At 39.7% G+C, this 72,089-nt stretch overlaps 1 protein-coding gene across 5 annotated transcripts; it reads left to right on the top strand.

Annotated features, from left to right (window-relative positions):
- The first annotated feature begins 57,223 nt into the window (after window positions 1-57,223).
- HJV (hemojuvelin BMP co-receptor) lies at window positions 57,224-70,386 on the top strand. Of its 5 annotated transcripts, none has more exons than XM_070748822.1 (4): window positions 57,224-57,301; window positions 60,064-60,209; window positions 64,879-65,381; window positions 68,442-70,386. In XM_070748822.1, the coding sequence occupies exons 2-4, from the start codon at window positions 60,116-60,118 to the stop codon at window positions 69,054-69,056; spliced, it is 1,212 nt and encodes a 403-aa protein (XP_070604923.1). In that variant the 5' UTR covers window positions 57,224-57,301; window positions 60,064-60,115; the 3' UTR covers window positions 69,057-70,386. The 5 variants fall into 5 exon arrangements, with proteins under 5 accessions (XP_070604923.1, XP_070604918.1, XP_070604897.1 ...); XM_070748817.1 differs by lacking the exon at window positions 57,224-57,301 and adding an exon at window positions 58,612-58,808; XM_070748796.1 differs by lacking the exon at window positions 57,224-57,301 and adding an exon at window positions 59,005-59,448.
- The last annotated feature ends 1,703 nt before the right edge of the window (window positions 70,387-72,089 follow it).

Below are 72,089 nucleotides of genomic sequence, written 5' to 3'. Positions count from 1 at the left end.
TCTCCGGAGAGGGGCGGCATACAAATATAATAAATAAATAAATAGATAGATAGATAGGTAGATAGATAGATAGATAGATAGATAAATAGAGTGAGTGAGTGAGTGAGTGAGTGAGTGAGTGAGTGAGTGAGTGAGTGAGTGAGTGAGTAAGTAAGTAAGTAAGTCTTCTGTCGGGCTCTCTGGTAGACTCCTCCCAAAAATTCACAGGTACAAATTTCAGACACACCCACGTTTGAAAATTCAAAACAATGTTCTTTATAATGAAAATTCACTTAAACCAAGCCCTCTTTTGGTATAGCAAAGAGCACTCGTCTCCAAACAAACTGGTAATTTGTACAAGTCCCTTATCAATTCTGTGATACTTAGCTTGCAGCTGTGAGGCAATTCACAGTCCTTCTTCTTTCACAAAGTGAAACACACTTTGCTCTGGTTTAGTTTCAAAGCGGGGAAAAATCAGCACACAAAAGGTCAAAGTCAGTAAAGCAGTCACGAAACACAACAATCAGATAATCCTCCACAATGGCCAAACCCACAGGCTGCTATTTATAGCAGCCTCACTAATTACCACAACCCCACCCAACCACAGGTGGCCTCATTTTCTTTAATAATAATCTCTCAGTTGTTGTTGCCTATGTATTGCTGTCCGCATGCGTGGCTATATCATTAACTCTTGTTCTGAATCCAAGGAGGAGCTAGATAATTGATCTCCTTCTGAGCTGTCTGCCCCACTCTCCTCCTCCCTGTCACTCATCTCTTCTTGGTCAGAGGAGCCTTCATCATCAGATTCCACCAGGGGCAAAACAGGCCTGCAGCATGTCGATGTCTCTCCCACATCCACAGTCCTTGGGCAGGAGCTGGGCCAGAGCTAACCACAACAGTAAGTAAGTAAGTAAGTAAGTAAGTAAGTAAGTAAGTAAGTAAGTAAGTAAGTAAGAGCGAGCACAAACTGGTATTAAAGGGTTTTAGAACCCACTACTGCTTTGTAGGGACACATTTGTTCCATACTAAATGTAAATCTCACACAAAGTTTAGGTTTTTAAAAAACTCTTCTTACCTGATTTTGTTATTATCCAAGCCCTTCTTTTTACCTCCCTCCTTCCCTACATTTTTGTCCTGGGCAGCCATCCTGGTCATCACAAGATCCATGCATTGCTTCATAAACATGTTCCTGCGTCTCTTTTTAAGGATCTTATCGGTACCATCCAACAGTTACTTTTTTCTTTTCCCCTTCCCCTTGACTTATTCATTTTGAATATATTGGTTTTGCAATCCAATCCTTATTTATTTTCTCTGTAGGAACCAGCTCCCCCCCGGAGATTAGGATTGCCCCCACCCTCCTTGCCTTTTGTAAACTCCTTAAAACCCACCTCTGCCGTCAAGCATGGGGGAATTGAGATGTCTCCCCCTGGCCTTTATATTTTATGTATGGTATGTTTGTGTGTATGTCTTGTTTTTTAATAAGGGGTTTTTAGATATTTTTAAATATTAGATTTGTTATTAGATTTGTTATTGTACATTGTTTTTATTATTGCTGTGAGCCTCCCCGAGTCTACGGAGAGGAGCGGCATACAAATCTAATTAAAAAAATAATCATCAAAGATGATTTCTCTGCTGTTGGTCTCATGTTTTTAGTTCAATCCCTGTTAATTCAGCACCCATTTATTTTGCTTAGTTTCAAGTAAAGTTGATTTCATCTTTCTTTTCATTTATCTTTTTAGGAGAGTACTCCATCTTCTAATCTATCTTCAGAAAAAAACAATTGCTACCAACCTGCCTTCCATACTGCACGAGTCAAAAAGAAGGCTGTGAAAATATTTACAGACACCTCACATCCTGGACACAAACTGCTTCGACTCCTACCCTCAAATGATGCTATAGAGCACCGCACTGCACAAGAACATTTTTTTCCCTGAACACCATCGCTCTGCTAAACAAATAATTTCCTCAACACCGTCAAACTGTTTACTAAGTCTGCACTACTATTAATCTTCTCATTGTTCCCATCACCCATCTCCTCCCACAAATGACTGTATGACTGTAACTTTGTTGCAGTTTATATTGACTGGTTCCTAATATGATTTGATTGCTTATTTGTACCTGGACAATCATTAAGTGTTGTGCCTCATGATTCTTGACAAACATATCTTTTCTTTTATATACACTGAGAGCATATGCACCAAGACAATTCCTTGTGTGTCCAATCACACTCATCCAATAAAAATTCTATGCTATTTCAGTCTAATTCATTTCTGTACAGGACTTACTTTTTCTTTCTACAGTTCTCCTATTTTCCTCCTCATTTATTTTAGTTAGTTAGTTAGTTAGTTCGTTCGTTCGTTCATTCATTCATTCATTCATTCATTCATTCATTCATTCATTCATTCATTCATTCAATTTTTATGCCGCCCTTCTCCTTAGACTCAAGGCGGCTTACAACATGTTAGCAATAGCACTTCTTAACAGAGACAGCCTATTGCCCCCACAATCCGGGTCCTCATTTTACCCACCTCGGAAGGATGGAAGGCTGAGTCAACCTTGAGCCGGTGATGAGATTTGAACCGCTGACCTTCAGATCTACAGTCAGCTTCAGTGGCCTGCAGTACAGCACTCTACCTGCTGCGCCACCCCGGCTCTTCTTCCCTTCCATGCCCTTTCTCCACTATATGAATTTCCAAAACTACTAACATACAACCTGGGTGTGTATTACTTTATGACCTCCTACATGGTAGGAAACTGGTAAAGATACAACTTGCAAAGTAGTTTTTTATTTTTAGAAAATTTAATTAGTGCACTAGAATATCATGAACTTAATTGGGATACAAATGGCCTTTGGTTATGGTTAGGGCATGCTGCTCAAAATGTATCAAGGCTAGCATTGTCAGACCCATGCATGTGGCATTCATATAGCTAAGATTGATAAGCAAATTGCATCTTGTCTATATTATTCAAAAGTGCTCTATGTAAGTCTTCCCTCTTTTTATAATTGAAGTGTGGCTTGTCTTGATTTTCATTATTTTTAGGCACCCTAGAACTAAGTAAGCATTGAAAGGATATGCTAGGAGCCAGAATGTTTTCCCATATCTTTCGGTAAAACTGTACCTTTTGCTTGATGCTCAACATTTTGCTAGTGAAGCAGAGCTTTGTGTGTGTGTGTGTGTGTGTGTGTGTGTGTGTGTGTGTGTGTGTGTGTAAGGGGAAGAGTATCTGATTTAAATTGATCTCCTAAGACTTTTCACAATTCTGCATAGCACTTAGCAGCACTTGAATACTGCATGAATTATTATGGCTGTTTCTGGAGCATCCTTTCCATTTTGAATAAATTAGAGTAAAAGGAGACATTTATTTTTTGGTCAGATCTCAAGCATGTATTGTCCCATCCATTAACCCAAGCATGGCAGGGGAGATTAACATTTATAAGCCATTGGACTCATATAACTACCAGCATGCACAAAAGGTTTTGGCTGTAGTTATTACCCAGCTGGGACTGAACTGGTTGTGCCTGAAATACATGCCAGTTCCAAAGGTTGAAATAAATAATTAGGATCCAAGTGACTAAAAAATATAAAAGTACACCAGATTACTCTCTGAAAAATGAATCTAGTGCATTAATAAGCAATATATTTTGACCTGAAAGGTTTTCTAGATCAGCTTAGACATGCTCTGTGATTTCTCTCATCCTTACTTTTTTGTGGACAGAAAAATAGGGATTATCAACATCATTAAAATGTTGCACAGTAATGACAAAACATTCATTTAGAAAAAAATGAGTCATGTCTCCTATGACTAATAGCAAGATGCTTAGGTATAATAAGTAATGGTTTCAAGAAGTTCTTTCTTATTTAAGAAAAATGCACAAATTAATTAGGGGAAAGCTCCTGAAGGCTTTTGTTCTTCCTTTCTTATTAGCTTGTACTACTTTTCTTTATAAGATTTATTTTTATAAAAGATTTGTGAAAACTTATAAAATTGATTTAATGTCGAAAAGGATCTAGATAATTACTGAAATTGTTGGAATGTTATAAGAGCTGTATAATTATCATTTTAAAGGTCCTTATATAAGATTATATAATTTATAAATTGGGTTTTTGTTGTAGAGATTTTAGATAATTGGGAGTTCTTTTTTCTTTATTATTGTATATTGGGAAGTTGGTAATGTTATTAATCAACAGATGGAAGTGTAGTGATGAGATTAGAAATTGTTTAAATATGGTGAATGAGTTAAAATAAAAAATTGAGTAATAAAGTTGAAAGAGAGATATGACATGGGAAAGGAGATCAGAAATTTAGGGCATTTAGAAATGACAGAATTTAAAAAAGATGAGTAAATATATAAATTGAAGTAACGGATGAGTAGTGTTGGGCAAACTGAACCCACACAATTCGGACCCATACAGAATTTTGTGGTGTTCGGCATGCTGAACCCGAACCTGAATTTTTAAAAAAATTCGTGCTTTGGTTCGGCGTTTGTGCCGAACACCGCAAAAGCCACCGCCCAGCTGTCATCTGTTGAGAAGAGGAGGAGGAGCCGGGTGCCGATGGCGGCAGAGGAAGGCGAACACCGGGGAGCTGTCGGCTGGTTGGGAGGCACAAAAGGAGCTGGGTAATCCCACGAAAAGATTCTGGGGGCGGAGCTTTGACGTCACGTATACCGTCAGGTTGCTAAGGACGCCAAGGTGATCACTTCCTGGATTCCAAAGCTCCGCCCCCAGAATCTCTTCTTGGGATTCCCCAGCTATTTCAAAGGGACGTCTTTCCATGTAATTTTTTTTTTTTTACGAAAAAGGACGCCGCAGCAGCGCCACAAGCAAAGGGAGGTCCTTTCACGTAAAAATATTTTTCTTATTTTTACATGAAAGCACCTCCCTTTGCTTGTGGTGCCGCTGCGGCGTCCTTTTCATAAAAATAAAAATAAATAAAAATAAAAAATCTGTTAAAATAAAAAACGATGGGATTCCAGGGGCGGAGCTTTGGTGCCATGGACCGTTCGGGTTCGGCCGAACTTTGCGTGAAGTTCATCTGAACTTGCCAAACCTGAACACCGTTGGGTTCACCCATCCCTATGGATGAGTACAGCCCCAACCAAGCTCAGATTGTCTATGATTCTCAGCCATCTAGGTCATAGTTTTTCTCAAAGGTGCTTTTTCAAGAGGTATCCAAGAAGTTTCTTGGATGAGAAGCAAAACATCTTCAAAAACCCCCAAAGAAAGTCCAGTTGCCTCTTAAAAAAACACTTTTGGGAGAACCAAGTTCAGAGAATGCCGAAGACTTTGAGCTACAGATATTCCCTTCCACTGGAATTTATGATTATGGGAATGATGTCCGAACTCTAAGGAAAATAGAGAGGGCATTCCAGGAACATATCACAATCACAATTTTGATATCTAAAAATATTCACAAGCACTCCCCTGAGGGCAAAATATTGAAGCATGACAGTTGAAACTTATGGGAGGACCTCAGAATATGATAAAAATATTTGGGGGTGTTAAAAGGTGGATGCATGAGCTAAATATATTAGTGGTGTGAAGTATTTCTGACAGTCTCAAAATGGGTGAACAGTGCAGTCAGGCGATAGGGAAAGCAAGTAGAATGCTTGGCTGCATAGCTAGAGGTATAACAAGCAGGAAGAAGGAGATTGTGATCCTGCTGTATAGAGCACTAGTGAGACCACATTAGGAATACTGTATCCAATTCTGGAGACCTCACCTACAAAAAGATATTGATAAAGTTGAACAGGTCCAAAGACAGGCTACAAAAATGGTGGAAGGTTTTAAGCATAAAACTTATCAGGAAAGAGTTAATGAACTCAATCTGTATAGTCTGGAGAACAGAAGGGAAAGGGGGGACATGATCGAAACATTTAAGTATGCTAAAGGGTTAAATAAGTTCAGGAGGGAAGTGTTTTTAATAGGAAAGTTAACACAAGAACAGGGAGGCACAATCTGAGGTTAGTTGGGGGAAAGATAAGAAATAATGTGAGAAAAAAATATTTTACTGAAAGAGTAGTAGATCCTTGGAACAAACCTACTGCAGACGTGGTTGGTAAATCCACAGTAACTGAATTTAAACATGCCTTGGATAAACACATATCCATCCTAAGATAAAATACAGGAAATAGTTATAAGGGCAGACTAGATGGACGATGAGAACTTTTTCTGCCATCAATCTTCTATGTTCCTATGTCTAATAATTACTTCAATAATTACTTTGAGGTAAGATGGACGGTCTGTAAATTTTATAAATAAATACACCTATTCCCCTGTACATCAGGCTCTAAAAACATTTGGCTTGACCTTGCTCTGAGGAATCCTGGTTTTTTTTTTTCCTACACAGACCTAACAGATCTTTCCAGCCCAGTGCCCTGAAAACAAAATCACAAGATCAATTTTGGATTTTGATTGTTAATTTTATTATTCTATTTTACTGAAAGAGTAGTGGATCCTTGGAACAAACTTCCAGCAGACGTGGTGGATAAATCCACAGTAACTGAATTTAAACATGCCTGGGATAAACATATATCCATCCTAAAATAAAATACAGAAAATAGTATAAGGGCAGACTAGATGGACCAGGAGGTCTTTTTCTGCCATCAGACTTCTATGTTTCTATGTTTCTATCTGAAACTTGGAGCACTTAAAGTTAACTGGGTTGTTTCTAGATAATGCAAAATACTATATTTTTGGAGTATAAGATGCACTACCCCCCAAAAAGAGGGTGAAAACTTGGGTGTTTCTTATCTACCAAATGTAGCCCGACCCAGCCAACCCACCTTTTGGCCAAGCAATTTATCTTTTTCAAGCAAACAGAACAGAGTCTATTAAGCCAGGAAACTGATTATAATCCTCAGATGATTGAGGCTGGAACCACCTGGTAGAATTGAAAGTGAAACTAATGCTGCAAGGAGGCAAACTGCTGGGAAATAGAGACAGAACATTTTATTTTATTTTGCTAATTAGACTGCTGAAACTGGATGCAAGGAGGTAAGTCAATAACTATAAATGTCTGCAGAATATTCAAATTATTAGATTTATTTTTTAAAGACTGCTTTATTATTGTTCTAGACAACTTAATGAAGGGAAGAAGCTTTTTAAAATAAATGCTTGATCTGAAGAGGCCCAATGCTTTTATATCTAGCATAGGATTATTAATATATCCCCCAATGATAAAGCTTCCAGGTTTATTTTTGGTATAATAAACCAAAGCAGTCTGTTTCATCATGGCTTCACATTACACACTTTTATGAGATCTACTTCTAGATCTCTACACTTGACTTGTTACCTTTATTATAGGGCCTTCACCTTGTAAAATGAAAAATATAGCTCTCCCATGTCTGATGAGTATTTAATATACATCGATGTAGAATGTTTGCAAACTGCTTTTTGAAATATTTCAAAACGATCATCGTAAATCACTTCCAAACTTAGTATGGAAAGCTAGTTTACTGCCATCAAGGGAACCAACTGAGGCTCTGCTACTTCGGTCCATGAGAGATTCCTTGGAATGAAGTCATGTTCACTACTCCCAAGAATATTAAGAGATAGTAAATCGCACTTTCTTCTTTTTCTCTTTTGTAAAAAAACAACAACAAGCAATTATCAACTATTAGATATACCTTCCCCTCCCTCCTTTTCAACTAATAAATTCTTTAAGCATCTTTCACCACCCATCTCCAGTGTTTGATTATCTGTCTTTTCTATGCAGTGATTAAAATTACACTTACAATAAAACACTTTTGTTTGGTTGGTAATTGCAAGTAGCAGCAGCAGCTCTTGTTTCCAGATGCCTTACTTTATTATCTTCCTTCAGAAAGGTCTTAATATTTATGTGATTTATTGATCACTTAAAATGTCAGCCCAACCATTAAGAAATGCATTTCGCTGCAAGTCACCTAATTTCCTAGTACATAATTTCTTAATAAACAGATATGTTGTGGAGAAACATTAATTAATTCCTCTTCCCCTGTCCCCCAATTAGGAGATGCATTTTAGAGACAGAAGTTTCAATGGAGCTTAAGGATGATTTATACTTTTCTGTGGCTGTTGAAAAAGGATATATTGAGACAGATTCAGCTAAGACCTCATTTAGTAATGGAAGGACATTTGAGTTTTACATCAAAGCCATTGTCTTCTTAACTAATGACATCTGATGGAATGTTGTGGACAGGACTTTCAGGAAAGGTTGAAACATACTCCTCTAAATTGCTTACACTTCCTGACGCTTTTCCCCCCCACGATCATGTGAGCACGGAGACTTTAAAACAGTTGGAACTTCATAGACCAGTCATAAATTCCCCTCATTCAATAGAACTGGAGATGCTTCTTAGATGAAAAACAAAATATTTTCAAGAAACCCCCCCCCCCAAGGAAATCCAGTTGTCTTTTAGAAAAACACCCTTGGTTGATGGAGATTAGATTAGATCAGATCAGATCAGATCAGATTAGATTATTAGAGTTGGAAGAGACCTTGCAGGTCATCTAATCCAGTGTTTCCCAACCTTGGCAACTTGAAGACATTTGGACTTCAACTTCCAGAATTCCGCAGCCAGCAAATGCTGGCTGGGGAATTCTGGGAGTTGAAGTCCAAATGTCTTCAAGTTGCCAAGGTTGGGAAACACTGATCTAATACAACCCACAGCTCAAGCAGGAATCTCTACACCATTTCGGACAACTAGCAGTCCTATCTCCCTTTGAAAGTCTCAAGTGTTGGAGCTCTCACAAACTCCACAGAGAAGCTGTTCCATTGGTTGATCGCTCTCAATATCAGAAAACACCTCCTTATTTCCAGGTTGAATCTCTCCTTGTTCAGCTTCCATCCATTATTCCTTGTCTGGTGCTTTGGAAAACAGTCTGACCCCCCCCCCCCCACCTCTCCATGGTAGCCTCGCAAGTATTGGAACACTGGAAAATGTCTCTCATTAAGCACCTTCATAACTTTGAATAATCACTGAATGAGTGATCCTAAGCCAAGGAATACTTACTGCATTCTATTCTACTTTGTTCATATATTTTCCTCTAAAGAACGCATACAAAACAGCAGAGCACACATCACACCAGCACATTGCATTTGTTATTCCACCGATTCAATCAAAATAGAGCTGGGAGATACCTTCAAAATTTTATACTGGGTTTATTTTATTTTTTCAATGTTTTAATTATATTTGTACTATTTTTATTATTGTCTATATTTTATTCTGTAAACTGCCCCGAATCCGCGAGAAGGGCAGCCTATAAATCAGATGATAGATAGATAGATAGTTAGATAGATAGATACGGTAGGTAGGTAAGTAGATAGGTAGGTAGGTTAGATAGATAGATAGATAGAAAGATAGTTAAATAGATAGATATGGTAGGTAGGTAGGTAGGTAGGTAGGTTAGATAGATAGATGATAGATAGATAGATATGGTAGGTAGGTAGGTAGATACAATAGGTATGTATGTATGTAGGTAGGTAGATGATAGATAGATAGATAGATACGGTAGGTAGGTAAGTAGGTAGATCGGTAGCTAGGTAGGTAGATAGATGATAGATAGATAGTTATAGATAGATTAGAGAGAGAGAGAGACAGTCAGAGAGAGAGAGAGAGACAGAGAGAGAGAGACAGAGAGAGAGAGAGAGAGAGAGAGAGAGAGAGAGAGGGAGAGGAATTCTACTCCAAGACCCTGCTCTAGCAGGAGATCCTATTTCAGTTCAGACAAGTGACTGTCCAGCCTTTTCTTTAAAACCTCCAGAGATGAACAGCTACAATTTCTGAAGGAAAGCTGTTCCATTGGTTAATTGTCCTCACTATTAGGAAGTTTGGAGAAGACCTCATTCTACTACTGCCCAATACTTTGTCAAGAGCAACATTCTGCCAGTCCTGCCATTTCTCAAATTCCTTTAGCAAAGGAATGCCAACAGCTTCTTTGTAGGATCTATCACACTGTCCGATATCTCTCATGATAAGAAATCTTATCATTTAATCATCTTATTGGCACCTGTCAGAAGTGCAAAGAAAAAAGCTGTGTTTTCCCAAACAATTTTCATTCTACTTGTTAAAAGGGGAAAAAAGCCTTTCGAAGTTATTTCAAAGGTGAATACTGTATATGATTAAATTCTTTTTGGTCAATTGTGATGTTCCTGGATTGTTTTTAGCTTACAAGGTACCAAATGCCTGTGTGCGAATATTCTGTGCTTTTCCCTGCACAGTTGTCTCTTCAGCAATTCACAGCCTTCCTGGCTTTGCAAGCTTCTGTAAAACCCCAAGGGGAGACATCCAGAAGACCTTTTCATATTTTCAAAGTGGTGGAAAAATTACTGAAAGACAATAGTAGCCGACCCACAGCTTCTGCCATCTGTAGCAATAAAGTTAGCTAAGAGGCACCTCTGGGGGAAAGACATGTTCAAGCACCCTGAAAATATGGTAGAAAAACAGAAGCTTCCTTTGTGGACTTTTTAATGAGAATTTGAAAGGCAAGTGATTACCGTATTTTTTAGAGTATAGGGCGCACCGGAGGCGCATCTTAGTTTTGGGGGAAGAAAACAAGGAAAAAATATTCTGCCTCTCCCTCCCAGCTAACAGCAAACAGCACAGATGATATACAGGGTGTGTTCCAAAAGTAATGCAATTATTTTTTTAAAAAAGTAATTTATTGAACAGATTTGCACAAACACTTAAAATTCTTCAAAGTACTGTCCTTGGGCCCCTACACATTTTTTCCAGTGACTCTGCCATGACCGGTACGTGTCCTGGAATGCGTCTTCGGGAGCTCTCGCAAGGCCTTCGTCACGGCTGTTTGGATCTCTTCTATGGACGAAAAACGGGTTCCTTTCAGGGCTGGGAACAAAAAGAAGTCTGCTGGGGGGGGGCAGGACTATAGGGGGGGGCAGCATTGGCACTTGGCGTTTGGCCAGGAACTGGCGGACTCGTAGTGCGTTGTGGCAAGGCGCGTTTTTTGTCCATAGAAGAGATCTACTCAGCCATGAGGAAGACCTTGCGAGAGGTCCCCGAAGACGCCTTCCAGGGCGCATATCGGTCATGACAGAGTCGCTAGAAAAAATGTGTAGAGGCCCAAGGACAGTACTTTGAAGAATTTTAAGTGTTTGTGCAAATCTGTTCAATAAATTACTTTTTAAAATAATAATTGCATTACTTTTGGAACGCACCCTGTACACTGTTTGCTTTGTATTTCTCTCTGTGTGTGCCTGACCCATAGAAACAGGAAAGAATTGGAGAAATGTACATTATGGCAGTATATTAATGCCAGAGATTTTTCTTAAATTTAGTCACACTAACTCCTCCCAGTTACTTAAATAGATCTATTTCAAACATGACTAAGTCAGGGTTTAATTCAGCTGCCTTACCTTAATACTAAAACAGGACGTTATTATCTGCTATTTAAAAGAAGTAAAATTTATTACATTTACACTAAAATTATATTGCACATTTTTGTGGTTCAGCAGATTTAAGGAACTCAACAAGAGTTTTATCACATTGTGTCAACCAGGTCATCAAGTTCAGCCATAACCAGCTGGTAGTATGTTAGTGATATTGGGTAAATCATGGATGAATGGCTTTCTTTTAATGTTTCGGGTTCAAGATTTTGTATTTGTTTTATCCTGTACGCCACCCTGAGTTCACTGGACAAGAGCGGCTTATAAATTTAAACAAACAAACAAACAAACAAACAAACAAACAAACAAACAAACAAACTGGTTGGCTTCTTTGGTTATAGTATGTTCTATGAATATATGATATTTTTAAACTTGGATTTAGGCTTAAGTTTATTGTATTGGCCTATCTGTGTGAACAGTGAATTTGAGTGTCCTTATCCCACAGTCTATATTGTTGTTATTGAGTGGGTATTTGTATTTTTATAACAAAAAAGATGACCCAAGCTATATATTTTTTCAGTTTTGGGGCTGATTGGTGTGAGGATTTAAAATCTATTTAAGGATTATAATATAATTTGTACTGAAAGCACTGGAAATCTGGTGCTACGTCTGGATATTTTTTGGTGGTTTTGTTACTGAATTTTGAACAGGAATATAGGCCACCACAAAGGGTTGGTTTCATAGAAACATAGAAACATAGAAGTCTGACGGCAGAAAAAGACCTCCTGGTCCATCTAGTCTGCCCTTATACTATTTTCTGTATTTTATCTTAGGATGGATATGTGTTTATCCCAGGCATGTTTAAATTCAGTTACTGTGGATTTATCTACCACGTCTGCTGGAAGTTTGTTCCAAGGATCTACTACTCTTTCAGTAAAATAATATTTTCTCATGTTGCTTTTGATCTTTCCCCCAACTAACTTCAGATTGTGTCCCCTTGTTCTTGTGTTCACTTTCCTATTAAAAACACTTCCCTCCTGGACCTTATTTAACCCTTTAATATATTTAAATGTTTCGATCATGTCCCCCCTTTTCCTTCTGTCCTCCAGACTATACAGATTGAGTTCATTAAGTCTTTCCTGATACGTTTTATGCTTAAGACCTTCCACCATTCTTGTAGCCCGTCTTTGGACCCGTTCAATTTTGTCAATATCTTTTTGTAGGTGAGGTCTCCAGAACTGAACACAGCACTCCAAATGTGGTCTCACCAGCATTCTATATAGCGGGATCATAATCTCCCTCTTCCTGCTTGTTATATCTCTAGCTATGCAGCCAAACATCCTACTTGCTTTCCCTACCGCCTGACTGCACTGTTCACCCATTTTGAGACTGTCAGAAATCACTACCCCTAAATCCTTTTCTTCTGAAGTATTTGCTAACACAGAACTGCCGATACAATACTCAGATTGAGGATTCCTTTTCCCCAAGTGCATTATTTTACATTTGGAAACATTAAACTGCAGTTTCCATTTCTTTGACAATTTATCTAGTAAAGCTAAATCATTTACCATATTACAGACACCTCCAGGAATATCAACCCTATTGCACACTTTAGAGTCATTGGCAAATAGGCAAAACTTCCCTACCAAACCTTCCCCTATGTCACTCACAAACATATTAAAAAGAATAGGACCCAGAACAGACCCTTGTGGCACACTGCTTGTAACCTGACTCTGCTCAGAATACTCGCCGTTAACAATAACTCTCTGATGTCTACGCTTCAGCCAGCTGCAAATCCATTGAACTATCCAGGGATTAAGTCCAATCTTCACTAATTTATCTATCAGCTCTTTATGTGGAACCGTATCAAAGGCTTTGCTGAAGTCCAGGTAGGCAATATCCACGGCACGACCTTCATCCAACACCTTTGTGACATAGTAAAAGAAATCAATGAGATTAGTCTGACATGATTTCCCTTCAGTAAAGCCATGCTGATTTGGGTCCAATAAGTTATTGTTTTTAGGTGCTGATTTATCCTCTTTTTGAGTAGAGTCTCCATCATTTTAACTACCACTGATGTCAAGCTAACTGGCCTGTAGTTACCAGCTTCTTCTCTACTGCCCTTCTTGTGGATAGGCACAACACTGGCCATTCTCCAATCCTCAGGAACTTCTCCTGTTAACAAGGATTGGTTAAACAAATCAGTCAGGGGGGTAGCAATGACAGATCTGAGTTCTTTAAGAACTCTGGGGTGGATGCCATCTGGACCCATTGCCTTATTTATCTTTAATCGTTCAAGTTCTTCTAAGACATCGGCTTCTAAGATCACTGGAGCTGAATCCGTACAGCTGGAAGCAATGCTATATCCCTCTATAGTATTATTTTGTAAGGTGTCTTTTGAGAAAACTGAACAGAAGTAGCTATTGAAATGGTCAGCGATCTCCTTATTCCCATTAATGCATGTATTATTCCCGGTACTAAGCTTCCTGATGCCGCAGTTTTTCTTCTTCTTATCACTAATATATCTGAAGAAGGTTTTATCCCCCTTCTTTACAGATTTGGCAATTTCTTCCTCTTTTGAGGCTTTAGCAGCATATATTATCTATTTTGCCTCCTTCTGTCTCATTTTATACACCTCCCTATCAGCTATACTTCCAGACTCTTTATACCTCCTATAGGCAGCCTTTTTCTCATTGACTATAGCCCTTACATCATTACTAAACCATAGCGGTTTCTTCTTCCTTTTACCTTTAGTTATTTGTCTTACATACAGTCCAGTGGCTTTTAAGATGGCCTTTTTTAATACAGTCCACTGGGTTCTCGCTCCTGCCATTTTATCCCTCCCCTTTAATTCATTATCTAAATATTCCCCCATTGCATTAAAATTTGTTTTTCTGAAATCCAATACTTTGGTTGCATTATAGGATTGCTCACAAGGAGTTTTTACATCAAACCACAAACATAGATGGTCACTGCAACCTAAATTTTCTCCCACCTTGACCTCTGAAACCCAATTCCCATTCGTAAAAACTAAATCTAGAATATTCTTCCCTCTAGTTGGTGTCTTAACCAGCTGTGCCAGAGCTGCTCCTGTAAAGGCCTCTACTATATTCTTACTTTTGCATGTAAGGGCACTGGGGATATTCCAGTCAACATCAGGCATGTTGAAATCACCCATAACCACAATATCTCCCTTTAGTGCCATTTGGGTAATTTCATCCACCATCTTGTTGTCATATTCCTCAGATTGCCCTGGAGGCCTATAGATCACCCCAATTCTAATGACAGAACCTTCTTTATTTTGCATGCAAATCCAGAGAGTCTCCAGATCTTGACATGTATTTTGAATTAGTGTTGTTTTTAGACTTTCTTTAACATAAATGGCTACTCCACCTCCCCTTCTCTCTATTCTATCCTTCCTATACAGTGTATATCCTGGTATGGATATTTCCCATTCATTAGAATCCTTAAAACATGTCTCAGTTATGGCAACCAGATCCAAATTATCTCTAGATATTATGGCCATTAACTCACAGAGCTTGTTGCTCAAGCTTCGAGCATTCGTGCACATTACCCGAACAACATTATTTTCATTATTAGTTTGCCCCTTATCATCAACAACTACATCTATTTTATTTGCAGCTCTCTTTTCATAAGCTTCCAAAAACTGATTTATCCTCATTGGTCCTCATTGATTTCTTCTGGGTGAAAGGGTTTGATGATATTTGGTTTTTGTAAGAGGAAATTACAGAATTTGTGGATGGTTGGGTGATGAATTTAGATGATACTGTATGGGCAAGGTGGAGACAGTTTGTTTTTCTAGCCCTCTATCAGCAAAAACAGAATTTGGGAGGGGGCACGCAGCTGCCCCGAGGTCCACATTTGCTGGTAGAGGCACTGCGGGCTGGTCCTTTGTTGTTTCCATGGTGGTCTGGTGGGCCAGATCTAAGCACCCTAAGGGCTGGATGTGGCCCATGAGTGGGCCTTGAGATTGACACCCCCGAATTAGGAGAAAAAACAAATCATGTCTCCAGTTCATTTGAAGAATCATTTTTCATGTGACATGTTCATATGGTTCAGATAAGAAAGGGTTAAATGATTTAACTGGTATTACAAATTTTAATATTACATATCTGTCCACTCCCAGTAAATGACCAGGAAAAAGATCTTGGATTATGATCAAAACATCAGCACAGAAAGTAACTGTTGTGAAAAATGGCCAGATTATCTTGGGAAACATTAAGAAATGAATTAAAAACTTAACATAAGGTCAAAGTGCCTTGAAGTTAGTCTGTAATCCGGGTGACTACATGGATGTATTGATCCAGTTGTCTTCACAACTGTTCAGCCATATTCATTCAGGATGTTTCTCTCCCCCCCCTGAATTCCTAATTTATTTATTTATTTGTTTGTTTGTTTGTTTGTTTGTTCGTTCGTTCGTTCGTTCGTTCGTTCATTCATTCATTCATTCATTCATTCATTCATTCATTCATTTGTCCAATACACAAATACATAGGAAGAAAAATAGACATGTAGTAATATATATAAGGGTAAAGTGAACTTAGAGGAGAGGATATATGAAAGAAAGAAAATATATATGATAAGTGAGAGAAAGGAAATACAATTGGACAGGGGACGAAAGGCACACCAGTGCACTTATGTACGCCCCTTACTGGCCTCTTAGGAACCTGGAGAGGTCAATTGTGGATAGTCTAAGGGAGAAATGTTGGGGGTTAGGGGTTGACACAATTGAGTCTGGCAATGAGTTCCACGCTTCGATAACTTGATTGTTGAAATCATATTTTTTACAGTCAAGTTTGGAGCGGTTCGTATTAAGTTTGAATCTGTTGCGTGCTCTTGTGTTGTTGCGGTTGAAGCTGGAAGTAGTCATTGACCGGTAGGACGTTGCAGCATATGATCTTGTGGGCAATACTCAAATCGTGTTTTAGGTGCCGTAGTTCTAGGCTTTCTAGGCCCAGGATTGTTAGTCTATTTTCGTAGGATATTCTGTTTCGAGTGGAGGAGTGAAGGGCTCTTCTGGTGAAATATCTTTGGACATTTTCAAGGGTGTTGATGTCTGAGATGTGGTATGGGTTCCAGACAGATGGGCAGTAGTCTAGGATGGGTCTGGCAAAATTCCTAGCCGAGATTACAGCTCTGGTTTTTCCAGGCAGTCTTCTAGCCAGGTTGAACCAAACCCTGCTTTTCACCACAAATGAGTCTGGCTGGTTGTTTTTAAGTATTGAAACATTTGGAAAATCCAAGCTACCTGTATTTCTGTGATATCTGCTTTGTAACAACTAAACGTATCTACATGGGAGGATTGAAATGTTTCAGGTGGTTGTTGACTGTGCAATTGAAGCCCACTTCCTTATTGGTATCTTAAGATTTTTATTCATATTGATTGTTTCTTCATTGCTTATTTGACCCCTGTGACAATCATTAAGTGTTGCACTACATGATTCTTGAAAAATGTATATTTTTCTTTTATGTACGCTGAGAGCCTATGCACCAAGACAAATTCCTGGTGTGTCCAATCACACTTGGCCAATAAAATTCTATTCTATTTATATGTATCCTACATCAAGGGTCCCCAACCCCAAGGCCACGGCCCACGATCTTAAGTTGATTGGAAATGGGCCACAGAAGTTGCAAGCGAGCATGTGCATTATGCACATCCCTCTTCTGCAAGCAGTAGGTGTGTGTTTGCATGCAGTCCATTTGACTAAGCAATGGCCAGGCACATCTGCTGTTCACACACAACCATCCCCTCCCCCTACCATCAGTCTGCAAAGGCAGAAAGTTTGGGGGACTCTGTCCTACATGAATCCTCTTGCCACTAAACAGCAGGCATTCAGTTGCTTGGTTCTGGCTGCCATTTTGACTTTTTATACCTCCCTCTCTGAGGTGTAGAGCTCAGAGAAGTCCTCAGAAGGAGCATGCAAGAATTGATGGGAATGCTGGCAGGCTAGATCGGATCTATGAACCAGAATTCCTTGTTCCTGATCCAGAAATGTTGATTTTCCTAAAGTGTCTCTTATGCTTAATTCTTTAGTACTTTAGCTCTTTAGAAGCTGTCCTCCATAGAACGGTGGATGAAACATGTAATGTTATTTATTTGTAAAATTTATTAGCTGTCCATCTTACTGCATGGTTTATCATTTGGAAAGGCCAAAAATACTTCTAAAAAGGCTCATGTTTGCTTAGAAGAGCTGGATCATGGGGATAGACTATGTGGGAGGAGGACAAAGCTAATTTCTTGATCTGTTAAGGTATTTAATCAGATATCTTGAGGGCTACTGTGGCAAAACATCACGATCAAGATCGGTAGACTGAAACCAAGCAGTTTTTCTGGAGTTTTTCAATAATCTAGTGATTATTGCATAAACACTTTTATTTCGTTATTGTACGTGTAAGCAAAAGAACAATTGATCCATCCACAAAGAAAATAATATTGAAAGGAGAATGCCACCATATGAAGAAAGGAAAGAGAAAAGGACTGATTGAATGAACTGATAGCCCCACATTCCAGATATCCAATAATGCAAGGCGTGCATTCAGAGTTGAAATGTAAGAACGGGATTTATGAGAAAAAGCAAGTGTGACAAAAATAACTTAACTATCCCTGAGACGTTTTCCTGCATATCCTATATCCCATATTATGCAGGTCATGTTTAAGGTAAATTCACTTTAAAATATTTCATTTTAAAGTGAACATATCTTATCTGTATACCTGAATCTATAAACAATCCCAAATGCTCTTTCTTAACATTCATTGTTCTGTCAAAATATGCAGCAATACTCATCTATTAGACAAAAAAGTACATAGAATTGAATAGATTAGGAAATAATAGCATTAAAATCTAGGGCATCAAGGAAACTGCGAAAAGAGCATGCATATATATGGTCAACATGGCATTTAAACATTTTTGGATTAGGAAAAATGTACCCAAAAATACATTCCTTCCGGGCTTTTTTACATGTGGAAATGGGATGATAAAGATTTAAAGCTCGAAAAATGGGAAACTGAGCAGTACTGAAACTGATCGATCACCATGGCTAAGACCCATCTTTCTCTAATTTGGAACTTTCAGTGGCATCCTAAATTTGCCTCCATTTTACCTCACAAGATGTCTCCTTTAATCTGCTTATGGATTTCTGCTGTATCTGGATTTTTACCAGTCAGCTCCAAAGTTCTGCTGTCAGAATGCCAAGTCTTGGCAACTCTCTCATCTCAAATTCTGTCTGTGGCTTGTGAGACAGAATTTTTTTAAAAAAGAGAAAGGAATTGACCTGAGATGCTAATGAAGGAACATTTCAGACCAAGATGGTAACTTATGTTAATTAGCACTGAGTGCTTGTCAGACATTGGGCTAATAACTCCCCCTAAAAGGTCAGAGAGTTGCTTCCCTCTGCTGATGGATTCAAATTAAATAATACTATCATAGATCTCTCTCCAGTAGAGAAGAGGTGACAGGTAGTTCATAGCAATGGGAACTCGGGGAAGGAATTCTTTCTCACTATAACAGCTAATTTATGGCTAAAAAGACTGACCTTTTGAACCCTTTACCCAGCATTATTTCAGTCTCTCTTCATTTCTCTGCAGCTTGAAACTTCTGAATAATCCTAAATATTGTTAGAAGAAATTAAACAATTCACCCACTGTTCATCTAAATAAACCAAGCATTAATGGTTACTGAATATGTTGATGAACAAGAAGGCAGGGACATTGTCAAATTAGTTCGGCTGCTACACCTTGGTAGGGGCTTGTAATGCAGTTGGCTTTCAGGAATAAGTCCTGAATTTGGAATATTAAGTGCAAATTTTATATGTTGTGTGTTGAACCAAATCAAATTCTTGGTTCATCTAATGTGGTCTTTCTACAACATTGCCTCCTAATCCTAGTTCTTTTTTGAACAGTGATTGGAGAACTGACCTGTAATTGGTATGTAGATATTTCACCATTAAATGATAGACCTTCAGTGAAATAATGTTTCCTGCTCTTTTAGACCCTACAGCATCAGCTACTTGGTTTAGGAAATGGAAAGATAATACTATTTGAGGGATATCTTTGTCAGCCAGGACAACCTTATAAATATCATCTTTCCTTTTCCCTTCCTCACCTCTTCTTCCGTGTCTTTCTTCTATACCATACCCAGCAATTTATTTTTATGGAAAAGCAAAACAATATTTTGAAAGCAACCCAGAGAGAGAAAACGGGCTACAAAAATGGTGGAAGGTCTTAAGCATAAAACCTGTTCTGTCTGGGTGCCCCCAGACTTCAACACCAACAGGAAAAAGCAGGCAGACACGCTGGTAAAAGCAAAAGCACTTTATAGTTTGAAAAATAAACACAGAGAAAAACCTGTTCTTCCCAACAGGCAGGCTATGAGGCTTCACAGCAAAGTCCTGACGGCCAGACAATACAGCAGACTTCTTGCTGGCACACACACCACTGTAGAGAATAAGCCCCCATGCCTTTTTCCCCAAGGTTTCAGCCTTCAAGGCGACAAGCCAGAATCAGAGACGCCAAAGATCACAGCCCGGTCCCAGGACTCCCAAAGATAATACTCCACAATACAGGAAGGGTGGGTCTGCCTGTTCAGCCTTTCTGGGGAGAACCACACCCAAAGCCAGCTGTTACCTATTTAGGACTGGAAGTACCTGGCTAATTGTCCCCTTCCTTGTGCTGCTCTTCTCTGCCTGTGATCGATAATGGCTTGAGCATTTTCATCTAAGGACTCCAGGCTGCTTGCTGGGGAGAGCTCCACCCCGGGGGATTCTGGCTGTTCTCCCTCTCCCTCGGCCTGATATTCCTTCTCCCCTTCTGCCTGGGCCTCCTCCTCCTGTTCCTCATCCTCCCCCTCTGAGCAGGGAGCCGGCAGAGGTTCAGCTGTTCCCTGAGGAGCCTCAGACGGAATCACAACAAAACCTATCAGGAAAGACTTAATGAACTCAATCTGTATAGTCTAGAGGACAGAAGGGAAAGGGGGGACATGATCGAAACATTTCAATATGTTAAATTAGTGTTAAATAAGGTTCAGGAGGGAAGTGTTTTTAATAGGAAAGTGAACACAAGAACAAGGGGACACAATCTGAAGTTAGTTGGGGGAAAGATCAAAAGCAAAGTGAGAAAATATTATTTTACTGAAAGTGTAGTAGATCCTTGGAACAAACTTCCAGCAGACGTGTTAGGTAAATCCATAATAACTGAATTTAAACATCCCTGGGATAAACTTATATCCATCCTAAGATAAAATACAGGAAATAGTATAAGGGCAGACTAGATGGATTTATGACGTCTTTTTCTTCTATGTTTCTAAAACAAAATAGAAATTATGTCCTCAAAAGGCTGTCCTTTGACCAAGCCATTCTACCCAACTTTTATTCAGTCTCTAACTGTAACGCCACTTATTTGATAAGTTTGTAGAGAAGCTGATAATAGTTCAGCTGTGGAAGATTTGGGGAAAACAGAAAACAGAGTTGGAAGGAACCTTGGAGGTCTTCTAGTCAAACCCCCTGCTTAGGCAGGAAACTCCACCACTTCAGACGGATGGTTATCCAACATCTTCTTAAAAACCTCCAGTGTTGGAGCATTCACAACTTCTGAAGGCAAACTGTTCCACTGATTGTTCTGTCAGGAAATGTTTCTTTAGTTCTAGGTTGCTTCTCTCCTTGATTAGTTTCCACCTATTGCTTCTTGTCCTGCCCTCAGGTGCTTTGGAGAATAGCTTGACCATCTTTTGGAAGAAACAGATTTCCTAGATTCCTATCACTCAGGTTTTAGACCTCATTGTGGAATAGATAGACCTTTGTCAGGACCTGGATGCTACTGCACCTAAATTGATCTTCTTAGACCTCTGAGTAGCATTTAGTACAGGGTTGGTCCCTCCTGGTTCGTATTGGTTCGCCCACACTGGTAGCGACTCACTGATGATGTCACAATGATGTCATGGAGCTGGTTCAGTTGGTGCCAATCTGTGAGCGCCGCCATCTTTTTTTTTAATTAAAAAAAAGAAAATTAATTTTTAAAATTTCTTCTAAGCATGCGCAGAAGCCAAGTTTCCAGCACTGTGCATGAAGTTGCCATCTTGTTTTTAGTTTCTTAAATTACTATTTTTCAGATTTTTTTGCATTGTGCATGTGCATACGCACCCACACGGTGAGGGAGAAAGTGAACTGGCAGCGAGGTAAGTTAGAACCTGGAGGCATTCATTCTCCAGTTGGTCCTGGTACCTATTCTATGTTTATTTATTATGATTTCATAATCTGGTTTAAATTGTGATAGTGCTTGTGTTGTTCACTACCTAAAACCCCTAACAACTAAAAATAGACTAAAACAAAGAAACAGGTTTTTTTTAAGGAATATAAGAAATTATTATTATTATTATTATTATTATTATTATTATTATTTATTTATTTATTTATTTATTTATTTATTTATTTTTTAAATTGGATTTGTATGCCGCCCCTCTCCGCAGACTCGGGGTGGCTAACAACAGAATAAAAACAGCATGTAAATCCAATACAAAACAGCTAAAAAACCCTTAATTCTAAAATACAAATACATACAAACAAACAAACAAACAAACAAACAAACATACCATGCATAAATTGTAAAGGCTTAGGGGGAAAGAATATCTCAGTTCCCCCATGCCTGATGGCAGAGGTGGGTTTTTAGGAGCTTGTGAAAGGCGAGGAGGGTGGGGGCAATTCTAATCTCCGGGGGGAGTTGGTTCCAGAGGGTCGGGGCCGCCACAGAGAAGGCTCTTCCCCTGGGGCCTGCCAGACGACTGTTTTGTTGATGGGACCTGGAGAAGGCCCACTGTGGGACCTAACCAGTGGGCCTTCTCCGGGTCCCGTCAACAAAACCGGTCGCTGGGATTCGTGACCTATAGAAAAATGCCACAGAATCCAACTAGTTATCTTGTTCCTTTAAAAAAAAAAACCATTTCATTCTATCAAGCTTACAGAAAATGGAATATATGGTTAACTTTATTAATAAAGGGGTTTTAAGTGCATAAGTGCCCCAGCATGCCTACCATCCTGTCCTAAGTTTCTCTTTTATTATTACCAATATTATGAATATAAACAGTGTTATTTCTTTGTACACTACCAATATGTACTTGACAAGTAAATAAAATAAATAAAAATACAATATGATTAAAGAAAGGGGGGTTAAAGAAGGAGAAGTAAGAGTGGGGTGTTTGAAAAATTATACCATAAACAAAAGAACTAAATGAAAATCTGCCTATCTTTTATATCAAGAAAAAGGCAATGGAACCATATAAACACATTAGATGGAACCAAAATATGGAACCAAAATATGTCAGTAATACTTTTATACAAACAGGTCTAGATTCTTCCCTTCAATGTTCTATAACAATTGTTTTGTTCATTTCCTCGTGTAAACAGATAAGATTCACAATATGGTGGATATTTCTGAGATGAGCATGTGTAAAGCAAACCTGGAGTGCTGTGTCCAATTATTCCAAGCATCACACTTTAAAAGAGATTCAGACAAACCAGAAAGATGAAAGGAAGGTTTGAAAGAAAGACCTTGGAAAGAAAACCCCAGGAAAAGAGATGGAACAAAGTGATTATGTTTAGCCTTGAGAAAAGGTGATTGAGGTGAAATAAAATGCCTGCTTCTCAAGTTTGTTTATGAAGTTGTCACAGAAATGGAAGCCACATCTTGTTCTTTAATGTATGTGGTGGTAGGATGTGGAATAATGGTCATGCTACAGGAAGGTGAATGTTAGGAAAAACCTCAGAGGAAAAGAGTTTGCCTGTGAAACTGATTACTTGAAATTGATTACTTCAACAGAGGCTCTGACTCTGGGGCTTAGTGTTAAAATTAAGAAGAATTGCGGCGCCGGACTTACCCGGCAGCAGGCTTTGCTGGAGGGACCGGGAGACACCGGACCCTCATGGCGGCCGCCATCTTGAATCCCGAGCGAAGTGTCGCGAGGCGAGACTTCGCTCGGGAGTTCGGGCCTGACTGGCCCGGCTGCTGATTGGTCCGGGCGGGGCCTGCTCGCCCTATATAAGGGCGAGCAGGCCCAGGGCTCTGCCTTTTCGCCCGGACAGCAAGCCACGAGCAGACACCCGCCCGCCCTCCCTATTTTGCAGTGTGCTTAGGGGTCGCCCTTAGGGGGCCGAATGGGAATTTTTTGCAGTTCTGCCTCTTAGCCGGGCTGTTTTTTCGCCCATTCCACACTGAGGAGATGGATGTGCGGTTAGGGGGTGCTTGCATTTATTAGGTTAATTGGCTTACCTTTGGTCATTTGGGTAGGCAGGTTAGGGGCGGAAAACTGGGGTGGTTTAGCAACCGCGCGTTCTCCCTTGGGCATCTTTGGGGATGATTGACAGGTTCTCCGCAAGCTCATGGAGGGAGTGTCTGCCTGAGCAGCTGGGGGGAACCTGTCTTTGGGTCCTGCACCTTTAATTCCCGGATTCGGGTTAGCCGGTGGGACCCCCCTCATGCAAAGCATGGCAGGGTCGCAGGTGATGGTCTGGTCCCTCACCTGGACTTGCATCGAGATACGCCCATGAGTTGCCCAGGAAGTTTTTTGTCATAACGTCATTTCCGCCCCGGAAGTATTTGTTTGACCCTGCAGGTCCATTTCCGGGTCATAGTTGATTATGCTAATTTATGCAAATTTAATGAATAAATTATGCAAATTTATGTTAATTAAAATGACCCAGTTTAAATCCAGCTCTTGTGTCCGTGTCGTTACTCCGTCTCTCCAGCAAAAGTCAGCACACCAAGCAAAAAGTACCAAGCAAATCTGGGAAATATATAACTATAACAATATAATCGTTTGGTCCTGGTTACTGCACTAATAGGAGTTGAATTTGATGTCTTAAATGACACCTTCTGATTCTATGGAAACAAAGGGATGAAAAGTCTAAATCCCCATTTGAGAAGCAATAGATAGGCTGTTATAAATGAATATGAGAGTATTTTTGTCTTGTTTTCAATGACATTTCTTGCTTTCCGGAGTGGTTTTTTTTTTTGTATCATATAATCTATTTGCAACCTAAGTCGTACAGCCCCAAAGACTGAAAAACGACACTAGAGCTAGCTAAAGAATGAGTCCCAGATGGAAGACTCTGAGACAACCAGACATGTGTAAAAAACTTGGAATGGCATGATTGCGGCAGCTTAAAATAAATGATTGATTGATTGATTGAATTTATTTATTTATTTATTTATTTATTTATTTATTTATTAATTAGATTTGTATGCCGCCCCTCTCCGAAGACTCAGGGCGGCTAATAACAGGGCGGCTAATAACAGTATAAACAAATCTAATATTAAAAGTAGTTTAAAAACCCCAATTTAAGAAACCAATCATACATACAAACATACCATGCATAAATCTTGTAATCCTAGGGGGAAGGGAATATCTCAATTCCCCCATGCCTGACGACAGAGATGGGTTTTAAGGAGCTTACGAAAGCCAAGGAGGGTGGGGGCAACTCTGATATCTGGGGGGAGTTGGTTCCAGAGGGTCGGGCTGCCACAGAGAAGGCTCTTCCCCTGGGTTCCGCCAGACGATATTGTTTAGTCGACAGGACCTGGAGAAGGCCAACTCTGTGGGACCTAACTGGTCGCTGGGATTCATGCGGCAGAAGGCGGTCCCGGAGATAACCTGGTCCGATGCCATAAAGGGCTTTATAGGTCATAACCAACACTTTGAATTGTGATCAGAAACCAATCGGCAATCAATGCAGACTGGGGAGTGTTGGTGTAACATGGACATATTTAGGAAAGCCCATGATAGTTCTTGCAGCTGCATTCTGCACGATCTGAAGTTTCCGAACACTGAATGAATGAATGAATGAATGAATGAATGAATGAATGAATAACTCAAATGATTGCTGAGCGGATATTTGCCACATGCAGCACGTGAAATACAAACCTTGAAAGAAGTCTCAAATATAGTATGTTTCTAGGGAAAATTATGAAGAATACAAAGACTACTGTTGATGAATATCTTTATAACTCATTGGCTGGGTTCATATAACATATTTCCCATGAGTCTGGATAATAAATTGAACCATAAATTACCATAAACAAACAAGCAAACAGGAGTCACAGAACATGGTAAATCACAAGAAAAACTTATTTTAACTAAACAATCTTAGTATGCTGGAAATGCAATCAATGGACTCTTCCTTGACTTGATTAAGCCTATTGACTGAGTGCAACACCAATATTTGGCCACAATTTCTTAGTGCCAACATCCTTAGGACATGTAGCTAATTTTAATAGGTTAACATGCAGGAACCTTCTTCATTTTTCTCCCAGGAGAGCTCCTTCTCTCCATTTTTCCTCTCAGGAGTTCTTCCTCCCTCTCTTCCTTCTTTCCTCCCTCCCTGTGCAGCAGTGATGTGAGAAAATTGCAGAGCTGTTTCTTGACTGTGCACGTTTGAAGCCTCCTAGATAAGAATGGATAATGGAAATACAGAGTACAGAATAGATTTAGAGGATTCAAACTATACAGTAATACCTCGTCTTACGAACATAATTGGTTCCGGAAGTAGGTTCGTAAGGCGAAACGTTGTAAGATGAAACATTGTTTCCCATAGGAAACAATGTAAAAATGATTAATCCGTGCAAAAAGAAAAAAAAACGCAAAATGGTGCTCCGCTGGCCGCCGCCGCCCGGCTGTCACCTTTTAAAACAGCTGGGGCGCTTCTCGGCATTCTCCCGAACCCAAACCCGAACTTTTTGGGTTCGGGAGGCCGCCGAGAAGTGCCGCCGCCTGGCTGTCACCTTCTGAAACAGCCGGGGGGCTTCTCGGCATTCTCCCGATCGGACGTCTTTGTGACGTCAAAGCTCCACCTATGGAATTCCCTATTGGGATTCCCCACCTTCTTTCTAGCCTCCAGATCGGCCGAAAATGCTGCCGCCGATCGCAAAAACGGCACTCCGCTGAGCGCCGCTGCCCGACTGTAACCTTCTGAAACAGCCGGGCGCTTCTTGGCGGCCTCCAGAACCCGAACCCGAGGGATTCATATCATGAAGTACCACTGTAGTTGGTGATGACCACAGATCGAGATAGCTTGAAAAAATAAGGTCTTTGAAAAATTAACCAATGAGAAGAATTGGAAGGTACTTTGTAGGTCATCTGGTCCAGCTCCATGCCCAAGGAGACCCTACACCATTTCTGACAGATAGCAATCCAATCTATTCTCAAAAGCTTCCAGTGATGAAGCTCCCACAACTTTTGAAGGCAAGCTGTTTCACTGATTGATTGCTCTCACTGTCAGATCATTGATACTGCAGCTAAGCTGAAACTCTAAATATGGCAGGTAGTTCCCCATTCCCCACATATAACTTTCAAGATACTCTGGTAAAGAAAAAAAGTGACGTCCAGCGATAGACATGGAGAAGAGTTTGTCTGTTGGAGCCACTACTGCAGATTGTGTGTGAATGTTTAAGGGCTTGGGAAAGCAAGCTATGAAATGCATAACAGAAAAAATAGTAAGCAAAGTGAAAAACATTGTGAATAAATTAATAGCAAAATGAATATAAATGAGCAAATAGATAACGGTTTAGGAAATATTTCAAATAAAAAGGTAAAATGGGAGAATAAATAAATGAGATTAATTCAATCCTTAATAGAACAATAAACATTTCATAGCCTTAAATATTTTTCTCCTTTGCACATAATTACAAACTGGATTATATATCATTGATTTTAGCCCCAAGTAGCATTGTCATTTAGTTCTTGTAGAAAAAAAATCTTTGTATTTATTCTTCCCAGCTTGCAAATGTCATCTCTTTTGAAAGACATCAAGAATGAACTTCTTCCATGGGGTATTTTCAGACTAAGGAAGCAAGGGTAGAAAGAGAAACTTCAGAATAATGAAAGATATGCCTCAGAAAACCTGAACTATTTCCAATAATAAGCTTCAAAACTACCAAATAAAGTTTGAAACTAATCCCCAGCCCCTTGAGAAAAACAGAAGGAAGGAAGCTTATTTCACAAACCAAGAAAACTTTGGAGAAATTGTAAACCAGATTTCAGCATAGCCTAATGTGAAGGATTCTGGAACAGTATGGGAGAATTGAAATCTCAGTCTTAACCATGTTTCTATCATTGACACCAATCCAATGGGACATAACTTTTGTTCATACATCTGCCTCAAACAGATGGTGTGCCATCAGTCCAGATGTTGGGGCTTATTTTGAAAGGAAAGGAGCTTCATTTAAACCAATATTCACTACATTTGTCAGGGTAGAAAAGGTTCCAGAGGTTGTTTTATATAATTCTTTTGTCTATTCTCTTGAAGAAAATTAGTAAGAAAGGGCAGACATACCAACCTGCTGAATCTCTAGAGAAGGGCGGCCTAGAAATCAAAAGAATAAAATAAATTATACCTTCCCAATCTGATATCCCCCAGAAGAATGAGGACTATGAAGCAGTGGAAGTGATGTGCCGGTGCCTGGAGGCTGTTGGGGTCTAGATGGGTGTCAACAGGCTCAAACTCAACCCTGACAAGAAGGAGTGGCTGTGGGTTCTGTCTCTCAAGGACAATTCCATCTGTCCGTCCCTCACCTTGGGGGGGGGGGGAGAATTACTGACCCCCTCAGAGAGGGTCCGCAACTTGGGCGTCCTCCTCAATCCACAGCTTACATTAGAGCACCATCTTTCAGATGTGGCGAGGGGGGTGTTTGCCCAGGTTCGCCTAGTGCACCAGTTGCGGCCCTATTTGGACCGGGAGTCATTGCTCACAGTCACTCACATCCTCATCACCTCGAGGTTAGACTACTGCAACGCTCTCTACATGGAGCTACCTTTGAAGAGTGTTCGGAAACTTCAGATCGTGCAGAATGCGGCCGCGAGAGCAATCATGGGCCTCCCCATGTCTCATCAACACTCTGCAGTCTGCACTGGCTGCCGATCAATTTCCGCTCACAATTCAAAGTGTTGGTTATGACCTATAAAGCCCTACATGGCATCGGACCAGAATACCTCCGAGACTGCCTTCTACCGCACGAATCCCAGCGGCCGATTAGGTCCCACAGAGTTAGACTTCTCCGGGTCCCGTCGACTAAACAAAGTCATCTGGCAGGACCCAGGGGAAGAGCCTTCTCTGTGGCAGCTCCAACCCTCTGGAAGCAACTCCCTCCAGAGATTAGGACTGCCCCCACCCTCCTCGCCTTTCGTAAGTTGTTAAAAACTCATCTCTGTCACCAGGCATGGGGAAATTAACAAACACCCCAATTGTCAAGGTTGGTGTATGGTTTGATTGAATTGTGTGATTATTTTATTATAAGGGTTTTAAATTGTATTTTTTAAAATTGAATTTGTACACTGTTTATGTTGTTGTGAGCTGCCCTGAGTCTTCGGAGAGGGGCAGCATACAAATCTAACAAATTATTATTATTATTATTATTATTATTATTATTATTATTATTATTATTATTGGCATATAAGTAGAAGACAGGAATGATTCTATCCCCTGGATCAGGGCAAGGATTGTACGGACTGAAACTGCTGGATTTTGCATGAGCTGAAGATTCCAAATACGCCTTAAGGGGAGTCCCTGCAGAGTGCATTACAGTAGTTCATTTTGGGAGGTGACTAGAGTATGAGAGACTGAGATTACAGGCTCCTGTAAAGCAACTGCCCCAAGAACGGGTGCAACTAGTACACAACATGAAGCTATGCAAAAGTTCTCCTGATCATTACTGCCACCTGCTCTTTGAGCTGGAGTATAAGTTCAGAATGGTCAAAATGATCAAAATAGTCAGAATGGTCAAACATCTGGCAACTCCAAATCTCAACCAACACATTGTCCTACACATTGGCCAAAAGAATCAGAACACCAAATACAAGCTGAATAAACAAGACCTTGCAGACAATCCTCACTCCGTAAAAGATCTTGGAATACTCATATCAAATGACCTACAGGTAAATGCCAAAGCCCACTGCAACAACATCGCCAAAAAGATCCCAAGAGTTGTTAATCTAATCTTATGTAGTTTCTTCTCCAGTAATATCACACTACTAACCAGAGCATACAAAACATTTGCCAGACCAATCCTTGAATACAGCTCATCTGTCAGGAACCCACACTGCATATTGGACATAAGTACATTGGAAAGTGTCCAGAGATACTTCACTAGAAGAGCCCTCCACTCCTCTACTTGCAACAGAATACCCCAAACAACCAGACTTGAAATCCTGGGCTTAGAAAGCTTAGAACTACATCGCCTTTGGCACGACCTAAGCATAACTCACAAAATTATTTGCTGCAACATTCCTCCTATCAACGATTACTTCAACTTCAACCACAATAATACATGAGCACACAACAGATACAAACTCAAAGTGAACTGCCCCAAACTTGACTGTAGAAAACACGATTTTAGCAACAGAGTGGTTGATGCCTGGAACTCACTCTGTGGTTTCAATACCAACCCCCCAAAATTTATTCTTAGACTGCCCACTGTTGACCTCACCCAATTCCTAAGAGGTCAGTAAGGGGTGTGAATAAGCACATCAGGGTGCCTACTGTCCCTGTCCTAATGTTCCCTTTTATCAGTATCCATCTTATGTATATAAACAATGTTTTATCTATGTATATTACAAATACGCACATGACTAGATAGATAGATAGATTGTCCCAGATTCAACAATGTACTGGTCATTGTTACTGTTACCAAATCATAAGAGGTAGTAGTGAGGGGAGGCATAGTTCCCTCTAAGCTGAGCAGTGAGCAATCACTCACTTAATTAAAAATCATCATCAACTCAGAGTTTTCCAAACCTGCCCAGAAGCCGAGAGGGAAAGAGAGAGAGGGAAGGAGAGAGAGAGGAAGAGAGGAAGAGAGAGAAACAGATAGAAAAAAGAGAGGAAGGAAAAGAAAAAGAAAAAGAATGGGAGTAAGGAAGAGAGAAAGAAAATCAAAATCTAGTTTGAAACTAGCTCAACTATTTAAGTGGCATTTTGATATTGATAGAGTTGCCCTATTATGAGCTCACTGTTATAAACACACAGTACAGTATTTTATTTTGAAATTCTCTGAGGCAAAACAGGGTGGGTTTTTTATTTGTTTGTTTGTTTGTTTGTTTATTTATTTATTTATTTATTATTTCTGTGCCGCCCAGTCCCGAAGGGACTGCCGTTCAGACACTATACTTTTCCGCCCCCCCCCCCAAAAAATTAGAGGGAACACTGAGGGGAGGAACCATCAATGCAGAAATTTTCAGAAAGTTAAGTCTCAACCCTTTCAGTCCTGCAATCAATTACCCAAATGGTATTTTGCTAATTGGCAGCTTGTATGGCACAGCTGTAGCTCATGGCCTGGTATAAACTTCTCATTTCTGCCTAAGGAAATAGATTTTTTAAAAAATGTGCACAGTGGAAAGATCAGGGGCATATATAGGAAGTGATCCAATCTTCCTTATATACTTTAGCAACAACAAGAGTTTTTTCAGCTTTTCTGTGTGGGAGAGGTTGAAGTAGTGTTATCTAAACAGATGGCTGAGAAGGGAAAGGAGAATCCACTGGTTACATTTCTTGGCACCAGCAACAAAAATTACAGTGGAAAACTACAATAAAAATGTATGAAGTTACCTTTTCCCCAGCACGAGAAAGACTGATCAGAATACAAAAAGGTATGAATGATCACTGATGTGAAAACAGTCCAAAAATATAAGTTTTTTTAAAGAAATAAGACACTCAAAAAGCTGGACTACATTTGATTTTAAGATTATTCTCACCGGATAGATGATATAGATGTCAGATCTTTTATCAGATGTCAGGTAACCTTGATTGAGGTGATTTCTATTTTTCCATTTTCAAGAGAAACAGTGAATATATGTTAGAATATATGGTGAAATAAATGGCTGATGCTTTTTCCTCTGAGAATGAGGCTTGTGGGTCATTCCAGGTTAAGTGGTCCGATTTCAGGTCGACAATCACGAATTTTGATGAAATTTGGTGTGAACACCTTGTAAAGTGTTATGTTTGCTGATGCAATACTTGCAGAGATATAGTCATTTGTATGACCCCATAGCACAGCCTTCAACAATATTGACTCTGAAATTTCAGCAACTTTGAGACATACGGTAATATCTCCAATAATATTTTGTTGAGAGAAACAGAAGTTGGCCAACTTGTAAAATTTGTTGTGTTCTATTAAACAAAATAATAAAAACATTCTAATGAATGACCACTCTCCCTGTCTTTCGTAAACTACTCAAGACTCACTTATGCCGCCAGGCATGGGGGAGTTAAGATATTCCTTCCCCCTAGGCCATTACAAGTTATGCATGGCATGTTTGTCTGTATGTTTGGTTTTATAATATGGATTTTTAGTTGTTTTATTAATTGGATTGTTACATGCTGTTTTTTATCATTGTTGTTAGCCGCCCTGAGTCTACGGAGAGGGGCGGCATACAAATCCAATAAATAAATAAATCTCCATCTAGATAATTTGGAGCAAAGTTGGCCAAAAATGACTGCAACACACACAAAAAGGGTAAAGTTTGGCTTATATCTCTGGAAGAAAGGTATGAAAAACATGAAACTTTGTTTGTAAGGACTTAGTAACACAAGGTTTTCAAATATAAAATTTCATTCTTCTACTGCTTTCCAATAGTTCAACTCTCAGGCCCTCCAGCTCTTTGCCACCAGTGGCCCTTCCCTCCAGAGCCTTCGCCCAAAGCCCCACACCAGGAGGCTGAAGCAGATCTCAAGTCAAACTTTCTCCCCCTCCAACCAGCACAAAAAGACCCCAAAGGGGGCAACTGTCTGCAGCAATGTTCACTGCATGCATTCAGCCCAGGGGCCATACTTTAAGGACCCCTGATTTAGTGCAATATAAAAAATGCAAATAATTTTTCTCATGGACCACCAGTGCCGAAGGCAGATGCTTTGGATGGAAACTAATCAAGGAGAGAACTAAGGAGGATTTTTTGGACAGTGAGAACAATTAATCAGTGGAACAGCCTGCCTCCAGAAATTGTGGATGCTCCAACCACTGGAAATTTTAAAGAAGAGATTGGACACCATTTATCTAGAATCTAGGGTTGAACTAGAAGGCCTCTGAAGACCATTCCAACTCTATTATTCTATTATGCACAGTTTCCTTTTGTTTTTATTTAAACAAGCCTGCAACCATAGAAAAGGTTTCATTAAAAAAAGTGGAAATACAGTACTTCAGAGAGCAACATTTTTTTTCTAAAAAGCTTGAGAAAGGGAATGTAATAGATGGTTCCATTTGAGGCTAATGTTATTTCGGGATGTCTTTTATAATGTGTTATTTACTGCATAGTTTAGAGCTGATAGAAAATAAACAGCATTTGCAATGTAATGTCTTTAGAGCCGGTGAACCGTCGCTCATCCTGTTTGGCTTTCAAGATCCAACGCCAACCAGCATCAGTCAATGTCTTCAGTGATGGAATCTCTTTGTGTAATTATCCACCATATTCTCTTTTTAAAAACAACTTGAAATTAAAAACAGTTTCATGGCTAAGCAATGACGGCGGAGTTCTGTTCAGTGTCTTTCTCAGTGGTCTTACTGAGAATCCATTAATCAATCAGATCTTTTAGTTACCTCCTTGGTGTTGATCATGGGCAGGTAACATGAAACCATCCATATCTTTGGCTTACTTTTCAAAACTAACCAACAATGGAGTGTCTCATCCCAGATGCTTAAGTTCTATTGAATCCTCAGCTAAATATACGTTCACAAGAAATCCATCAACACAAATTACTAATATTTCCTCCCTTGTGGTGTGCGTGTGTGTGTGTGTGTACAAGTGCACTAGAGTGCCTTCCGTCCCCTGTCCTATTGCTCTCCTATATCTCCTATACCTTCTATTCCTATATCTCTTCTTCTATTCTTTCATTGATATGTTCTATTACTATACCTTCTTTCCTATTCTTTCATAGATATATTTTACTATGAGCATCTCCTCTATAACTTTCATCATGTATTTTACTATGTGTGTGTATATATATACAGTGTATATATATATACATATATATATATATATATATATATATATACACACACACCGTATTTTTCGCTCCATAAGACGCAGTTTTTTCCCTCCCAAAGTAGGAAGAAAAATCAGCTCCGTCTTATGGAGCGAAGATGCAGGCAGGGAGGGGGGGGGGAGGCTGCGAACTCGGAAGCGCCATCCCGCCGGCTGGCTGGCTAGCTGCTGCCTGGCCCCCTCCCTCCCGGAGGAGGGTCTCCCTCCGCACCACCAGCGGCGCTCCCCCGCCAGCCAGCCAGCCAAGCCCCGCGCCCGCCAGAACCGGCTCCTCGCTCTCCCCCCCGCCACCCGCCGCATTTGCAGGAGGTGGGGAGGGTCGGGCGGCCTGCCAAGGCCAGGAGGGACGCCGCTGCCCCCCCCTTCCCTCTCTCCGCCCGCCGCTGCGCCTCCTTGACGCCGAGAGGAAATGCCGGCAAAGGTTTTTCTCAGCGGAGGTCTTCTATGTCGGGGGCGCACGGGTGGTTGCGCGCGCTCCCTATCTCCCTGCTAGCCCACTCGGAATATTCAAAATAAGAAAAGCCTTTGCCGGCAAAGGTTTTTCTTATTTTGAATATTCCGAGTGGGCTAGCAGGGAGATAGGGAGCGCGCGCAACCGCCCGAGCGCCCCCGACATTGAATATCACCTTTGCCGCCGGCCCCACCTCTCCTGCAACCCCCTTGCTGGGAGCCCGGGACGAAAGTGCTCTCGGCAAAGGTGAGGCGGGCAGGGCATGCGCGCGTGACCGCTGAGAAGAACGGAGAGAGAACGAGAGTGAGTGAGAGCAACAGACAGAAAGATAGAGAGAAAGTGAGAAAGAGAGAGTGAGAGAAAGGGGGGAGAGAAAGAGATAGCAAGAGAGAGAGAACAAGAGAAAGAAAGAGCGTGAGAAAGAAAAAAAGAGAGAAAGAGTGAGAGAGAGAGAAAGCAAAAGAGACAGAAAGAAAACAAGAGAGAGAAAGTGAGAAGAAGAGAGAGAAAGAGGGGGAGAGAGAGAGAAAGAGAGAGGGGGAGAGAGAAAGAGAGGGAGAGGGAGAAAGAGAGAGGGAAAGGGGGGAGAGGGGGGAGAGAAAGAGAGAGGGAGAGGGGGAGAGATAGCAAGAGAGGGAGAGAGAGAAAGAGAGAGGGAAAGGGGGAGAGAGGGGGGAGAGAAAGAGAGAGGGAGGGAGAGAGAGGAGATAAAGGAAGAGGAGAGAGAGAAAGAAAGAGAAAGAAAGAGGGATAGAAAGAGAGAGATAGTGAGAGATGCTCAGTGAGCCTTTCTTTGAAGTTGCCTTTCTTTCTTTCTTTCTCTCTCTCTTTCTTTTTCTCTCTTGCTCTCTTGCTCTTTCATTCTTTTTTCTTTCTCTTGCTTTCTTTCTTTCTCTTGCTTTTTCTCCTTCCTTCCCTCCTTCCATTTCTTTCATTCCCCCTCTCTATTTTTATTTCTCTTTCATTTTCTTTCTTTCTCTCTTTCTTTCTTTCTTGCTCTTTTTCTTTCTCTCTTTTACCTTCCCTTCCTCTATTTCTTCTTTTCTTTCTCCTTCCTACCTTCTTCCCTCCCTCCCTCCCTCCCTTCAGTCCTTCCTCTCTTACTCTCCCCTTTCATAAGTTTCCTTGCTTCCTTCCTCTGTTCGTGTCCCTTCCCCCTTTCTTTCTTTCCTTCCTTCCTTCCTTTCCTCCCTCCATTTCTTGCTTTCCTTTTCCTTCCTCCCTTCTTTCCTCCCTCACTCCCTTCTTTCACTCCTTCCTCTCTTCCTCTCCCCTTTTTGGCTCAAAATATTTTTTTTCTATTTTCCTCCTCTAAAATCTAGGTGCGTCTTATCAGCAGGTGCGTCTTATAGAGCGAAAAATACGGTGTGTGTGTATATATATATATATATATATATATATATATATATATATATATATATATATATATATATATATGACGGTCTTGGTATATTCGGGTTTCTTCCTGTGTATGATTTAGAAATTTCTGGTGACGTTTCGACGAGGTCCCATTCATCATCTTCAGGCTGGTGTTTCTGTCCTTGTTCTAGGGCGAACACAGCGAGACAGTGTTTGCCCTAGAACAAGGACAGAAACACCAGCCTGAAGATGACGAGTGGGACCTCGTTGAAACGTCGCCAGAAATTTCAAAATCCTACACGGGAAGAAACCCGAATATACCAAGACCGTCATACCTGTACCCATGAAAATCTACGAAAACTAATAAAACTTCTTTTCAAAAAAACCACAAAAAAACACCCGAATCAAAATCAGAATACAAATCGTTACAAATGGGATCGAAGTGCGGGAGAGACCCCTGATTTCCTTGGGGTTTCTTACCCTCTGCTTTCTTTCCCCCCTGCAGAAAAAAAAAAAAGAGAAAATCTACGAAAACACACACACACACACACACACACACACACACACACAGAGATATAGATATAGATATAGATATAGTTATATATATGTAGATTGTTCTGAGTTTGGGTTTTTCCCCGTGTAATATTTTGAGTGTCTATGCGACATTTCGGTGAAATCACATTCACCATCATCAGGCTGTAGTTGTAAGCTTCGTGCTGCTGTAGATATAGTTACAGCACGAAGCCTACAACTTCAGCCTGATGATGGTGAATGTGATTTCACCGAAACATCGCATAGACCAGTGTTTTTCAACCAGTGTGCCGTGAGATATGGTCAGGTGTGCCGCGAAGCTCAGAGAGAAAGAAAGCAAGAGAGAGAGAGAGAGAAAGAGAGAAAGAAAGCAAGAGAGAGAGTACAAGAGAGAGAAAGAAAGCAAGAGAGAGAGAGAAAGAGAGGGAGGGAAGGAGAGAGAGAGAAAGACATAGAGGGAGGTAGGGAGGGAGAGAGAAAGAGAGCAAAAAAGAGAGGAAGGAAGGAAGAGAAAGAAAGAGGGATGGAGAGAGAGAGAGAGAGAAAGAGGAAGGGAGAGAAAGAGGGAGGGAGAAAGAAATAGAGTGAAGGGGAGGAAGAGAGAGAGAGAGAATTTTTTTGTCCAAACTTTTTTAGCGCCCCTCCCGCTCAATGTGCCCCAGGGTTTCGTAAATGTAAAAAATGTGCCGCGACTCAAAAAAGGTTGAAAATCACTGGCATAGACACTCAAAATATTACACCCAGGGCCATTTCCAAGGCATATACCCACTAAAACTCTCATTGTGTATTGGACAAAGTAAATAAATGAATAAATAAAATGTATGTGATTATGTGCGTGTGTATTTTATTTAAAAAAATGTCAAGGGAGTTATTTGAGCTACCACTTCTCTCCAATTACATTTTTCCATTTCATCAGCTCCAGGACGTGATGCAGGTACATGTTGCAGGTGCCAGCTAAAAAAAAATGCCAAGGGAGTTATTTGAGGGAAGATCAATAGTAAAAATGACAAAGAAATGCTAAAAATCTTCAAATGTTTCCCAGTTATCATGTCAGAAACTTTCAGTGTGTTATAAACCCCACCTCTAGCCAGGCGGCATTTGACTGTTACAGCAGGTGAATGAGAGGATAGTTCTCATGTATATGTGAAGTACCAAGCAAATGTCAATGGAGATTCTCAGTCATCCAGGTCATGGATGACCGTCTTCAAAGAGAAACCGGAAACTTAAGTTGCTTCTTGAAAAAAGCACCTTTGAGACTACCAAGCAAACTTTTGACCGTTGTTAGTGGAAAAAGACATTCACTGCAAATAATGTTGCATAATGACAAGGAACTATGGCGCCTAAAACACGATTTAAGTATTGCCCACAAGATCATATGCTTCAACATCCTACCGGTCAACGACTACTTCAGCGTCAACTGCAACAACACAAGAGCACGCAACAGATTCAAACCTAATATTAACCGCTCCAAACTTGACTGTAAAAAATATGACTTTAACAATCGAGTTGTCGAAGCGTGGAACTCATTACCGGACTCAATAGTGTCAACCCCTAACCCCCAACATTTCTCCCTTAGACTATCCATGATTGACCTCTCCAGGTTCCTAAGAGGTCAGTAAGGGGCGTACGTAAGTGCACTAGTGTGCCTTTCGTCCCCTATCCAATTGTCTTTCCTTTATCTCATATATCATATATATTTTCTTCCTTTCATATATCATCTCCTCTATTTTTACATATTATCTTTATATATATTACTTCATGTCTATTCTCTTCCATATGTATTGTGTATTGGATGAATGAATGAATGAATGAATGAATAAACAAACAAATAAATAACTGAGAGGCAGAAGGTAAACAATCCTTCCAATAGGTGCTGGAGTTATGAATTCAATGGCACCGATTCTTAAGATTTCCATGGCTTACTGGGGAGCAGGAAGGTGTAACTCAAGGGTGTCCAACTTTGGCAACTCCAAGACTTGTGGACTTCAACTTTCAGAATTCCACAGCCAATCATTCATTGGCTATCATTGTATCTATTTTTTCACTGCCTAATCTGGGATCACTTCCTTCTGTCTTTTTTCCACGGGTGTGTAGTCACATAGCACATGTACTTGGCCTCTGAGCAGAATGTGGTTAATTAGATGCTCTTTACCCTTATGCATTTGTGGTAAATATACATCTTTTTGTACTAGGTATAAAAATGCTCTACTCATCCTTGCTCAGGTCAGATTCCCATTCTCAGGGTCATTCACACATAACATTTCAGCCTCCAACAATAGAAACATGGACCATCAGTTAGAGTGCAAGTTAACAATGTATTTCTGGAGTAGTGTTTTTCTATATTATAATGGCCTATCTTTGTCTGTAGCTATAGGGTCATTTGCATGTCATGTTTAATTTAATTTAATTTAATTTATTAGATTTGTATGCCGCCCCTCTCCAAAGACTCAGGGCAGCTCACAACAACAATAAATACAGTAGACAATAATACAAACCCAATTAATAAAAGTAGAATTAAAACCTTTTAATATTAAAAACAATTAATGCGACACAGTCATACCATTCTCAAGTGCTATAGTCAGAAGAGAGGGGGGAGTCTTTAACATCTAGATGGGTCTTTAACATCTTGCGGAAGGAAAGGAGGGTGGGGGCAATTCGAATCTCCAGGGGGGAGTTGATTCCAGAGGGCCGGGGCCACCAGAGAGAAGGCTCTTCCCCTAGGTCCCGCCAGACAACATTGTTAAGTCAATGGGACCCAGAGAAGGCCAACTCTGTGGGATCTAATCAGCCGCTGGGATTCGTGCAGCAGAAGGCGGGTGGAGAGGCTGAACCTTTGTTTGGACAATTTTTTTTTAAAGAATAGATTTCTTTATTGGCCAAGTGTGATTGGTCACACAAGGAATTTGTTAATAATAATAATAATAATAATAATAATAATAATAATAATAATAATAATTTATTAGATTTGTATGCCGCCCCTCTCCGAAGACTTTAGTGCATATGCTCTCAGTGTACATAAAATAAAAGATACATTTGTCAAGAATCATGAGGTACAAAACTTAATGATTGTCATAGGGTCCAAATATGCAATAAGGAAACAATCAATATTAATTATTAATATAAATCACAAGGATACAAGCAACAAGTTACAGTCATGTAGTCATAAGTGGTGATAGGAATGATGAGAAGACTAATAGTAATAGCAATGCAGCCTTAGTGAATAGTTTGACAGTGATGAGGGAATTATTTGTTTAGCAGAGTGATGGTGTTTGGGGAAAAATGGTTTTGTGTCTAATTATCTTTGTGTTAGCATCATTTTGTGGGTAGGAGTTGAATCAATTTATGTCCAGGATACGAGGGGTCAGTAAATATTTTAATGGACCTCTTTCTGACTTTCTGACTCATGTAAGTCTTCAATGGAAGGCAGGTTGGTAGCAATGGTTTTTCTGCAGTTCTGATTATCATCTGAAGTCTGTGCCAGACAGTTGTGAAGGTGCAGATGACAGACTCAATAATTGCTCTGTAGAACTGTATCAGCAGCTCTGAGTTGGCGCTGAAAGAACATTCTTTGTTGTTCTTTTTTGTGGCTTGGTGTGATGAGTAAACTCAAATGTTTTCTCAAGGAACTCTTACAAATTATTTACTGATATGTCTTTGTCATTCCATCAGTATTCTTCAATCCCAGGCTTTCCTAGTGACTACAGAACAAAAGAAGAGAGAAAAATGCAAAGTTATTCTGTCATCTTTACTAAGGGATACCATTCATTCTGATACCTGACGTACTTTAATTCTAACTCTCATGATAAGAAATTTTACTTTATGGAATGGGTCCCAGATTTATTTATTTATTCTTCCTGTTCATTTTTATTGTATGTCTTGATGGTTTCATGCATGTTTCAATGTATGGTGATTTCTGTTTTGTATATTATATTGGAGCAAAAATTGTGGATTGACCTCTTCATTTGCACAGCTTCAGCCTAGATTTTAATTCTGTTAGAAATGTTGATGATAAGGGAATAGAAGAAGAATTCATTAAATTTGCAGATGAACACTAAGCTGGCAGGAGTAGTCTCCTTCCCAGAAGACAAGCTCAGGCTCCAAAAACATTTTGACAGACTTGAACAATGGGCCCTATCCAACAACACGAAATTTAATGTGGAGAAAAGCAAGGTTTTAAACTTAAGCAGGAAAAATCAAAGATACAAGTAGAGATTAGGTGAAATCTGGCTCAAAAACAATAACAGTGAGAGGGATTAGTGGATGATTTCTTAAATATTAAGTGTGTGGTAGCAGCCAAAAAAGCTAATACAATCCTTAGTTGTATAAACAGAGGCATAGAATCAGAATCACATGAAGTATTAGTACCACTTCATTCAATTCAATTCAATTTATTAGATTTGTATGCCGCCCCTCTCCGAAGACTCGGGGCGGCTCACAACAATAATAAAAACAATATTCCAGCGAAAACAAATCTAATATTAAAAAGCACATAAAACCCTATCATTTTTAAAAAAGCAAACAACATATACATACCCAAACATAAATATAAAGGTGTGCGTAGCCCCATGTAGAGCCTTTATAAATAGCAATAGCATTAGCAATAGCATTTACCATTTCACTGTCCTTTACAGCCCTCTCTAAGCAGTTTACAGAGAATCAGCATCTTACCCCCAACAACCTGGGTCCTCATTTTACCAATCTTGGAAGGATGGAAGGCTGAGTCAACCTTGAGCCAACTGAGATTCGATCTGCCAAAGTGCTGGCAGCCGGTGATCAGCAGAAGTAGCTTGCAGTACTGCATTCTAACCACTGCACCACTGAAGCCTTAATAAAGTGTTTATAAAGCCTTTATAAACCCACATGCTGCATCCTGGTTAGGTCACCACATTACAAAAAAGTTGTTGAGACTTTGGAAAAAGTGCACAGAAGAACAACTAAGATGATTAAAGTGGAGACAAAACATATGAAGAATGGTTGGAGTATTTGGGTTTGGCTAGCCAGAGAAAAAGGATTGGGGGGGACATGATAGCCATATTCCAGTATTTGAGAGGTTGCCACAAAGCGGAAGGGGGTCAACTTATTTTCCAAAGCACCAGAGGGCAGGACAAGAAACAATGGATGAAAACCAATCAAGAAGAGAAGCAATCTGAAATTAACAGAAACTTCCTAATAGTGAGAACAATTAACCAGTGGAACAGCTTGCCATCAAGCTAACTGATTAGAGCATCAAAAGGGGTGAAACTTAGAATTTCTGAGAATTTCTGCACTGATGGTTCCTCCGTACCTCCCTCACTACTACCTCTTAAGACCTTATGGGTGATTCATCATTGGAAGTTTTTAAGAAGAGACTGGACCGTCACTTGTCTGAAATGGAATAGCGTCTCCGTCTTGAGCAGGGAGTTGGACTAAAAGACCTTGAAGGTCCTTTCCAGCTCTATTCTAATTGATTGATACATAAACAATCCCATTGACTGCAAATTGTGGATTGTTATTGTACTTGACTGAGCACTTGCTCTCTCCCTTCTTAGCAGAAGTGAACAAGGTCCAACTGAATTATGATTTTCAAGGACCGTTTTTCATCAGTAGTTTTTTTTAAAAAAAAACTTCTACTAGCTTTCCATATTGTGCTAATGTACAATATGGCTTGTATGCTTTTGTCCTAATATGTTGTAAGTTTAGTATGTTATAAGTTCAGACTTATACAACTTTATACAATTTGGGAAAACCTTTACAAATGGCTTGAAACCAGAAGAAACAACCAACAAATAAGTAAATAATATATTGACATAATTGATAATTGCAAATAAATTATTGAAAATGTAAATAATTGATATACGGACTAGATAAAGTAATAATGAGATATATAGAGATTGCTTTTTGATTAATCAGAAATACAAATAAGAAGATAATGCTGTGTCATGTAACCATTCTTTCTCTCTCTTTCTTTTGTCTTTCATTTTCTCTTTCTTTCTTTTTGTTTTTCTTTCCTTTTCCCTCCTTTCTTCTCTTTTCTTTTCTATTTGTATGTTCCTATTGTTGTTTATTGTTCATCCTGAATTGTACCATTGTTTTATATGTGAATAAAAATTCTTAAATAAAGTTATAGAAAAGCAAAAAGAAGAAGAAGCAAATCTATGTTTTACAGTTGTGTCCCCTCTTTTTGTGAGGGGCACTTTTCAATCCATGACAATATCACTTGAATAGAATTATTGCCCTTATACAAGTGAAGACAAAGAGGTAGCATAATTTTTCTTGGGTTCATGCAAAATTCAAACTACAAAGAATCAAGTGCCATTCTAAACCAGAGGCATCTGAAGTGTTCTTCCTTGACTTCATAATCAATAATAATAATCTGGAATCTTTACCATAGTAAAAAAAGCTCACCCTTTTTGCCTGTCTCTGAAATTGCTCCCATTTGTATGAATCTTTAAACTGTAGTGCCTAGAACTAGATACTACATCCAATATCACATTCTACCAATGCAGAATTACATATTCTATATGCATTTGATACAATTACATATTTGACACAATTCAAAGTGTTGGTTATTATGACCTATAAAGCCCTACATGGCACAGGACTAGACTATCTCCGACACCACCTTCTGCCGTACAAATCCCTGCGTCCAGTGAGGTCCCACAGAGTTGGTCTCCTCAGGTTCCCGTCAACCAGACAATGCTGGTTGGCAGGACCTAGGGGAAGAGCCTTCTCTGTGGGGGCCCCGGCACTCTGGAATCAGCTCTCCCCAGAGATTTCTACTGCCCACCCCCTCCTTGCCTTCCAAAAGACACTCATCTTTGTTGTCAGGCCTCGGGTTATTAAATCTCTCCCCCTGACCAATGTTTTTAGCGTGATTTATCGAGTAGAACCGGGGCCAATATAACAACAAGAGTCGAGCCGATTATAAGATCAGGCTCCTCTTACATAAAACCGGATCTCATCATGGAGCGGGACGGCGAATGGTGGATCCTCGACGTCGCGATCGTATCCGGCTATCGGCTAGAGGAGATGTGGGCGATAAAGGAAGAGAAGTACGGACGACCAGATTGGGTTGCGGACATCCGTCGGTGGGCAGAGATCCCGGTGACAACACCAATCAACCAACTACCTGTCATCATTTCCAACCGAGGACTCTGTTTTAAGAAGTCAGGCAATGGACTGAGATCTCTCAGCCTGAGTTCCTGGGACATTACGGATCTGTGTTTACTAGCCATCCGGGGCTCATTAAAATGCTTTGACTTATATATGCGCGGGTCATGAAAAAGTTGTAACCAATTTGAAAAATTCTAAAAATGTTTGTAATTTAATGCTGTCTCTGAGGAATAGCGATTTCATCAATGTATGTTTTCAAGTGCTTTAGGATTTTTAAAAGATTTTTTTAATTCTGTTAATTGCATCAATTGTATTATTATTATTTTTTTGTAAAATTTATTTATTTTTTTCAAATATAACAGAAAGAAAAATTGTATTATTATGTTCTCTATATATGTTGTGAGCCGCCCCGAGTCCTTGGAGAGGGGCGGCATACAAATCCAACTAAACTAAACTAAACTTAACTAAACATACAACTTTTATTTTATGTATTTTATTTTATGCCTAGAAAGCCTAGAACTAAGTCGCCTTAAACAAGATCTAAGTATTGCCCAAAAGATCATATGCTGCAACGTCCTGCCTGTCGGCGACTACTTCAGCTTCAACCACAACTACGCAATAGCACACAACAGATTTAAACTTAATATTAACCGCTCCAAACTTGACTGTAAAAAATATGACTTCAGTAACTGAGTTGTCGAAGCGTGGAACTCATTACCGGACTCCATAGTGTCATCCCCAAACACCCAACAATTTACCTTTAGATTATCTATGGTTGACCTATCCAGATTCCTAAGAGGTCAGTAAGGGGCGAGTACAAGTGCACTAGAGTGCCTTCCGTCCCCTGTCCTATTGCTCTCCTATATCTCCTATACCTTTCTTCTATTCCTATATCTCTTCTTCCATTCTTTCATTGATATATTCTATTACTATATCTTCTTTTCTATTCTTTCTTAGATATATTTTACTATGAGTATCTCCTCTATAACCTTCATCATGTATTTTACTATGTGTGTATATATATATATATATACACCCACTAAAACCCTCATTGCGTATTGGACAAAATAAATAAATAAATAAATAAATAAATAGTTTTATTATTGGATTGTTACATGCTGTTTTTATCATTGTTGTTAGCTGCCCAGAGTCTACGGAGAGGGGCGGCATACGAATCCAATCAATCAATCAATCAATCAATCAATCAATCAATCAATCAATCAATCGTGTTTTGGTAACTGTTCTCTTGATGCAGCCTAAACGAGCTGTGAGCCATCTTGCACTAAAGTTGAAGAACCAGTGGTACTCCTAATTTGCTCAACTCCAATCAGATGGCCAATGTTGGGAGAGACCAATAACTGTAATGTTAACAATCTATATTACGCAACTATATTTTCTTTTCTGTTATCTTCTGTAGAGGGACTTAATTTTCTCTACTTGTTCCTGAAAAGTCTGTATGAGAGAAAATCACAAAGGAGTCTGAATTCAGCTTAGAGAAACAAGTCCACCAATTTATACCTATAACAAAATTTAGTGGGCGATTTTCTTCTGGTTTTTCTTGTCTATATTTTGAGTTAGCAAAACACACAGAAGAAAAAACAAACCAGCTTGTGTTGTTGGTTCCTCAAAAACACAAGTTTGTTTTGTTAAGTGGTAAGCTTGAGTACATGTTCCATTTTCAAAACCATATTGTCAGTTGTTCTGTCGGGCTCTCTGGTAGACTCCTCCCGAAAATTCACAGGTACAAATTTCAGACACACACACGTTCAAAACAATGTTCTTTATAATGAAAATTCACTTAAACTAAGCCCTCTTTTTGTATAGCAAAGAGCACTCGTCTCCAAACAAACTGGTAATTTGTACAAGTCCCTTATCAGTTCTGTGATACTTACCTTGCAGCTGTGAGGCAATTCACAGTCCTTCTTCTTTCACAAAGTGAAACACACTTTGCCCTGGTTTAGTTTCAAAGCGGGGAAAAATCAGCACACAAAAGGTCAAAGTCAGCAAAGCAGGCACGAAACACAACGATCAGATAATTCTCCACAATGGCCAAACTCACAGGCCGCTATTTATCGCAGCCTCACTAATTACCACAGCCCCACCCAACCAAAGATGGCTTCATTTTCTTTGATAATAATCTCTCAGTTGTTGCTGCCTATGCATCGCTCTCCGCATGCGTGGCTGTATCATTAACTCTTGTTCTGAATCCAAGGAGGAGCTAGATAATTGATCTCCTTCTGAGCTGTCTGCTACACTCTCCTCCTCCCTGTCACTCATGTCTTCTTGGTCAGAGGAGCCTTCATCAGCAGATTCCACCGGGGGCAAAACAGGCCTGCAGCATGTGGATGTCTCCTGCACATTCACAGTCCTTGGGGCAGGAGCTGGGCCAGAGCTAACCACAACAGTCAGTATTACTATTTTAGGTCAAGGTGGACCACAGGTTGTGAAATGAGTACCTCTGTAGTTGTGGACAGCAGCCTTAAATATTTCTGACCATGCTTCATTCTGATGGATTAGTGTAGCTGTAGACAATACCTCAGCTATCTTTTACTGGATAATGGTCCACTCTTCTATTTTGAAAAAAAAAAAAAATCTACTCAGCCAATATCTTACCATTGTGAAGGGGAAGGTCACTCTCTATGTTTTACATTTATAAAATATGAGCATAGCCAAAGTGACAACTGGAAAGAATGAAACCTACATCCTGTGCTGTGGCTGGTGAAATCTATTGAGAGTAATATAAGGCTTGTCCTGTTAAGAACAGACTGCTCATAAATCATTCCTTTCCCTTTGTGAACCTGGCTTCCTGCATTGTAAAGCGAAGTGCCTGCATTTTTGTCTTTGGTGTGTTACTGGAAAAGATGCCATTCTGCCCTTCTGAAGAAATGCTTAAGACAATTTGTTTTAGGAAAAATGGGAGAATTTAGAAAGAGCCCGCTTCTCTTTTTTTATATGGTGACTACTATAAAAAGTCTTATTTTGTTGAAGTCTTACTTTGAACGAGCTTCAAACAAACAAGAGATAGCAAAATCAAAGAAATCACATTCTGGTCTGAAAATCATATCATGGTGAGGACAACCGTCCTTTTCAATGTAAAAAAGAACAGATGATCCATGCTAGATCGGATGGAAAAGTCATCCAGCCAAGCATTTTGCTTCCAGAAGTTTATAGAAATGTTACAGACTGTTGTGATTCAGCCTGAGGCTCCTCAGGGACCGGCTGAATCTCTGCCGCATCCATGCCCAGAGGAGGAGGACAGTGAACAGGAGGGGGAGGACAAGGCAGACGGGGGAGAGGAACGTCAGGAAGAGGAGGAGGGAGAGCAGCCTGAGACCCCTGGGGGGGCCCTTTCCCCAGCTAGTAGCCTGGATTCATTGGATGAAGACGCACAGGCTATAATAGACATGAGGCAGCGACGAGCAGCTCAAAGACGGGGCCAATTAGAAAGGTATTTCCATCCCTGAATTGGCAACAGCTGGGTTTGGGTGTGGTTCTCCTCAGCAGGGTTAAAAAGGCAGGCCTGCCCTTACAGTCTTGTGGAGAGTTATCAATTGGGAGTCCTGTGACCTTGCTTCGATTCTCGGCGTCTCTGATCTTGGCTTGTGGCCTAGAAGTCTGGAAGACTTGGGGGAGGCGTGGGTTTTATTATCTCCAGCGTTGTTTTTGCCAGCAAGAATCCTGTTTTATTGCCTGGCCTTCGTGAAACCTCTGTGAAGCTTCATCGTGTTCCTGTCTGTAAGAACAGTTTTTGTTACCTGTGTTTGCTTTGAATTATATAAACTGCCTTTGCTTTTTACCAGTGTGTCTGAATACTCTTTTTGGTTGGTGTTGGCGTCTGGGGGGACCCAGACAGAACACAGACCATTTAACTCTGAAGGTATTCATCACAGGTGACTGTGGGAGGTGGTGGAAGGGAAGGGAAGATGAATGAATGCTGTCAGTCTTCATAACATCATGACATACATAATGTTATTTTGACATTCTTGTGGCTTCTGTCAAACACCTCTGATAGGGGTGTTATTATAGAGCTTATGTGACTAGTAGATCTTATTCCCCGTGAAGTTGTCCAAACTCCTTTAAAAACCATTGAAAACGATTACAATCACAACAGGAATTCTGAAGTACACTATGCTCTGCGCATCAGTCTCCTGAAAGCAGAAAGCTACAGTAGATAGAATAGAATAGAATGTCACGCTGAAAAAGTGCCAGCCCCAGAGACATTTAGTAATGTGTGTGCCTTACTAAGATCCTCCTATTATGATGTAATATCCTGCCAAATCTAACATCACTTCCTTCTTCTTCCTCATCATTCTCCATTCTCTTTTCTACCTTCATCATGTGAAGACATATTTGTTGTGTTGTCCCCCGAGACATGTTTTATTTTCTGTTTTTATAATGAAGAAATCTTGTTTTGAACAAATGTCTAAAGGCTTCTATCTACTCCGTGGGATTAATGTCTTAATGGACTTTAATCACTTACAAACCACGACATAGAATAGAATAGAATGGAATGGAATGGAATGGAATGGAATGGAGTGGAGTGAAGTGGAATGGAATGGAATGGAATAGAATAGGAATAACAGAGTTGGAAGGAATCTTGGAAGTCTTCTAATCCAACCTTCTGCTGAGGCAGGAACCCTATACCATTTCAAATGGTTATCCAATCTCTTTTTAAAAACATCCAGTGTTGGAGCATTTGAAACTTCTGGAGGCAAGTTATTCCACTGATTAATTGTACTCATTGTCAAGAAATTTCTTTAGTTCTAAATTGCTTCTCTCCTTGATTGGTTTCCACCCATTGCTTCTTGTACTGCCGTCAGGTGCTTTGGAGAATAGGTTGACTACCTCTTCGATTCATGCACACCATGTATATGGAGTGCACCTCACACATGTCCCATCTCATTCACCTCCTAGACCAGTGATGGTGAACCTTTTTTCCCTCGGGTGCTGAAAAAGCATGGGCATGCACTATCGCGCATGTCTGAGTGCCCACACCCATAATTCAATGCCTTGGGAGGGCAAAAACAGCTTTCCCCACGCCCTGGAGGCCCTCTGGAGGCCAGAAATGGCCTTTTTCTCAACTTCTGGTGGGCCCAGCAGGCTCATGTTTCACCCTCCCCAGGCTACCCTGGAGCTGGGGGAAGATAAATACGCCCTCCCCCATCCCCCTGGAGGCTCTCAGATCGTGCAGAATGCAGCTGCGAGAGCAATCATGGGCTTCTCTAAGTATGCCCATGTTACTCCAACACTCCGCAGTCTGCACTGGTTGCCGATCAGTTTCTGGTCACAATTCAAAGTGTTGGTTTTGACCTATAAAGCCCTTCATGGCATCGGACCAGAATATCTCTGGGACCGCCTTCTGCTGCACGAATCCCAGCGAACGGTTAGGTCCCATAGAGTTGGCCTTCTCTGGGTCCCGTCAACTAAACAATATCGGCTGGCGGGACCCAGGGGAAGAGCCTTCTCTGTGGTGGCTCCGACCCTCTGGAACCAGCTCCCCCCAGAGATTAGGATTGCCCCCACCCTCCTTGCCTTTCGGAAACTCCTTAAAACCCACCTCTGCCATCAGGCATGGGGGAATTGAAACATCTCCCCCTTGCCCATGTAGTTTCTGTGTATGATTCGACTGTGTGCTTGTTTTTTATATATTGGGGTTTCTTTTGGATTTTTTAACCTAAAACTGTAATTTAGATTGCTAAATATTAGATTTGTTACTATGTATTGTTTTTTACCATTGTTGTGAGCCGCCCCGAGTCTACGGAGAGGGGTGGCATATAAATCCAATAAATCTAATCTAATCTAATCTAATCTAATCTAATCTAATCTAATCTAATCTAATCTAATCTAATCTAATCTAATCTAATCTAATCTAATCTAATCTAATCTAATCTAATCTAATCTAATCTAATCTAATCTAATCTAATCTAATCTAATCTAATCTAATCTAATCTAATCTAATCTAATCTAATCTAATCTAATCTAATCTAATCTAATCTAATCTAATCTAATCTAATCTAATCTAATCTAATCTAATCTAATCTAATCTAATCTAATCTAATCTAATCTCTCTGGAAATCAACAACACCCCCCCAGAGCCTCTGTGTGAGCCAAAAATCAGCTGACTATCACACACATGTATGTTGGAGCTGAGGTAGGGCAACAGCTTGCGTGCCAGCAGATATGGCTCCACGTGCCACCTGTGGCACCCCTGCCGTAGGTTTGCCATCACTGTCCTAGACTAAAAATCCCCAAATGTCACAGCCTTTTCTAACAGAGAAGCTGTTCCAGCTCTTTGATCGTCTAAGTTGCCATCCTCTGAACCCTCGGAAGCTCCACAATATTTTGTTGCGGTGCAAGCGAGCAGAACTGCACATAGTATTCTGGAAGCAGTCGCACCATAGATTTATATCTCAGCATTGTGATATTGGCATCTCAATTTTCAGTACCATTTCTTATTATCACTAACCTGCTCTATAAATCTGCAGTGTGACCGCTACCAGGGCTCTATAACAACTTGCCTAGCTAACTTGCCACAGCCACCTCACCACAGCCAACTTTCTGCGGCCAACTCACTGCAGGACAACTTGCCATGGCCAACTTACCACAGGACAAGAATTACACTAATATCGAAGAAATAGTGGAATAGAATAATTAAAGAAGGGATAAAATGAAATGTGAATGACAAAAAAGAAAATAATGTTTTATGGTGGTATAGTGGGTATAGTGGAATTCTTTAAATTATTTAAGAAATCTGTATCTCAAGACTTGTAATATTCATCTTATTTTATACAGAAGGAAAGGTAAAGAATTCTGCACATTGCAAACTTTTACTCCTATTTTCTCTGTCCATATTTAGCTCTAGCTCTATCCATCACTGGTTCTAATACCATCCGGGAAAGCATTTAGCCTTTTGTAGATCACTCAGAAGAAACTTACTGGCTTTTAACTGAAACACCCCCCCCCCGCCACCTTCTTCCCATTTCAGACTCTCCCCAATGATAATTTGAATCGGTCTCTAGTGCTGATCCAAACTCTATAATCAACATTTATGAGAAGATTCTAATCTCCAGAGCTTCCTATTTTCAGATTTTTTTTTAGGTCATAAAAGAAAATGAATCGTTGGAAAGAACAGATGTTTTGCTAAATGATCATCCCAAGAGTATTTTTCCTGGTTCTTTGAAACTTCTTGGTATTCTATTTGTGAGTCACAGAGGATTGTGTTGCATGTTTCCATAAACCTCACAATGAAAAATAGCATGGGGAATGTGCATAATGCATGACAGTGCACCCATGCTGTTCCATAAACATCTAGAATGGAAGCTCAAGAAATACATATATAGCATTTAAATACATCTTTTATCATGATGTCCTGCTTTATTTTTGCCACACCTTATGTCCATAATGGTCAAGCTCCATTATGCTTGTAATTACAGGGTTACCTATATATGTTTTTGAGGAACAAGGAATAATAAGGTAGGGAAGAAAATAAAATCTGCTCATCAATTCTGATCGGACAATAATAAATATCACATTTTCTCATGGAATATTCATATTCTCTTCATTAGTGGTGGCTTAGAGGTGAAAACTCTTGCCTCCCATCTGTCTGTCTGTCTGTCTGTCTGTCTGTCTATCTATCTTCTATCCATCCATCCATCCATCTTCTATCTATCTATCTATCTATCTATCTATCTATCTATCTGTCTATCTGTCTATCTGTCTATCTGTCTATCTGTCTATCTGTCTATCTGTCTATCTGTCTATCTGTCTATCTGTCTATCTGTCTATCTGTCTATCTGTCTATCTGTCTATCTTCTATCTATCTATCTATCTATCTTCTATCTATCTATCTATCTATCTATCTATCTATCTATCTTCTATCTATCTATCTATCTATCTATCTATCTATCTATCTATCTTCTATCTATCTATCTATCTATCTTCTATCTATCTATCTATCTATCTATCTATCTATCTATCTATCTATCTTCTATCTATCTATCTATCTTCTATCTATCTATCTATCTATCTATCTATCTATCTATCTATCTATCTATCTTCTATCTATCTATCTATCTATCTATCTATCTATCTATCTATCTATCTTCTATCTATCTATCTTCTATCTATCTATCTATCTATCTATCTATCTATCTATCTATCTATCTATCTATCTATCTATCCCAATACAAATTGAAAGTTAAGGAGAATAAAAACGTGTTGTAGTAAATATCAGGGAAGGGATAGAAGAAGAGATATGAGAATAAAATACATCAATGAAGAGTAGAGGAAGGATATATGGATGGGAGAAAAGATATATAAAATATAGGAGAGACAATTGGACAGGGGACGGAAGGCACACTAGTGCACTTATTTGGAAGACTGAGACTTCAATCCTAGAAATTGGTAGAAGTTCCTCCTTCAGGATACAAAGAGAAAATATCTGCTCCGAACTCCATGTAGTTGACAGGAAGAGCATCCAGCCAGTGAATGCTTAGCTCCATTTAGTCACCTTGATTGTACCCTGAATGAAGGGATTACAGTCATTAAAGGAAAAACAAAATCCTAGTCTCTCGATTAGCAAATGACTATTAGAATGTGTATTTATTCTCTATGAAATTACAGTTATGACCAGATGGACTTGTTTAATAAAATGTGTATGAAATATTTCTTGAGCCTACCTACAATTGTTTGCAGTGGAAACCTAAGATGATTTTGAGTCTGTGGTGCTGTGGAAGGAGAAAGGGCCCTCTAAATTTCTTCAATTCCTAGATGTATCCATGCCCTTCATAGCTGGTTAGGGTTTCTATGAGGTGGGCACAATGTTAGGTTCAAACAGTAATCCATGCTTCTTTGAGCAAGGGGATATCTCCACTCAGGAAAGAGGCTATTTTATTTATTTATTTATTTATTGGATTTATATGCCGCCCCTCTCCGTAGACTCGGGGCGGCTAACAACAATATCTCAGTTCCCCAATGCCTGATGGCAGAGGTGGGTTTTAAGAAGCTTACGAAAGGCGAGGAGGGTGGGGGCAATTCTAATCTTCGGGGAGAGTTGGTTCCAAAGGGCCGGGGCCACCACAGAGAAGGTTCTTCCCCTGGGTCCTGCCAAATGACATTGTTTAGTTGACGGGACCCGGAGAAGGCCCACTCTGTGGGACCTAACTGGTCGCTGGGATTCGTGCAGCAGAAGGAGGTCCCTGAGATAATCTGGTCCGGTGCCATGAAGGGCTTTATAGGTCATAACCAACTCTTTGAATTGTGACCGGAAACTGATCGGCAACCAACCATGATATCTCCACTCATGAAAGAGGCTATGGTATACTCTGGTTAAAAAAAAGCCTTTGCTTGATCCAACCATTTCAGACAAACTTTGACCTGTTTCCAACCTTACTTTTTAAGAAAAAGTTGTAGCAAAAATAGTGGTCCTGCAACTGCAGAGAATCTTACAGGTGGCTGGTTATTTGAACCCCTGGCAATCAGGTTTCAGTCTGGAATACAGCATGAATATTTCATTACAGGTTCCAATTAGCCAATTAGCTTAGCTTCCTCCCTTAGAAGCTTCTTCCTCTCTTAGAGTCTTCAGAGAAGGGCGGCATACAAATCTAATAAATTGAATTGAATTGACTTCTTCCACTTTGCTTCTTCTCTGGCAATATTATTCTACTAACCAGAGCATACAAAACATTTGCTAGACCAATTCTTGAATACAGCTCACCTGTCTGGAACCCGCACTGCATATCGGATATCAATACACCTGAGAGAGTCCAAAAATATTGCACAAGAAGAATTCTCCACTCCTCTGCTCTCAACAGAATACCTTATTCCACCAGACTTGAAGCCTACAACTTCATCGCCTTTGATCTGACCTAAATGTAGTTCATAAAATCACAATGCCCTGCCTGTCAATGATTTCTTCAGCTTCAACCGCAACAATACACGAGCACACAATCAATTCAAACTTAATTTAAACTGCTCCAAACTCAACTGCAGAGGGATAAACAGAATGATCAGTGCCTGGAATGCACTACCTGACTCTGTGGTTTCTTCCCTAACCCCAAAAACATTAACCTTAGACTATTTACAGTCAACCTCATCTCATTCCTAAGAGGCGTGCATAAGCGCACCATTGTGCCTACCATCCCTGTCCTACTGCCCTATTGCCTAATTTACCTGTACCTACTTTGCTAATGTTTATGTTTATACCAATACCTACTATCTTGTACATGCTTGACAAAAACAAATAAAATCAAATTATTTTTTAAAAAAATTATGATAATTTAGAGCCATTGGTAATCTTAACTTGCCCAAAGAACTAATTAAGACTACAATGGAACCCCAAATTTTTGTTGTTAAACGAGACATTTGTTAAGTGAATTTTACTGCCTTTTAAGACATTTTTGCCACAATTGAGAAAAGCTATCATAGGTCACTTTTTCCAGTGACATTGAAACTTTGAACAGTCACTAAATGAACTGTTATAAATTGAGGACTATCTGTAATCTTATTCCCTTATTCTTTGTACTGCTTACTACCCCTAGGTCTTTCAAATGCACATATACAGCTCGTTGTTATATTATTTGGGCTCCAACCACCTTCTCTCTTTGTTTAATCAAGCAGAGGTAAAGGCATATAATAGAAAATCAGTTTGCATTTATTTCATCTGTTTCCATCAGTAAAACTCTGGCACATCGCACTGTGTTTTGATTTAATCGAATCGGCACTCCCAAGCCTCTCTCTCACACACACAGACACACAAATGCACATCCCACAGACACACTTTTGTCAATAACGTTCGTAGTTCAGCATAATCTCTTGCTTTGCTCAGGAAAGAAATAGAGAGAAAGACTTCAGCATGACAGCCAAACAGATGGCTTGTGAACAACAACATGAAAATATTGAGTGGGAGAATTCATTAATTGCAAAGGAGCCTGCGCTCATCCATTGCAGCTGCTGTGGTAGATCTAAAGGGCTTTAATGGGTTCCCTCTTTGTGTTTAGCTGTATTTGCTAAACAAAACTTTAGCCAATTTCTTTGCAGGCTTCCAAGGGGTATTACTCCTGCAAGAACCTGGTCAGATCAATTAAAATAATCACGGATCACCCTAGGATCCTACCATTACCTCTTATCATTACCATTACTACCACCACAGCCGCTAATAGTACTTGATCAGGAAAAAACCAAACATCAGTAACCTCAATTCAAAAAAAACCCTTAGCTCTAAAACTGAACAGAAGAGAGATGTAGAAATATAAAAAGCTGCCTTTTATGAAGGACACACAACTGATCCATCCAATCCAGGACTATTGGTTTGTGATAATCCTCCATGATTTCAAATAAGACTTATTTGCTCTGTTATACTTGTGCAATGGACTGAAATAGGAATGTTTACCTGTAACTGGTGTTCTCTTATCATTATCACAATATCATTATGGCCTTTAAAGCAATTTCTCCCTCTCTCTGTTACTTTGGCAGTGAAGGGCTGCAAGTTTTTTTACTACCATAATTTGGGTGTGGCTTATTTTTTGGGTGTGGCTTGCTGACCATGTGACTAGGTGGGAGTGGCTTGACGATCATGTGATGGGGCGGCTTAAAGGTCATGTGACTGGCTTAAAGGTGATGTCACTCACATCAAGAGTTTGGGGTAGAGTTAGGGTGCCTGGCCTCTCCTTGCCTCAGAGAGATACAATTTTCCTATCTATTTATTATTATTGAACATCCAAAATAGACTATTTAATTCTATGTATATATGCTATATGTGTACATACATATTACACACAGGCACACCAAAATATACAATGTTCCCTCAATTTTCGCGGGGGATGCGTTCCGAGACTGCCTGCGAAAGTCGAATTTCAACAAAGTAGAGATGCGGAAGTAAATACACTATTTTTGGCTATGAACAGTATCAGAAGCCTTCCCTTAACACTTTAAACCCCTAAATTACAATTTCCCATTCCTTTAGCAACCATTTAGATTATTACTCACCATGTTTATTTATTAAAGTTTATTAAAAAAATATTTATTAAAGGCGGACGAAAGTTTGGTGATGACATATGACGTCATCGGGCAGGAAAAAACGTGGTATAGGGAAAAAAACCGCGAATTATTTTTTAATTAATATTTTAAAAAAACCATGGTATAGGCTTTTCGTGAAGTTCAAACCTGCGAAAATTGAGGGAACACTGTACATTATCTACTATATAAACTGTATGTGTATGTACATACCCACAAAGCTCTTCTAAAATTATGCATTTTCAACCTCATTTACTGTGATAGGAAAAACATACCCAGAGCTCAGAAGGGAAAAAAAAGAAAATACCGGTAATTCATTTCCCCCCCCAGTTCTGTATACCTGACCAAAATGTTTCTACCAGTTCTGCGTACCTGACCATACCCGTAGGAGCCCATCACTGCCTCCATATGAATTTGGTATTATAATTTTTAATCAGTGTGGGAATGGTTGAAAATATTGAGCATGGTAGCCCCAGGACATCTCTGCAATAAAGACAGCCTTCTCCAAATTTGAATGCTCCTCAGAAATATGGGCATTGACTTTATAGCGTCACCTTGAGGATAGGAGTTGAAGCAGTTTGTGTCCAGGATGTGAGGTGTCTAGATATTTTACAGCTCTCTTTTTGATGTGCAGTATATAGATCCTCAATGGAAGGAAGATTGGTAGCAATCTTGTTTTTTCTACAGTTCTAATTACCCTCTGAACTCTGTATCTGTCTTGTTGGGTTGCAGAACCAAACCAGACAGTTATAGAGGTGCAGATGACAGACTCAATGATTCTTCTGAGAATGGCCTGAAAAGGCCCAAAACCTGGGCCTTTTTGGGGTAGTTTTGGGCCATTTTTGCCCCTGAAAATGGCCAGAAAATGGCATGAAAAACAGCCTGAATACACCCCCCAAACAGTAAAAAAACAGGCGTGTGTGCACTGTCCAGCTGGTCTTTGGGTTTCTGGTGGTGCAGCACATGTACATGCATGCATGTTTGGGTTTGGGCACTCGGTGCCAGAAAGATTCACCATCACTGTAGAACAATGTTTCCCAACCTTGGCAACTTGAAGATATCTGGACTTCAACTCCCAGAATTCCCCAGCTACCATTCGCTGGCTGGGGAATTCTGGGAGTTGAAGTCCAAATATCTTTAAGTTGCCAAGGTTGGGAAACACTGCTGTAGAAGTCCATGCACCTTAGTGAGTACAAACCAGGGAAGATTGTCTCAAAAGGAGAGAAGAACGGAATAAAAATATGTACCTTATTAAGTACTTAAGTTAGGCTTTGTTTCAACAGGAGATGGAAACTACAGGGTTCCTATAAACTTCACAAAGAAGGGAAAATTTGAGGAACGATTGAGAAGGTGATGGCAAATGCAAATGAAATCATTTTATGTAGATGGCCATGACCAGTGCTTCAAATGAGATTTATTTATATTAAGCAGCCTAGTGCTAGCTGAAAAGGGTGGAAATTCAGAGTTGTATTAATGCATGTGGTAGTACATGATAAATTCTGACTTTCTTTTGGAGTGTAGCTTTTTCCACCCACCACAGCGAACATCTTAAGCCATAGACAATCCCATTAGTATTTCTTCACTCATTCAGGATGCAGGAAAAGCTAAGATTATTTTAAACTATCTTGGCATTTTTGCTGTTTGCAGCAGAATGTGTTATTGCTAGATTTTGGGGAAAGAGCTGCTATGCTAACATAAAATCTCTGAAAAAAAGTTTGGGAAACTTATGATAATGAAAAAGCTCTCATATCAAATCAAAGTTGCCAAAGGACAGAGGAAGTTTTGTGAACATTACGCTATTTGTAAAACTTTACAGAAAGAAGAATACAGACATAAGCAAAATGCAGTTGTTTTCTTACTAAAAGCAAATGGTATTAATCATGGAGCTCATAGGGGATTGTGATAAGGTGGTAAATGCATTGTCTCCTTATTTAAGAGAGTACAGTTCGATTTTTTTTTGCTTTTTAGAGTTATTTTTAAAGTAATAGTTGATTGAGACTTTGGTTTTCATTTCATATACATTCCACATTTTATTTGATGGAGGCTGTTGTAAAGGTTTTTCTTCATGGGAGGCTTAAACTTCTTTTTATGTTTATAGAAGCAAAATGGCAAGAGAACCATTGTGGTATATGCACCATTGAGAATCCTGCTAGAAATTTGTTTTACCAGTGGGAAATATTGTCTATATTCTCTGTTATTCTCCGGGTATCATCGAGTGCAAATAGTCATTGACTTACAAACACAATTGAGCCAAATTTTTCTGTTGCTAAGCAAGATAATTACAATCATTCATTTTGTGCAAAAAGTGATTTATGACTGTGCTTGTAATTGTAAATATAACTTTTAATTATATGAACCAGTTTTTTACCTCCTCAATACCTAAAAAACTGAGCTCATATTGTGCTAAAATGTTCCTTTGTTGAATAAGCAATGATGGTCTGGTTCATGTAACTTAGTTTTGACAACAATTTGGTAGCCAATGGTGACATGGAACATTGGGAGGATTGAGAGCCACAAGGTAAGAATGACCTTGTCTGGATAAGGCAGGATTTGGGATGGAATTGATGGCATTTTCCTTTAAACGGTGTTTTCCCTATTTTAGAATTTGCATTAATAGTTCTCACCTGTTTCCTTCTTCAAGCTAGCATAAAACCAAGCTGTTAGTTTATAGAAGTCATAATAATGAGGAAGAAGATCTGAGAAATACAAAAACGATGACCCAACAGCTGTGAATTGTGCTATCTCTAATTTTCAACTACAGTGGAACCCCGACATAAGAGCTGCTCTACTTACGAGCAACTCGAGATAAGAGCTGGGAGGGGAGAGATATTTTTGTTCTACTTACAAGCCCAAATTCGAGATACGAGCGCCAAGGAGCTGTCTCCTGAAGCCGAACGCTAACTTCCGCATTCGGCTTCAGGAGACAGCTGCGAAGCGGCGCGCATGTTTTAAAAGGTTGCAGCCGGCCTGGGGGGCTCGGGGGGTGCTTGCAGCCGGCCTGGGGGGCTTGCCAGCACCCCCCTGAGCCCCCCAGGCCGGCTGCAACCTTTTAAAACACGCGCGCGGCTTCGCAGCTGTCTCCTGAAGCTGAACGCGGAAGTTAGCTCTTTTTCTTTCTCTCTTTTACCTTCCCTTCCTCTATTTCTTCTTTTCTTTCTCCTTCCCACCTTCTTCCCTCCCTCCCTCCCTTCACTCATTCCTCTCTTACTCTCCCCTTTCATAAGTTTCCTTGCTTCCTTCCTCTGTTCCTGACCCTTCCCTCTTTCCTTCCTTCCTTCCCACCCTCCGTCCATTCATTCACCCATTCCTCTCTTGATCGCTTAAAGCCGGTCCCTGGTGCAAAAAGGGTTGGGGACCTCTGTCCTACAGGATTGGGTGGCAGAGAAGTTGAACATATGTAAATTTAAAAGTTTAAGAAAGTTTACAAGTTAAGTGAAAGAAACTTCATTATTCATTTATATGTACATGTACATTTCTTCATTAAAAACTTGTCTTTCTGCATAATTTAGACTAACTTTGTGAGTTTTTTGAGGGCTGGAACCAATTAAAATTATTTACATTAATTCCTATGGGGAAAAGTCGTTCGAGATAAGAGCTGCTCGACTTAAGAGCCCAGGTCCGGAACGAATTAAACTCGTATCTCGAGGTACCACTGTACATGTGCACATTGTAAGTCTTAAAAGTACTTGTAGGCCTTGAGGGTTTTCTCTTTAGCAATAGCACTTAGACTTATATACTGCTTTACAGTGCTTTGCAGTCAGGAGTGGGCTACTTCCCAGAGGGGGGGGGGAAAGCAAAAATGGAGCTCCACCCCAGAGCACCCAATTTGCACTGAAGGATGTTGAAAGAAAATGCAGGGCATCCTGCATAAGCCACACCCAGAGTGTGGTAGTAAAAAATTTGGTAGCCCTTCACTGTTTGCAGCTCTTTCTAAGCAGTTTACAAAGTTAGCATATTGCCCCCAACTTGGGTCTTCAGTTTACCCACCTTGGAAGGCTGGAAGGCTGAGTCAAGCTTGAGCTCCGGTGAGTTAAAATTGCCAAATTGCAGAAGTAGCCTGCAGTATTGCACTCTAACCACTGTGCCACCACAGCCCTTTAACAGCAAAGGTTTCAGGTAACCCACCTGAAACACACTTAGTATGCTGTAGGAATTCAGCCTCTAGAATCATTCACTGAACTGAGTAGGAATGAATTGAACTGATGAGGAATGAATTGTTGTTCCTGTTTGAATTAATGCTGCAAACTGAGATACACAAGCCAACTCTTGGGCCTGTTATGGGAGGGATTAATTCAGTGACTCAGTGGTGACTCAAGGGTCTTTCTCTGAAACTTGCTACCTGTTGTGAAATGTTAAATATTTTGGGGTTCTGTTATCTTGTTATAGGGATATTGTATGCAGATATTGTATCAACAGGTTGATCATTAACCATCCAAACCAAGTTTGGAAACAGGGGCAAAGTCTCTGCCATAGTTTATTGACTTTAGTGAAAGTAGCAGGGTAGCAAACAAATGTGATTGGGATGTGTAGATTGTCATTAAGTCCTCATAAAATCAGCCCTGGACAGGAGGAATGGAGGAAATGGTTTACAGTACTGGACAGTGAAAGAAGATTCTTCTTGATACAGTGCTCTTGAACAAGAGACCAGTGGAAGCTCATCAGAGAGTAAGGCAAAATATACTTGCAACTAGCTGGCCCACCAAAATGGTGCACAAAGACATTGTTGTGAGAATGATTGCTCAGAGTTTTGATGGTGGTTTGCCAGGCTGAAATCTTCCATGTTCTGCTTTGACTGATGTTGGAAGGAGAAGAACCTTGTTTTGTTTAAGCCAAGAATCTTCCATCTTTGCTGAAAAGACAAACCCTCACAAGGAATAGCTTGTTGCAAAAGCCTTTTTATATTGGAGCACATTTCAAGTCACCAGAGAGGGCTGCTAAGAGTATGAGAAGAACTTGAAATACTTCACTAAACTGCGAAGCAGACATTTCTAAGCTAGTCACTGGTCTGAGAAGGAAACCTTAGATAACTGTGCCTTCCAATTACTTCATGTAAGAATGGCCTTTGTAGAAGTATGATGGCTTCAATGCATTGTGATGATAGGAATACCAAAAAAAGAATAATTTCATTGTCACAATTTTTGTCCTCCTTATCAGAATTCAAAATAAGAGCTACAAATTAAAAAAAACAACAGAGGACAACAAAGTTCCAGGAGCCTAGATTGCGTGACATAAAACTGGAGAACACCAACAAGATTTATTTTAGTCTTTGTTTATTTACAGCAATCCTGTGGAAAGAAAAGTTGAGGAGAGACTTGAATGATCAACTTGCAAAATGACTGAATGGTTCAAAAGAAGGCTATCACCCTGCTGCATGAATCTAAGTTTCTTCATTAAACTGCTGGTCCTTCTCCTATTAAGTAAACATGGTAAGATATTTGCTTCTAAATTATTTTGGGGGTTAGTTCTAAATTAGGGTCTTTCTCTACTGCTGAGTTAAATTGTTCTCCATCCAAACTTCACTCAGCAAAAACAACAACAACAACCCATATTAATTTGACATTAGTTGATCTCATTGATTCTATTGCCTCTGTCCCTGGACAACCTTTATTCAAATCAAGCAAAACAACCATGAAAATAGAGGATTTCTTTCAGTGTTGTTTGGGGGTGGATGGGGGTGGGATATAGCTTGAAGTTATAGTTTCCATGCATTTTTTGTCTCAAAATATAGATTGTACCACCAATTTTCTGCTGTAATAGTCAAAGTTCTGGGTACTTTACAAATAATTCTTGTTTTCGGTTTTGTTTGAAGCATTTTTATTTATGAGTGTCTTTCCTTGTTTTCCATAAGAGCCCCCTTCCATTTCTGATCTTCTGGATAATTAATATAAAAATGTTACAAAATAACATTATGTAAAAGAGTGTCATTCCGATCAACTAATGGTCTGGAGAAGATCTTATATTCCTATCCCTGTATAGAAGTTGTCTTTTTTAAAAAACATTTTAAAACTTTTTTCACCACCTTTAATAAACATCCATACCTATACCATAGTATCAAAACATACATAATTATACATTTCTGTCCAAAATGACATAAACAAACATCCTAAATCTTCTTAATTGGATGAGTGTACTTATTGTCAGGCTGAAGCCATCGTTTCCAGTTAGAAACGTTGCCCTGCCACAAGTAGAATAGTACTGTGGGAGTTGGGGAGGGGTGGTTGCACGAGTGGGAAAAATACTAGCCACAACAAATTATTTCCAAAGATTCAAGGTCATCCTTTGTTCAGCACCATCCAGAAGTACAGGGGAGGATCGTGGAAGTTGAGAGAACCAGAGTGGTCCATGTGATAAATTTGTGGGTGTGGGTGGAGAACTGTAGGAAAAGTTAGTATCGGGTTGACTACAGTTTGTAACCAACATGGCTGTGTTAATAAATTGGAACTTGCTTGTTTGTTTGTTTGTTTGTTTGTTTGTTCGTTCTATTTGTATGCCGCCCAATTCCCTAAGGACTCTGGCTGGCTCACAGTCAAAAAGAACAAACATATTAGTATTAAAATATCTAAAACAGGAGCAATTTAAAAAGATAATTTAAAACCCATAATAAAACCATGCATATCTTTTATAGCCGGATCTAGACGAGGCATCATCTGATCAATGGCCCCAGGCCTGCTGGAAAAGTCAGGTGTTTACAGCTTTCCAGAAGGCCAGTAGGGTGGGGATAGTACAGATCTCAGGAGATAGCTGGTTCCAGAGAGTGGAGCCACCACAAAGAAGGCCCTCCCCCGCAGCCCTCCAACAGACACTGCTTAGCTGATGGGACCCAGAGAAGGCCAACCCTGTGGGCCCTTATTGGTTGCAGTGAGCTATGCGGTAGAAGAAAGCCAAAGTTTAGAGACTGATTTATTTCTTGGATGCTTTTTGGAACTGACACAACTTTCCAGCCAGTTTGGCTACAGTGACTGGAGATTTATGGGAGTTGGAGTCATTATGTCTAAAGAGAACCAACTTGGAGAAGGCCTCTCATATGTACAAATGCTTTTGTCAGACATGAACAACCAGATTCACACACGTAAAGTTCAAACTATTATTATTATTATTATTATTATTATTATTATTATTATTATTATTATTATTTTATTAGATTTGTATGCCGCCCCTCTCCACAGACTCGGGGCGGCTCACAATAATAGTAAAACAGTGTACAATGAACAAATCTAATATTTAAAAAAATATCCAAAAACCCATTAATTTAGAAACATACAACACAAGCATACCATACATAAAGCTATATAAGCCTGGGGGAGATGTCTCAATTCCCCCATGCCTGATGGCAGAGGTGGGTTTTAAGGCCTTTGTGAAAGGCAAGGAGGGTGGGGCAATCCTAATCTCCGGGGGGAGCTCTATTGTTCTATATGTTCGGAAACTTCAGATCGTGCAGAATGCAGCTGCGAGAGCAATCATGGGCTTTCCCAAATATGCCCATGTTACACCAATACTCCGCAGTCTGCAGTGGTTGCCGATCAGTTTCCGATCACAATTCAAAGTGTTGGTTATGACCTATAAAGCCCTTCATGGCACCGGACCAGATTATCTCAGAGACTGCCTTCTGCTGCATGAATCCCAGCGACCAGTTAGGTCCTACAGAGTGGATCTTCTCCGGGTCCCGTCAACTAAACAATGTCGCTTGGCGGGACCCAGGGGAAGAGCCTTCTCTGTGGCGGCCCCGGCCCTCTGGAACCAACTCCCCCCAGAGATTAGAATTGCCCCCACCCTCCTTGCATTTCGTAAGCTACTTAAAACCCACCTCTGCCGTCAGGCTTGGGGGAATTGAGATCCTCTTCCCCCCTAGGCCTTTACAATTCTATGCATGGTATGTATGTATGTCTGGTTTTTATATTAATTGGTTTTTAATTGTTTTTAGTATTAGATTACTATTGTACATTGTTTTATTGTTACTGTTAGCCGCTCCGAGTCTCTGGAGAGGGGCGGCATACAAATCCAATGAATGAATAAATAAATAAATATCTATTTTATAGGCATCTGCACACACTGGCAATTTTGCTTTAGAAAAACTAGGTTCAAAGGCTTGGGGTATGCCACGGTGGTTCCCAACCCCCCTTTTTTGGGCCGTGCTCCACCTAAGCATCTTTAAAATCCTGATTACACACTGTGGCATATAATTCTTACTATTCAAAAAGTGAACTCCTACTCACGCAGAGGAAGCCTAAAAGGCCTTGGCTAAAAGAAGATTCCAATTTCCCTCATCAAAAATCAAATTGACCCCCTGTGGGGCCTAGGCCCTACGTCGGGAATTTCTGGGGCAGGTGTGTGTGTCAGACTTGCCCTCTTGCGTTTATGCAATGAGTCCATGCTAATTCCTTGTTTGATTCTATCTTCCCAACTGGGATGTTCTCTGATAGCTTTCTTGTTAAAAAAAAACAACCCCCAAACAAACTGTGTGTGTGTGGGAATATCCTGTTATCTCCAACAGAGATATTCAGGGACGGATGTGGGAAAGCACAGAAAAGTTCCAGAAAAATAGACATAGAATGAATTATATTTCTTTCTGAGTTAAGGAATTTATGCAGGAGGCATTCTCTGTTGTATTCAGAACCCATGTCATCTAGATCTTTATTATTTATTCAAATTTATTGGCTGCCCAATTCCAGTGGACATTTTAAAAGAGTTGGAAACTTTGGGGCCAGATAACCAGGCTTTGCTTATAAAATTGCTAGGAGTCGAGTCAAGTATTATGGAGGAAATTCTTGCAGGAAGGACGTTGAAGGAAGGATGAATCTATGGTGTTTGGGTGGTTCTAAATCTTTCTCAGTCATCCCCTGTGTCGGGCACACGTAGGTCTCTACATTGGCTGCCAATTTGAACCAGGGCCCAATATAAACTGTTAGTGATGGTATTTAAGGCCCTGTGTTCAAACACACCAAATAACTTGGGCAATTTATCTTGGTATACACCATCGAGGGACCTACATTCAGCAGGGAAGAGTCAATTGTCTGTTCCTCAGACATGTATAGCATCATCTAAAATGTGGGCCTTTCAAGATCTGGCCCCATGTCTGTGGAACAGACTTCCCTTAGAGCTTCGGGTAGCGGATAATTTTCTCCGTTTTTGTGAGGCATTAGAAACATTCCTTTGTGATTCACCAGACTGAAACATCCTTGTCTGGGGTTCAGTAAGAGAGGGAATCATTGGAGAAGTTGGGAATGTTTTAATACGTTTTATGGTTCTTATGGTTTTTATTAGCTGTGCTTTAGCTAAATGTACATATTACTTACTAAGTGTTACTGTCTGTCTTTATCAATTGTATATGGCCTATTGTTATGCCCTTTGTTAAAAGGGCATTATAAATAAAGATTATTATTATCAATACAACACAGCAAACAAGATCACTATGCTGGATTTCGTATTTCATCACCAGTTGGGTGCTTCCCAAGCACCTAGGACTGTGTGATGTAGCAGCGAATTATGTATGCTGATCCAAGTAAAGTGGCCTTTTGCAATTGACAGATGGAGATTTTGTCAATCCTGATGGTTGTCAAATGTCCACTGAGATCCTTTGGCACTGCACCCAGCGTGCCAAGGACCACTGGAACCACTTTCACTGGCTTATGCCAGAGTCGTTGCAGCTCGATTTTCAGATCTTTGTATTTCACTAATTTCTCTAGCTGCTTCTCCTTAATTCTGCTGTCCCCTGGGATTGCGATGTCGATGATCCATAATTTTTTTCTCTCCACAATCATTATGTCTGGTGTACGGAGTCTACCGAGAGGGGCGGCATACAAATCTAATAAATGATAATAATTATTATTATTATGTTTCAAAATTTGGTTAGTCAGAATTTGGAGGTCCCACAGTAGTTTTGCTTGCTCATTTTCGACCACTTTTTCGAGCTTATGATCCCACCAGTTGTTTCTTCTTCTTCTTCTCCTTCTCCTTCTCCTTCTCCTCCTCCTCATTATTATTATTATTATTATATTTTATTATTGTTATTATTATTATTATTATTATTATTATTATTATTGTTGTTGTTGTTGTTGTCTTATTTCTAATGGCTTCTTTTGATTTCCTTTGGTACAGTTGATTCCCAATGCAAGATTTCACGTTGTAATTCTGAATTTATAGAAGCCACAGAAAACATACATAACTCTAAAGGGAACACTGCCTATTGTAATGCCTTGAGGGCCTACTCCAGCTGTACGAGGAGAACAGCCCGCACTTGTCGTGGGGACTTGGCCTACCACACAGCAGTTTATGTCATTGAAGACCTCATAATTCAGAACAACTGTTCCAGGGAAGAGCCAACAACAGTGGCCAGACCTCCAGCACTGTCACCCAACAAACATGATTTCCCATCCACAGACACCTGTGACTACGAGAAAAGTTTTACCAACAAACATGGCCATTCCCCCACATACCAATATTGTTCTGTCTTTGGTGATCCTCATGTCCGGACTGTCAGTGATGAATTCTACACTTGCAGAGTTGAAGGCTCTTGGCCACTTCTGGACAACAATAATTTGTTTGTGCAAGCCACTAGTTATCCTATCATTAAAGGAGCAAATGTCACTGGAATTGGCAAGGTAGAATTACATTCTTTCATATTGGGGTTGGGCAACCAATAGGGTGAATGTACTGCATCCCCAGCATCCCATTTGAGAATTCCCAATAGCTTGAGAAAATGCTGTCAAAAAAAGCTGATTTTGCTGGTGTGATTTGAATTTTTTTTTTTAATTTTGGAGGGTGCTAAAGGTGAAATTGTAGCAACTGGATTATAGAACATTGCTCTCACAATCAAATAAGCTTCATTATACTTGCATTATAGGTAATCCTGAACTTGTAACAGTTCGTTTAGTGACTGTTTGACATTACAATGGCACTGAAAAAAGTAACATGACCCTTTTTCACACTTACAACCGTTGTAGCATCTCCATAATCACATGATCAAAATTGTGATAAAGACATATGATAAAACTTTTGTGATTTTCTGACAAGCAAAATTAATAGGGAAGCCTGATTCACTGAACAACCCTGTTAGTAACTTAACTTAACTGAGATTATTTATTTATTTATTTATTCATTCATTCATTCATTCATTCATTCATTCATTCATTCATTCATTCATGCATGCATTTATATTTGTTAAACAATCATAGGATGGTAATTTGTATAAATATAACATTAGAAAAGTAATGATAAAAAGTAATGATACAAGACAATAGGGCAGTAGGACAGGGATGGTAGACACAATGGTGCGCTTATGCACGTCCCTTACAGACCTCTTAGAAAGGGGGAGAGGTCAATTGTAGGTAGTCTAAGGTTAAAGCTTTTGGGGTTAGGAGTAGAAACCAAAGAGTCAGGTAGTGAATTCCAGGTGCTAATTACTCTATTGCTGAAGTTGTATTTTTTGCAGTCTAGTTTAGAGCAGTTGACATTTAGTTTAAATCCATTATATGCTCGTATGTTGTTGCGGTTGAAGTCACTAACAAGAAGGATCTTTTGGTATATGATTTTATGAACTTTGTAAATGGGGCAAATTGACTTAACAAATGTCTTGTCTAGCAATAAAAAATTATTTATGATGTGCCGGTACTTGGAGGCTATAAGAGTCTGGATGAGGGCCAACAGGCTCAACCCAGACAAGACCGAGTGGCTGTGGGCATTTCCTCCTAAGGACTATTCGATCTGTCCGACTATCATCCTGGGGGGAGAAAATCTAACCCCCTCAGATAGGGTTTGCAACTTGGGTGTCCTCCTGGATCCACAGCTGAACCTTGAGCACCATCTCTCGGCTGGGGCCAGGGGGACCTATGCTCAGGTTTGCCTGGAGTACCAGTTGCGACCCTATTTGGACCAGGAGGCTCTACGTACAGTCGCTCAGGCCCTCATCATCTCCTGTCTTGATTATTGCAGCACACTCTACATGGGCTACCCTTGAAGAGTGTTTGGAGACTCCAAATTGTCCAGAATGCAGCCGCGCAAGTTGTCATGGGTGTGCCTTGGTGAGCTGCACTGGCTTCCTATTAGTCTCCGGGCACAATTCAAGGCATTGGTTATTACTGAGAAAGTCCTAGATGGCTTAGGACCAGACTATTTATGGGACCGTCTCCTGCCACATACCTCCCAGAGACCAATTAGAGCACACAGAGTTGACCTCCTCCAGGTCCCGTCAATAAAGCAATGCAGGTTGGCAGGACCACAGGGGAGAGCCTTCTCTGTTGCTGCCCCGGCTCTGTGGAATCAATTCCACCCCCGACATCCACACCGCCCCCACTCTGCTGGCTTTTCGTAAAGCCACGAAGACCTGGCTATGCCGGCAGACCTGGAGGCCCTGAATTAACAACGAGTTTGGCCACATATAGGAATGTGAAGGATTGGTGCGTATGCATGTTGCTGTGTCTATTTTATACAAGTCTTATTAGAGTTTTCGTTTTTTTTTTTTACTGTTTTGTATTTTTTTTATTTTTGTAAGCTGCCCTGAGTCCTTCGGTATAGGGCAGCATAGAAGTCAATAAAATAAAATAAAATAAAATAAAATAAAATAAAATAAAATAAAATAAAATAAAATAAAATAAAATAAAATAAAATAAAATAAAATAAAATAAAATAAAATAAAATAAAATAAAATAAAATAAAATAAAATAAAATAAAATAAAATAAAATAAAATAAAATAAATAAAATAAAATAAAATAAAATAAAATAAAATAAAATAAAATAAAATAAAATAAAATAAAATAAAATAAAATAATAAAATAAAATAAAATAAAATAAAATAAAATAAAATAAAAAATAAAATAAAATAAAATAAAATAAAATAAAACAAAACAAAACAAAACAAAACAAAACAAAACCAATATATAAATAAAAACATAAAAACAAAAACGTAAAATAAATAAATAAAATAAAATAAATGAATAAAATGAATAAAATGAATAAAATGAATAAAATGAATAAAATGAATAAAATGAATAAAATGAATAAAATGAATAAAAAATAATAAAAATAAAATAAAATAAATTAATTTATTAATTAGATTTCTATGCCGCCCACTCTCGAGACACTTAGGGCGACTAATCAAATTTTGCGCTCAATTGATCACCTGCATATACTCCCAGTACTACTAGCAAAGTTTTCCTTAGTTTCCTCTGATAATTCAAGAACGTGTTTGAGCCTTTTCTCATCTGCATTGCTTAGTTGACAGAACCTGGATGAGGCCAACCCTGTGAGATCTTATTGGTCTCTGGGAGGTATGTGGCAGGGGACGGTCTCATAGATAGTGTAGCCCTAAGCCATGTAGAGCTTTATAGGTAATAACCAACAACTTGAATTGTGACTGGAGACTAATAGGTAACCAGTGCAGCTCGTGGAGCATAGGTGTTATATGGGTGTACCAAGATACACCCATAACTGCTCGTGCGGCTGCATTCTGGACTATTTGCAGTCTCCGAACACTCAGTTCATTTTTGACTTCACTCTTCTCTGATGAATAGTGTTGGTTTCCCTCTAAATAAGAGTAAAAGATTTTAACTTGATGTGTGGGTTCCCTTTGGATAGTAATATATGAACTGGTCATTGAATGGCTCTTAGAGAAGTTAGCTGCCTGAACTATCCCTTGTATTTTAAAGCTATTATTCCTTTGCAGCTTACCATTATATTTAAAAACATGAAAGAGTGCATTGAAGAGAAAGTCTACCAAGCAGAAACGGACAACCTGCCAGTAGCATTCGCAGATGGTTCAGTGAATGGTGGTGAGAAACCTGGAGGGAATAGCTTAACCATTCATGAACATGTACCTGGACAGCACATAACAATCCAGGCAACATACATTGGTACCACCATTGCTGTGCGCCAGGTAGGGAAGCACCTGTCCTTCTCCATCCGGATAGCTAAGGAGATAGCATTCTCCTTCACGGATGAACAGGATCTCCAGCTGTGTATGTCAGGATGCTTTCTCAGCCAGCGCATCTCTATACATAACTGCTGTCCTCCAAAAGGCAGCCTGACCAGAAAGAAAGCTCGTCTGCTATGTAAGGAGAAGCTACCAGTTGAAGACGTCTACTTCCAGTTATGTGTCTTTGATGTGATGACTTCAGGAGATATTAACTTTACTCAAGCAGCACAGAAGGCACTGGAAGATGCCAGGGCACTCCATCCAGGTTCCAACAAAATCCATATTTTCCAGAGTGATCGGACTTCTCATCCTTGCAGTTCATCCTTCCTTCTATTAATCATCACAGTACTACAACTGTATATTTGAACATTTCAATGGTGACTAGACAGTCCAGGGGATCAGTAAATATGGTTTATTTCCTCAAATGGTTTTCAAAGTGTTGATAGATGGGTTGCCTCAGCCTGTTTTTAAAATTAGAGTTAGTTGTTGGATCCAATTTTTAATGTGGAGATCTCATTCTTAAAACCTGGAACATTCCTGGAAGTTCTGAGTATTTCTCTGTCCTGTGATGAGTGGCATTTGTATTCCTAATGCTTCTTAGGGCAATTAATCAAAAGGACCTTGCACTATAATTCCCATATAGCCTAGTGATAGTTACCAACTGGAACTCTTTCCTTCGATTCGACAACATCCTTAGTTAAGATCGTTAATTACTAATGGCAATCAGATGAAGGAAATATTTCAGAATTCATTTGGGCATTCAGTTGCTTTGCTTTTTAAAAAAAAGATTTAGTGGAAACCTGAGAGAGATGAAAATTAATGGTAAATGTTCTTTGGCACCTTAAAATATCTGGACAGTACACAGAATGTAGCAAGCCGTTTTTTTCTTGTCAGCATTCTATTTGCTCACTATCTTTTCTGCTTTATTTAATCTCTTCTGAAAACTGGAAATCCACAGCTATCTACAGAAATAACACTGAAACTACATTGCCTCTTTCATTAAGTTTTAGTTTGCAAAGTCAGTGTTTCTAGTAAACAACTTTGCTCTAAGTGTCTATAATGATTTGTTTATAGCGGAGAGAAAAATGGGAACTCCTCAAAAAAATGTAAGGGCTACTCAGATGCAATCACTATAAATGTCTGAACTATAAATGCAGTCAGAAGAAGATGTTTTCTTCTTTATTTTACCCCAATACTTATTTTTCTTCTTCCAAACAAACTGCAGTTGTTTTCTCCCCATTGGTGGCTCAGAATGTAGATTCTATGCAGCTAGATTTGAACAGAAGTTCCCAATATACAGTATTCTTGAATTAGGTCGTCTTCATTATTAAAGTCAGGGGACAAGATAGCACTTTAAGAGTATTTGATGTGGATTGAAATGTGGTTTGCAGTGGCAATGCAGGTTTTTATAATATCACAACTCTTTTGCACTAGCATTCGTACACACACGTACGTGCGCACAGACATTAAAGACAATGTATATAAAATTTGTACTGGTTTCCATTTCAGTGTTCTGTTGCCCTTATCTGAATGACAAATCAAAAATATATTTTAAGGATTATAGTTTTGGACGCAAATAAGTTATATGTTTTATTCTTCATACAGATGTGTGATGTGTAACATATTCCGATTGGAAAAACAATTTGAGGGTATAAAGGAAAACAGTTTAATAAAGTTAAACATGTTTTAAAAGTTATATTGCTTAGCAGTTTTTCTTCTCCATAAAGGGAAAACTATACATCCATTGCACAGAATTCATTAGCGCTTGCTAGGGATAAGTACTGGTAATCAGAAAATGATTGTTTTTCAGCAGAAATTTAATAGAAATTTACCCTCTTATTGAACTGGCAGAAACTCGCAATATTGGGATATTATTTGATTTTCATACTGCTGCACTCAAGTAACTATCAGTGCTTTACAATAAATAAACAAACCCAGAATACAATATAATAATTATATATTTTCTTCATTTGTTTGCCATCCATTTCTGAAGGCTTTTGGTCATTAATCTTCATTCATATAGATATAAGAAGAATATTCACAATTATTTGGAACATGCAATTCCAAAGGTGCTATCCTAGCTAATTAAAGAGCTCTATTTTAATCTACCGCTGGAATGTCCAATGTTAAACTATTTCACCAGGGTGATAGTGAAAAGGATTTCATCCTAGTTTTGGTTGGCCCTTCAGATTACCAACATGTTTTGCTTGTTTTGGTCAGTTCTAGTTGTAGAAGGTGGTGATAATATGCCTTTGAATGTGCCAGGGCTCTAAGTCAGAGATTTTCAAACTTGGCAAAGTTAAGATTATTATTATTTATTAGATTTGTATGCCACCCTTCTCCGAAGACTCGGGGCGGCTCACAAGATACAATATAAACAATGTGTACAACAAACCTAATTAATTAAGAATTACAATATAAAATCCCAATATATTAAAATCAGCCAGCCAATTCAGTCACAACCACACATCACATTTGATAGACAGGGAGGCTTGATCTAATTGCCCCATGCCTGGAGACATAAGTGAGTCTTATGTCCTTATTAGTGATGGGTAAACCGAACCTGCACTATTTGGGTCCGTACCGAATTTTGCGGTGTTTGGTATGCCGAACACAACCCCAAATTTTTTTGAAACTTCAGGCAAAGTTTGGGGTCGCATTCGGCGTTTGGAGTTTTGACGTTACCGGCAGGTTGCTAAGGACGCCAAGGTGACCACTTCCTGAATTCCATGGAATCCAGGAAGTAATCACCTTGGCGTCCTTAGCAACCTGCCGGTATACGTGATGTCAAAGCTCCACCCTCAGAATCTCTTGGTGGGATTCCCCATTCGGGTTCAGGTTCGGTTCAGGTTTGGCCGAATTTTGCGTAAAGTTCGTCCGAACTTGACGAACCCGAACACCGTTGGGTTCGCCCATCACTAGTCCTTATGTCGAAAGGTGAGGAGGGTGGGGGCAGTGTGAATCTCTGGGGGGAGCTGAGATATTGAGTGAGATGTTGGCTGAATTTACATATCTTTGCCTTGCTAAGTTTAAAAACCACTTTTCTAACCATACAGGGCTTTCGAAATTAAAACCAACATTTTAAATTGTAATTGGAACCTTTCTGGCAACCCATGAACATAGAGTTCACAGCACAAATACAATATGTACATTCATGGCATTTAGCATTCATGCATGAGCTGTTCTACTTTAAGTCAACTGAAATGTCCGAGGAGTATTTAACGGCAGAATCCTCTCAAAACTTATTAAATTTCTCAGCTGCAGAATTGTCTTAGTGAAAGGTTATTAGGGTGTCAAACTCTTGCAACCTTCTGTTCCAAGAAGCTTCTTGTATAGAAGGCACAGCGAGTTTACGTGTCATTACTGCTATATATGTATCTGAAACTGAACACACTCAAA

Source organism: Erythrolamprus reginae, chromosome 1, assembly GCF_031021105.1.
Source record: "Erythrolamprus reginae isolate rEryReg1 chromosome 1, rEryReg1.hap1, whole genome shotgun sequence".
Classification (NCBI taxonomy): Eukaryota; Metazoa; Chordata; class Lepidosauria; order Squamata; family Dipsadidae; genus Erythrolamprus; species Erythrolamprus reginae.
This window is presented reverse-complemented; position numbering and strand designations above follow the sequence as displayed.

Excerpts from the sequence above, each read along its gene's own strand:
- HJV (XM_070748822.1), top strand. The coding sequence starts at position 60,116 with ATGACTGAATGGTTCAAAAGAAGGCTATCACCCTGCTGCATGAATCTA. Across the intron at positions 60,210-64,878 it reads TCTCCTATTAAGTAAACATG|TTGATTCCCAATGCAAGATT; the intron begins GTAAGATATTTG and ends CCTTTGGTACAG. Across the intron at positions 65,382-68,441 it reads ATGTCACTGGAATTGGCAAG|CTTACCATTATATTTAAAAA; the intron begins GTAGAATTACAT and ends ATTCCTTTGCAG.